At 46.8% G+C, this 70644-nt stretch overlaps 2 protein-coding genes across 3 annotated transcripts; one reads left to right on the forward strand and one right to left on the reverse strand.

Annotated features, from left to right (window-relative positions):
* Positions 1–10445: 10445 nt before the first annotated feature.
* ZNF697 (zinc finger protein 697) lies at positions 10446–37189 on the forward strand. Of its 2 annotated transcripts, none has more exons than XM_047868800.1 (3): positions 10446–10568; positions 34060–34340; positions 35721–37189. In XM_047868800.1, the coding sequence occupies exons 2-3, from the start codon at positions 34097–34099 to the stop codon at positions 37142–37144; spliced, it is 1668 nt and encodes a 555-aa protein (XP_047724756.1). In that variant the 5' UTR covers positions 10446–10568; positions 34060–34096; the 3' UTR covers positions 37145–37189. The 2 variants fall into 2 exon arrangements, with proteins under 2 accessions (XP_047724756.1, XP_047724755.1); XM_047868799.1 differs by lacking the exon at positions 10446–10568 and adding an exon at positions 20751–20804.
* Positions 37190–53566: 16377 nt separating this feature from the next.
* LOC125171536 (3 beta-hydroxysteroid dehydrogenase/Delta 5-->4-isomerase) lies at positions 53567–61427 on the reverse strand. Its single transcript, XM_047868721.1, has 4 exons — positions 61355–61427; positions 61009–61228; positions 56979–57143; positions 53567–54746 (listed from the first exon to the last, which is right to left on the reverse strand). Exons 2-4 carry the CDS (start codon positions 61151–61153, stop codon positions 53935–53937), a joined length of 1122 nt encoding a protein of 373 aa, XP_047724677.1. The 5' UTR covers positions 61154–61228; positions 61355–61427; the 3' UTR covers positions 53567–53934.
* Between the last annotated feature and the right edge of the window lie 9217 nt (positions 61428–70644).

The following is a 70644-nucleotide window of genomic DNA, read 5'->3' on the forward strand; positions in this document are numbered from 1 at the left end:
CTACCAGGACTCTAGGCGTTCGGGGTGGGAAATAGGATAGTGGAAGGAGCAAAAAATTTGGAGTGAAAAACAGACTGTAGGGTAAAAGAACTGAGCCTCAGTCAACAAATTGAGGCCTGGAGGGCAGATAGATGTGGCCCCGGGATCATTTGGCTTCCCTTCAAACTCATATTCTTTAATAAGGACGGCTGGTGATGATCAGTTCCATTAAGAAAAATCAAATCCCAGGGCTCCCTGGGTGGCTCAGTCGGTTAAGCATCCGACTCTTGATTTCGTGATCATCAGGTCATTATCTCATGGTTCATGAGTTCGAGCACCACGTTAGGCTCTGCACCGGCAGTTCAGAGTCTACTTGGGATTCTCTTTCTCTCCGTCTCTCTCTGCCCCTCCCCGCTTGTTCGCTCTCTCTCAAAATAAACTTTTTAAAAAAATTAAAAAAAAAGAAAAATCAAATCTCTCTTTATGATCAAAGAAAGGGATTTATTTTATGTGCTATCGCAGAGTATTTTACTTATTTGGAATTATCTTTTGTTCGACAGTTTTTCCAGCACCCGTAACTGGAAAGCATTAGTCATTCACACTCACAAAGGCAGAGATAACTTACTTGGAGATAGCTGCAAATCTTGTTCAAGATATGTTTCCTAAGAAAATATTTTTCTTAAATCACTGGGAGAGTAGCAAGACCACTCATGGTATGTGCAAAGTGGCTTTTAATATTTAATCTAAATACCTTGTTGTTCTAATTCCTTAATAGCAATGTACTCACACTTCTCTTGTATAATGAGTATATTTTTTACGTGTCCTTTCTGTTGTTTACTTATTGGCCTCGATACCCATAAAACGGCACATTGCTACAATCTGTTCTCTCTTCAGTTTTCATTTCCCACTACATGCGTCCATGGGAACATGAAGGGATTAAAAATTATATTTGAAAAGATCTCTTATTCTCTGTGCTTTGTCTTACACTGGTTTCAGAATTCGGCTGCCAGCTTCAGGTCTTCTTGGGATTGGGACCAGACTCCAATTACACCAAGAAATGTGCATGTATGTATCACAGAAAAATCTCAACTAAGCTAAATCCACAGACCTAGGAGTCTGTGTTTTTTTTTTATTTTTATCCAAGGACACTTACTTCTTGAGTGAGAATAGAAACAATTTACATTTCCTCACTTGTGTTGAGAGTGTTGGTGGAAATCTGATGTAAATGGCACTGAATCTCTGATGAATTCCTGGGGTGTTTCAGTGGCTCCATGGATTGCGGCCTGGGGCAGCTGACCCTCCTCTCCTGGTCCTTATTTTGTCACCACGCTCATGTCATGGAAACTCCAAAGCTCAGTTTCCTCCCCTGCATGGAGATAGTATCTATAGCGTCTACCTCATAGGGTCACTTGAAGCTTGGATGAGGTAATGAATGTGAAAACATTTTTGTACATTGGACAATGTTGGCTTTTTCTAGGCTGTTATCTCGTGAGAGGGGGAGAATGCTAGATTGCTCAAGAAATACTCCAGGAGAATCCGGACCCATAGTACTTCTTGGCTTGTCTAACACTCCTCTTGAACCCATGGTTCAGAATACATAAGTGACTGGAATACTATTGGAAAGAGCAATGTCCTGGAAGGGTGTGAGTCTAGGTCACATCCCCAGTACCACACTGCAGGGGGTTGTATGAATGTGGGCAAATCGCTTACCTTCTTTAGTTTCTTCATCTGTAAGATGAGATGTTTGGACCAAAAAGACTTCGTATATTCTACAAATATGGAAAACCGTGGTTTCAGGCTTCTGAGATACTCAAGATTTGCTGAAATGTACATAGTGCAAGCTCATGGACACGTTTTCTTCACTGAGGTGTCCTCTGGTGTCATATACTAGGCCTGACATAATAGTAGGTGCTCAATAAATACATGTTGAATTTAAGAATGACAGTTCAATTGTAGTAGTAACTGATTTGTAGGGATTGTTTTATAGTTATTTTAATGCAATTCTATTTCTTTCAACAAAGATAAATGGTTAAATATGTAACTTCATGTAGTTAATAAGAAATACTTTCCTGGGGCGCCTGGCTGGCTCAGTCAGTTATGCATCTGACGTTGGCTGAGGTCATGATCTCACGGCTAGTGAGATCCCCGTGTCAGGCTCTGGGCTGACAGCTCCGAACCTAGAGCCTGCTTCCGATTCTCTGTCTCCCTCTCTCTCTGCCCCTCCCCTGCTCATGCTCTGTCTCTGTCTCTCTCAAAAAATAAATAAACATTAAAAAAAAAAAAAAGAAATACTTTTCTAAGACATTAAATGAATCCACAAATCCCAAAAATGATTCCAATTTTGGCTTGGAAAAAAAGTCATCATGTCTTGAAAGGGATATAATATTTAAACTCAGGAGTTTCTGGAACCATTGCCTTGTCTATGTGCTTTCTTCTACCACTAAATGCTGAAATCTAAAATGGCTGACTTAACGTTTATTCCTCCCCACCCCCACCTTCATTCCCTCATCCTGGCCTCTTTCGGCCTTCCAGGATATTCTGCAATGGGTGCCAAGTTCTTTCTGGGCTCTGCATCTTTGTGCTTAGGATATCTTTGACCCAGAATCACATCCCTCCTTTCCTCTGTCACCTGGCTAACTCCTACTGCCCCCTGTCAAGCTCGGCTTGAAGCTTTTCCAGGAAATGGTTCCTGACCCCTACAACTGGATTAGGTGAACATTTCTCTAATGCAGTGTGTCTGTATCATGTCATTTATCACACTAGATTGTCATTAGGCTGCTAAAGTGAATGGGATAAGTCACAGACACAGAAGCTGTGCTGCTGGGGCTCCAAGCCCAGTAGCAGGGTGAGATGGGGGTTGTCCAGATAATTAAATGATTGACGGATTCCTATATGGAAGAACAAGGCTTGTCACACAGTGTCATATAATGCTTGCTGATTCTAGTGTTAAATATTATTATCTGTTTGGTCAGCTCAAGCCCATAAACTTCAGAGTAGGAACCATATTTTGTTTACTGTGGTGTCCTAGCACCAGTAATGCTCTGTCAATATTTGTTGAATAAATGGATTTTTCTTTTCTGTTTCATTAAAGCCATATTGGGGGACCCTCTTGCCTGATCACAGATGTTAGACCTAGTAATGAAGCCACAAGGATCAAAGAGAAAAGGTGATGTGTGGGTGGGGGTGTACTTGTCAAGTGGACTGAAGGTTTAATGCAATCATATTCAGAATAGGGAAAAGTTTTACTAACACTTTTGTAAAAGCTGTAACTGGTGGTAAATTACAGGAAAATGAGATGGTGACGGAAGTGATCACTGATGTTGAGTGTAGACATGAAAAAATAAAGCGGTTAAACCCCACATCTTTGTTTTTTTTAATTATTATTATTTTTTTTAATGTTTTATTTATTTTTGAGACAGAGAGAGACAAAGCATGAGCAGGGGAGGGTCAGAGAGAGAGGGAGACATAGAATCCGGAGCAGGCTCCAGGCTCTGAGCTGTCAGCACAGAGCCCGTCGCGGGGCTTGAACTCAGGAACCGCGAGATCATGACCTGAGCCGAAGTCAGACGCTTAACCGACTGAGCCACCCAGGCGCCCCCACCCCCGTCCCCCCCACATCTTCATTCAACCTATAAGGACTGAGCCATTTTCTTTTCAATGTCTACCCTTTCAGATGTTCTCTTTTATCCAGTCTGTCTCATCCCCCCAGTGCTGTGTCCTGTCCACACTCTTTCATGTAGCTCATACTGTCATTCAGGACCCGGGCCCACAACTAATTAATTTTCTGGCCTGTGTCACTCTGCGGGACTCTCCTGGACCCCGCCCCCCCGCCCCCTTCCCCCCTCTCCTCTCCCCCCCTCCCTAATTTTTCTGGAGTACAGAAGTGACCGAAATCTATACCTTGGTCTATGTTAACCTAATTTTTCCTGTGACTCACAACTTATTTTCCTCCTCTCCCCACCCTTGAGGGGTAAGAGCTTCCAGGCTATTTGGAGCCCAGCAAGGAAACAAAGTCTTGTGCTCATGCTAGGGGAAACGCTTGTAGGAGGCAGACCATTTTAGAGCTAGCCCTCAGCCAAGTTAATCCCCACAAAAGCATCTCCCTTCTCCTCCCTCTACTTCCTTTAATCCCTTAAACACTCTCACTTTTCCCATCCCCAAATTCTCCTCCAGGAAATAAGACAGTCTTCAACATTTGAATACTTTACTCTTTAATGAGATATTCATTTTTACACATTATACTTTAATAGGAAGTTTACTAAAAAAAAAAAAAAGTATCTAAGGGAAGTTGCCCACAAGTGAACATTAAATGCTCCTCACAGATGCTTAAAACATATTTCTTTATTGGATGCATTCACCAAGCACCTTTTGAGCTCTTGCTGTAAAAGCTGAGTGCTGTGCTAGTCTCTTGGGACAAAACTGTGAATCAGACAGACACAGACTCTGTACTCACAGAGTTTCCACTCTAGCTGTAGGAGAGAAACAAAACACAGAACAATGTTTATTAAAGTGGTTCAAACATGAAGGAAAACAAAGGACTGAGAGAAAGAAGCGGAGTCCGCTGTAGATGGAAGGCTCTGAGAAGGTCTCCACGAGGAGGTGGCAGTTAGGTTTAGTGTGGGAAATATCCATCCACAAAGAGATTGGGACTGAAGGTGGAAAGCTGGTTCCGAGAAGAGAAGGGAGATCGGCCCTGATGAGGGAATACAAGTTTTTAAACCTGACAAGAAGCAGCGAAAGGCCACCCGCAAACAAAACAAAAATCTAAGGACAAAAAACTAAGCTGCCTGTGACCTATTAGTAAATAAACCATGTCCCACAAGAAGTGTGAGTGTTGAAAATCTTTTTTTTTTTTTTTTTCAGTTAATTGATTTTTCAGCAAAAGTACCAATACAAAGATGAGAACATGGCTGATCTCGCCCAAGTCAGGCATTGATGGATCCTTAACGTTCCGGGTCATTTCAACCCTAGAAGGTGGTTAGTTTCCCACACACAGTCCTAACCAGCCTGGATGATGGAATTAGAGAGCCATCAGGGGCAACTACAGGCATCTCCTGAGAAAAAGAACACACGTCACTGACGTGCTGTCCAGGTGAGTACATTCTTGTCTGCTGCTCACCTCCCTCTTTCTTGAAAAACACCAGGAGCCACACTGTAAAGCATTCAAAATCTCCGTGTTTAGTTACAACTGTTGAAGAGGTAGACGTCCAATTCAATTAGATAAATAAACAAACACAGGGATGGTTGGGGCTATTTAATCGTTCATATGACTGACAAGTGGGATAGGTTAGGAATGGCTGGATTTAAGAATTCAGATAAACTTCCTTTACTTTCTCTGTCTTTCCCTCCACTCCGCTCTTTTCTCTGTTTTGATGCCACATTCAGGCTACAGCTTCCGGCCTCCAACAGCTTCAGATTTATGTGGTCTTTTCAATTAGCGGCTCCAATGGAGAAAGAGGGCTTCTTCTACCCTAGCTTCAGGCTCAGTTGCCCATCCTGAACCCATCACTGGTCTATGAGATGTGGGAGCACTGCTGGGCCTGCCCCCCCCCCCCCCGCCCCCACCGGGAGCCGCAAGACAAAGAGGTAGAGGTGGGGAAGGTGAAAGGCTCTTCCAGGCAAGACTAAAGTTGAGGGAGGGACAGCTTCTCAGAAGTCAAATGAGGGCATTGTTATAAGTGGAAATGCAAGCTTGAGCCATCAAAAAATAATAGCCATGCCTTGGCTTCTCTTCTTCCATACACATGATTTTTAAAATGTCCCCACCTAATAGCATGTAACTGTTATGCACACGCATGAAAATGTACTCGCCCACACTCCAGAGGGAGAGAACTTGACTTTAGGTCTGGCTCCTGGTCCCTGACCTTTAAGTGATTTCTATTCTTTCTCATAGCTCATGGTGAAACTACAAATTTGATGATTCCCCACACAGTCGCTGTAAAGTGGCAGAAGGAAAAACAGGCTAACTTCTACCGGAAAACAAAGGCAAGGGGAAAATAATAAGCAGGGAGATTGTCCTATAGGATGCATTCAATTCTGCTAATTAGAAGTAGCAAGGATTACCTGCCAGGAAAGGAATGGAGTTCTTGAAACAACGTAGCTATCGCCACTTTAACTCTCCCAGAAAGATTCTCATGATTTTCATCCATGACCACAACTGTGATGGCAACTGAGGACGGTTTCCATTCTCAGGACTGAACCGCTTTGGCCACCGACTTGTTGGTGTCCCTCAGCAGTGTGGAGCTCATCTATACTCTGAACCCTGGCCTGGAGCTGTCTGTCTTTTAAGGAAACACCTTAGGGTTGATTCACTTTCCAGGCCAACTTGACCTCTGCCTAGGGGCGATTGGAAACAATTAACTGGGATTGAAGACAACTGACAGGTTGGCCTCTCCGTACAAGGCCGTATCCTAGCGGTGAGCTCTTTTAATGGGGGTGACCTGCTTTAGAGCTGTCATTCAGCTGTAATTATTAATAGCACCCCTCACCACATTCCAAACTGTCCCATTTTGGATGATAAATTATACAGTCACCCTACTTAAAATGAGGTTAAGCCTTTCCTTCCTCAGGCAGGGAGGGAACAGCAGGAAGAGTTTGATGCGGACCCTGTACAGTCTTTTTACCATGATCTGAGTTTTTTGCCCTCCTGCCTTTGCTGTTACTCTGGAAAGGGCAGAGAATTTCATGTTTCCAACCTGGCATGGCTTGATATATCTGACTCTTGACCATTTGGGTTTGCCGGCTAGAGTCAGAAAGAACGTCTTTACCCAGGCTCTAATTTCTTCCTCCCTGCTTCCACTGAGGCCAGTTTCAACACTAGCATATCTGGTTCTTCAGAATATTTATAAACACTGCAAACAGTCCAAACCTTCTAAAATGCTGACATATGTCAATCAAGACCTCTACAAGCCCACCCTTGAAATGCTGAGGGCTGGAGACCTTTGCATTCAGCGTTTTGGCTACCGTATCACAAGGATTTCCAATTCCCCAACCTGGTACCGAGGGTCCTTTCAAGTGTCACCCTTCCTCACTTTAGCCAGGTGCACATTTAATGATCTGCACTGCAACACTCCACACTCAATGGTATAGACCTCTCTTGCCTGCAAGAGATAGAACTTCACTCAAAATAGCTTAAGCCCAAAAGGGAATGTTTTGGCTCATCTAACAAAAAGAAAATCTAGGGTTATCTTGGCTTCAGGCATGATCAAACAGTATCACAAGGATTTGCTTGTGCATGCGTTCTCTCTGTCTCTGTCTCTGTCTCTGCCTCTCTCGCACACCACCCCTCCCTCTTTCTCAACTCTGCATCCTCTAGTAGCTTATCCTCTATACAGCAATGGAGCAGATTAGCTGGTAGGTGTTGATTACGTACCCATCACTGGAGTGCAGGAGGAGATGGGCTCTGCCCTTCTCTAAACCATAAGGATTAAGATGAAAAGGGGATTATTTCCCCAAAGGTGCTGTTACCAAAAAAAAAAAAAAAAAAAAAAAGAAGGCGGGGGGTGGGTGGGTGGGTAGGGAATGGATGCTTGTGAGGGTAAGAAAACAACACGGGGCGCCTGGGTGGCGCAATCGGTTAAGCGTCCGACTTCAGCCAGGTCACGATCTCGCGGTCCGTGAGTTCGAGCCCCGAGTCAGGCTCTGGACTGATGGCTCAGAGCCTGGAGCCTGTTTCCGATTCTGTGTCTCCCTCTCTCTCTGCCCCTCCCCCGTTCATGCTCTGTCTCTCTCTGTCCCAAAAATAAAAAAAAATAAAAATAAAAATAAAAAAAAAAAAGAAAAGAAAACAACAGATGTCCACCTTATACTTGAAAGCTTAAAACGTGTAGGCAAATGTCTCCTGGTTCAACTCCCCCTTTGAAAGGTGAGGCTGAGAATAGTTATTCTATCTTAAAGTGAAGGGGGGGGGAAGGCAAGGGTAAAATATTTGCTTAATTAAAAATTTAAATCCACACACTTAAAAGTTTAGACTTTTCTGAAGCCGCTGCATGCCTTTGGAACCCTTGGTGGAGTGGGAAACTTTGACATCCAGCCTGTAGCAGTGGGGAGCCCTGGTTTCCCTCCCCTCACTCCCTATTACCTCCCCAGAGGGCTAGAAGGGCGGGGGAGGATGCATGACGAGGGAGAAAGGAATGTCATTTCTGCCTGGTCTCAGACTTTGCTGATCTTAGCTGGGAATGTGCAATTTATTAATTTCCATCTCAACATCTTCAGCAATGATATGTAACAGGAATTAGTTAATTCAGCAAGTATTTGCTGAATGCCTGATCTCTTATCCTTTCTCCCTCCTGTCTTCACCCTCTGCCTTCTCTCCTAGTCCTTTCCCATCAGCACTTAAACATCCCCAAGGAGCTCTCATCTTAAAAGCTAAACAGAGCCCACAAACAGAAACTGCCTTCCCCTTAGATCCTTCTCCCTTCCCAGCTACCATTTCTTTATAACCAGATTTCACACACTGAGAGTCCCTAGGTACTATTTGCATTTCCTGGCCTCTCTTGTTCCCTCCTCTGGCCACTGCTGTCCCACTCATGATCTTGCCGGAACAAGAGAGTTTATGGAAAGAGCACCACTCTCTGAGAACAAAACCTCGGCGTTATGGCTTTGTCATAGCACTAGAATACTAGATGGTAATTGTCTGTGTGATGTCAACTGGAGTATGAACTTCCCGAGAGTTAAGACAGAGTTTGCAGTTAGTCAATATCTTACGGCTGAATGTTCACATAACGTCTATTGTAGGTATGGTGACTAGCATGTAGGGAGCATTACACAGATCTCTTTTGAAGCAACTAATTAACCTGGGTTGGCAACAAAAGAGAAGGGCAGGTTTGATACGGGATGGAGAGGAGCAAAATTTTAGGGATCTTGAGCTAACTTAGAAATGTAGGAGGAGAATGAGGAGAGTGTGCTATATTAGAAAGAAGGCAGAAAATAGCTTCACCGAGGGCGTACCAGCAACGTTAAATGCCACAGGGAAGTTTCATCTTTTCAAGTTGAACACTACGAGGGGTCGCTGGATTTGCCAAATGATGATCAATTATCTGTTTTTCCCCTTAGTGGTAGTGGAGGGGGCAATTTCAGGGGGATGTTACCAGATTGCAAACCTTTAGGAAGCTGTAATTTGTAGGGCCTGGCAAATGCGAGGATTGCAGTGAATGCAGCAGGAACCTTGGGGAGGTAGGTGATCCTATCTGCACACTTGTCACAATTTCTACACCTGAAATGGATTCAGCCCATCTTATCCCTGTGGTCAAGTGTTCCGAGAGAAAGAGAACGACAGCAGAAAAGAAAAGCGAATGCACTTTTCTTAAAAGTACACGGAGACCCCGGTGCAGTTGTTGTAATTCGTGTGCATTTGAAATGTGAAAGGCCAAGAGGATACACAGGGTGATTATGACCTTCTGATTACCTTTCAAACACACTTCAGAGCATGCTAGAACTCTTCCTTTCCTAGCTCGGTTCATCCCATGCTTCTCACTCCCCTGAAGAGAGAACACAACTTTTCATCATTCAGTCTCCAAGTGGCCCTTCCTTGATTTTTCCCACGAGGTCCCGGATATACAGTTCCAGAACTGGACAGGACTTTATGGAGGATGTTGTAGACTCTGGATAGGCTGCAGGTGGAGTTCTCCGTCCCGAAGCCCCCTCCACAGACGGCCATAGTGGGCACTGCGTCTGTTTGTAGGACCCAGGATACTGACTCCTAAAGGTGAACGAGTAGAAATTCCAGCAACACACGGGGTTTTTACTTGTCTTGGGGCCAATTCACATAATTTGTTTTCAATCGCTTAACTTAATTACTTTTCTTGAAAAGATGCCCGGGACAACGCCAACGTCGGAGGGAGCAAAGTCACCGGGTCAGGATCTGGAAACAATCAGCTCTCACGGTCCGAGGGATGAAGCGCCAAGATTTTAAGGAACCTGCATTCCTGGTGAGCAGTCAAGTTCTTTTAATCCGCTCCTAGCAGGATTCCAGCGGTTTAAAAGACACAAGGAAAAGGAAAAAGAAAATCTGTTGCAAACACAAGTCAACCCGCAGCGAACCCACCCGAAACTTCCTCCTCTCCGAAGAAAAGGCCGCTCCCGCCGCAGAGCGCTCCCGCGTGTACCGCGACGGCTAGGCGGCGGACCACCGCTTAGGGGACCGCAGCCTTGGCGGCGAGCGCGGACCGGGGCGCGCGGACCGGCGCCCCGCGGGGTTGGCCGGGGCGGGGCGCGGGGCGCAGGGCGGGGCGGGGCTCAGGGAGCGACGGCCGCGCCGCTCCCTGTCCCGGAGAGCCGCGGGAAGGAGCGAGCGCCGGCGCTCGCGTACCGGGTCCCCCTCCGGCCGGGGCAGCCTCCCGGGCGCCCGCCGCCGTGGTGGCAGGAAGTCCCCGGGAACTACAAATCGAGGCATGCTGGGAACATTCCCCTGCTCCTCCCAGGAAATGTCCTTTGTCCAGCCCTACAGGAAGCCCCAGTGAGGAGTCAGCCGGGCGGGCGGCCAGTCTGCCAGCCAAGCCCGCGGCCGCCGCCGCCGCAGCACAAGGGCAGACGCGCCGCGCGCGGGGCTCCGGCCGGGGCGCGCGCTGCCCTCGCTCCTCGCCGCGCAGGTAGGAGCGTGGCCGCGGCTGGGCTCACGGCCGCCTGGGGATGGGGCTGACCGGGACCCGAGCCGGTCGCCGCGGGGATGGGTTGTGCGCCGGTGAGCGGGTGGCGGAGCGGCTGGGCGAAGTTGTGCCGCGCGCACCGGACCGCTGTCCGCTCCCCCGGGGCGAAGAGGCCCCGCGCGCGTGGCGGGGTGGGGGGAGGCTCTGTCCCCCCCCCCCCCTCCCGCCCCCGAGCCCAAGCTGAGCTAGCTCCTGGATCTGTGGCGAGGGGCGGGGAGGAGGCGGCCGAGACGCGAGGGAGGAGGCAGCGCTGCGAGAGCTGGTGGGACCGTCCCGCCGACCACCGAAGGGGGCATCCGAGACCCTCGGAAAAACGAAGCCCGGGGAGGAGCTTGGAAGGCAAGGAGAAGGTGAAGGGCTTTGTGTGCAGCTGCGGACAGGGACCGAGTGTGCTTCCCTCCCCTTGTCTGTCTGCGCCCCCAGCCCCACTCGAGGCCGGAGGGGTGGGGGTGGGGCACTCCAAGGAGGGGCAGCGGGTCATCTTGGGTCCTTGCGAAACGCGTTCCTCCTCTTCCCTCTCCCATCAGCCGACTCCCATCAGCGGCTTGGGCTGCCATCAGACTGGGCAGATGGCACAATAAGGATGAGTGGGTGGGGAGATGGGCAGCAGCTCGCCGTCCCGGAGGGTCGCCGTTTAGCTCGGGTGGGCTTCCCAACCCCCGATGTCCATGTGTGCCCGTGGGCGGGTAGCGGGGCGAAGCTGACGCGCTCACCCGAGGATAATGGTGTGAGTGGAGCCATGGGGTGAGGCGCGTGTTGGGAGGACAGGGCGAGTAGGAGGTGGAGGGGGCGCTGGGTGTACCTAACGGCCAGTGCACATTCCGGCCAGGCTTCCAGAATCGGGTTACCACTTCCTCTGGGACTTTCCACGATTTCCCTTTTTCCTAACTGTCCCCCTCCCCCCCAGTAATGAATCACCCACCCCTTACTACAAGAGCGCCGGGCTGGATTCAATTTGGTCGTGTGTGCCTCCCTGCCTTTATAGCGGGCCTATGCGTCCTTTACCTGTGGGGTGACGCGGGTACGCTGCATCCCCTCTGGCGTTATCCTCGTCCCCGGGGGACTGCGGGTGTGGTGAAGGCGGTTGAATGGTGGCTAGCAAGTTAATAGTCTTCAGGGAGCAAGTTAATAGTCATCCATCCACAGTGATGGATGAGGTGGGCAACTTTGAACGCGGCCCAAGTGCTACTGCTGTATCGGAGCTCGCTTGCCTAAGGGACCTCGGTTTCTCCTTTTCCCCCTTCCCGTCTTTTTTTTTTTTTTTTTTTTGTAAATTCTGTATCCAAATGGTTCCCTCCTCTCTTAACAAACCAACATATGGATATTAGTTAACATGGAATGTATTTTAAGAGCCAAATGAACCTGTAAAAATGCCACTTGGTGGTGAGACAGGAGCAGCCAAGGCTCCTGGTGAGAAAGATGTGTCGAGGCACAGAGCGCAGCACTGTTTATAGAGGGTTTGTAGGGGGAACAGACTCTTCACGCTGGTGTCTGTAGGAGAGGTGAACCGTCTGAAGGGAAGAATGGAGCTGGGAAAAACCCAGTTGTCCAGGCTGAGGGCATGGGGATGGCGGATAAAGCGGAAAGGTATGTTTCCGATAAAGCGGAAAGGTATGTTCGTTTGGAAGACGATTTCGAGTTAGAACATTTTGGCAGTGTGTGTGTGTATGTGTGCATGTGCACGTGTATGTGTGTGTTGGCGGTAGAGGCTGTTGTTGGCGGAGAATTTGATGTCAGAAGTTCAGCCGGGCCCCCAGCAGAATAAGGTGGCGCCAGAGTGAACCAAAGTCATAAATGGGAAGCCAGGCCACCCTTTGCCTTACGCACAAAGTAAAACATTGATGGCCTTCAAAAACCACTGGGATCGAGGAGGGGAATGGAGACAAATCAGACTGAGGCAAAGCGGCTGATGTAGCTGCAGTGGGGTGGGAAGGCTGACCTCACTGGAGGCTGTGTGACTAAGGCTGATAAAGTTGCACCACATTTCCTCTCCCTCCCCCCAGAAAGCTTTGGATTTCCTCAAAATCTACATGTTTGCCTAATTTCTAGCATCCATTTAAGGGAAGGAGGAAGGGTAAAAGTTGAGTATAAAGATGATAAATTAAGACAAAGATACTCCCAGCTCATGTGGAGTGGGGAAAAAACCCTCACAAAACTGCAGTGCCATTTAAGAGGTCTGGAGCCTGAAGCTATGCCAGTGTTATGTGGGCTTTTTTTTTTTTTTTTTTTTTTTTTTCCAAACACAGGCTTCACACCCAGTGTGGAGCCCAGTGCCAGCTTGAATTCACAACCCTGAGATCAAGACCTGAGCTAAGAGTCCAAGGCTTAACCGACTGAGCCACCCTGGCGCCTTTGTGGGCTTTTCTTTGTATCTAAGATGCTGCTTCTTTTTTTTCTTTTTTGCCTTTTTTTTTTTTTTAAACCCCCCTTATCAGGTTTCTTAGCACCACATACTATGTAGTGGTAATGTGATCAATAAAGGTATGTCCTTAGTTTAGCATTCAAAACCCTTCACAGTGCTGTGCCCACTTACCTTGATCCTCCACTGGATCCAGAGCACCCCAAATTACCTACCCATCTTGCAGCCAACAGTGCCGGTTCCCAGATGCCACAGATATCCTTCCACCAGTGTGTCTCCACCGGATTAAACTCCATGCTTGTTAGGCATCCCGGCACTGCCTCTGATTATTTTCTGCAAATCCTAGCCCAACTGATAGAGCACCCTTCTGGAAGTCTTCCCAGACTTCCCAGTCAGAATTCATCTCATCCCCGTGGTACTTTGTATCGTTTGGATGACTCACACCTCTGGTCTGTCTTGTGATAGCTGGATGTTCATATTTCTCCCCATCAAACTGTAACCCCCTTGAGGGCAGTGGTCACTATACCCTGTGCTTTACCTAGCAGTGAAAAACAGGTGTTTATTTGAAAAGCATGAGTAAATGAGGAGTGAGTGAAAGAATGCATATGTCTTTGTTTTAAATATCTATGTATTTGAGAGAAAGAGAGAGGGAGAAAGTGGGGGAGGGGGAGAAACAGAAAGAGGGAGACAGAGCATCTGAAGCAGGCTCTGCAGAGTCCAGTTTGGGACTTGAACTCAGAACCAGGAGATCATGACCTGAGCTGAAATCAAGAGCCAGTCGCTTAACCGGCTGAGCCACCTAGGGGTCCCAAGAATGCATATGTCTTAATTTATCTCTTTTCTTCCAAAAAGGGGATGAAGCCTTTCCCATAGACCTGTGAGGATTCATTGCAATTGTGAACCTAAAGCATCTGGTGCATAATAGTCTGGAACTTTTCCTTTTGCTCCTGGATTAAGAGGCCCTAGAAGGATCTATCACCAAGTCTAGTACAAAGACATTCATTAGAAGTTTGTTGAGTAGGTTGTTTGCCAGCCTACGTTTTCAGACTCTTATAGACAGGGTGCAGAATGGATTAATCCCAGGTGAATAATCAGTGACTTTTTGGCTGGCTCCTGGACGGAAGGAGGTAACTGTTCCCTCTCAATTTTGTGAGGGTGAGATGTGCTTTCTAGAAAGCAGCACCGCAGAGGCTCTCCTGCTGTTTGGAGTGAAGCCACTGACGTCTGTCATGTTGCTTTGATTTTTTTTTTTCTAACTTTTTAATGTTTATTTATTTTTGAGAGAGAGAGAGAGACAGAGTGTGAGTGGGGGAGGAGCAGAGGAAGAGGGAGACACAGAAACTGAAGCAGGCTCCAGGCTCTGAGCTGTCAGCACAGAACCTGACACAGGGTTTGAACCCACAAACCGTGAGATCATGACCTGAACCGAAGTCAGACGCTTAACCCACTGAGCCACCCAGGCGCCCCATGTTGCTTTGGTTTTTACAGCCCAAGCCGTCTGCCAGGATTAAAACGTAGTATATATACAAGTTACAAGGCAGATCAGACTCTCAGATTTTCCTCCAAGACACTGCAATTTTGTCGCCCCTCACTTAGCTCTAACTGGACAGCTTTTCATGCTTGCTTTTCCCTTGATCACAGCAACAGTTACAGTTATTGAACACCTGTGTAGTAACTATCGCACTAGATAATTTCCATGCGTTGCCTCCGTCTGATGACTTACCTATTATGATCTCCATTCAAAAGTGGAGGAAATGGGAGCTCAGAGGGAAGTTAAAGTAACTTGCTTCAAGTCCCAGATTCCGATCTGGAGGTAGACTGGAATTTGGCTCTCTGACTCCTAACCCTGGTCAGAAAGGATGGATCTTTCCTCACTCTGGGAGAAAACTGCCAGATCTCTCTTCCTTCTTCCTTCACTTCCCAAATTTCCTGCCAGCAACACTGGGTTTTAAGTTCATGCTAGTGGATCTCATTCTGAGAGGTACTGGTTTTTCATAAATTCATTATTCTTATGCCCTTAAACTCCCAGGGCCATCAGCTGGAAAGCTCAGGTTCAGAATCCCTAATAAGACACTGTAGCACAGAACGGTGCCTCGAATCCTTTTCCCCTCTCTCCCAGCCTATCTGAATTCTTTCTATTCCTCCCTCCGGGCCAAGTCTTACCCCTTCCAAGCAGCCTTTCTTGACACTCCAGGTTACACTCAGCCTCTCCTCTAATTTTCTGCATTGTCTGAAATACCTGAAGGTCAGCGTCTTCCTAATGAAAGCAAACCTGAATAAGCCCCACAGTGGAGGGAATATTTGCGTATTCCCTGCGCATGGCAGGAACCATGTGTCCAGAACACAACCCAGCGTGGGGTGGCCCTTCAGGAACTGAGCTGAGTCGACCGTAAATTGGTAATGACTGAAAATGCAACAATGCAGGCATGAAACATTATTTGCATGTTGACAGTTTGGAAGAGAGGTCACTGGGATCATGTTCTTGGTTAATTTTCATCCCTTTCACATGACTGCCGCAAGAAATAAACACCTTCTGGAAATATGCCAGAGCCGACCCCTGTATTGCTGAGTTTCATGAGCTTGACTGACATCACTGATAAATGATTATGGTGTTTTATGGATAATGGGGTAGCATGGGCGGGGCCATTGCTTCAGTACCTCCCCCCTTGATGTCATGCCCACCTTCTCCCGTAATCTTATAGGAAGGGCCTTTTTATTGCACATCTGAGAAAATCAGAAGTTTCCCTGCTCCAACAGATATGTTTGGGCTGGTGAAGGTAAGGCTGGGGTGAGGAAGGAAGAGCGTTTGTTTGTTTTTACCTCTGAGAGCATCACTTGTGTGGGGTATAGATTTGGACTTTATTGAGTCCTGTATTGATGGGGATGGTAAAAAAGATCAGCGGCCTCTCCTCTTCGGGTGGAAAAGGCTTTTACTCACCACAAGATCGCATTCATCCCCGAGACCCACTGTGCCTCCTTTTTCCCTGACCTCAAGGCTGTGCAGCACTTTGGAAGCCTGGGTATAAACACAGTGTGCTGTGGGGTGTTTTTAAGCACATGAATCATTTTAAGGCAACTAGTATAGTTCTTGGGATGCCTGCCTTCGTTCGGCAGTCACTCACTGCGCATCTGTAGGCCAGCAAGTTTTCCAGCGAGGTGTGTGGCTGGGCCACATGTGAGTCTTCAAGTTTCCCTTCCTGCAAAGGGTAAAGTATGCATCCTGTACGTGCAGTAGGTTGCTAAACTACGTGTAGTTAGGGGGAAAGATCCTACCTGTTTCAGAGAGGCATTTTAGGTATATATTGTCTCCTGAGAACTTTATTAGAATCTTACCATGAGTTAGAAAACAGGAGCTATTCTTTCTGATTTTTATTAATCAGAAATGTGTCACTTTTATCTCAGTGCTGTGCACATTCATGTGGTTAGCATATCTTTGGTGCTTGAAACACTAAGGCAAAGCACTATTGGAATAACCCATTTCCAGTTGTTGACCACCCCCCCCCCCCCCGTCCTCCCGCCTGCCCCCACCCCGCCCAACACCTAGGAACCTTTGTGTATTTCAAAGAATCACTCTTTTTTCTAGTCTTTTTAATTTTTTTAAATTTATTTTGAGAGAGAGAGAGCAAGCAGAGAAAGAGGGAGCCAGAGAATCCCAAGCAGGCTCCACACTGTCAGTGCAGAGCCTGATGCGGGGCTCGAACTCACGTACCATGAGATCATGACCTCAGCTCAAGTCAACAGTTGGGCGTTTAACTGACTGAGCTACCCAGGTGCCCCTTTTTTCTCTTTTTAAAATAATCTCTCAGGCAGGTATTGACAATAATTTCTGGTAGTAGTAGGTGGTTTTGAAAGCAGTGATTATTTCATTAGAACGTAACCTCCACAAAGCAGAACCCAGTACAATGGGTACCACATGGTAAGTGTTCAGTGACGATTTGTTGAGTGAATGAATGTGTTATCTTTTAAAGTATTTCATTTTGATTCTTTCCTAATATGATGGCATTGCCAATTTCCTACTGTGTGATGTGGCAAAGCATCCATGCTTAAATGTTATATAAGCAAAGGAAATATAGATTGTTTTTTACAAGATGGCCTTTATTTTTTAGAGCGGTTTTATGTTCACAGCAAGGTTGGGCACAAGGTAGAGAGTTCCAGAGTGGCCTCCTGCCCCTACATATGCACAGCCTCCCCATTATCAGCATCGCATACCAGAGCAGTATGTTTGTTAAAAATCCATGAACCTGTATTGACACATCATTATCACCCAAAGTCCACAGTACACGTTAGCATTTGCTCTTGGTGTTGTACATTCCAGGAGTTTTGGCAAATGTATAATGACATGTATCCACCGTTTTAACATCATGCTGAATAGTTTCACTGCCCTAGAACGTCCTCTGTGTCTGCCTGTTCATCCCTTTCTCCCCTCTAACTCCTGGCAAACACTGATCTTTTCACCGTCTCCATAGTTCGCTTTTTCAAGAATGTCATAGAGTATGTAGCCTTTTCAGATTGACTTCTTTCACTTAGTAATAGGCACTTAGTTCCCCCCATGGCTTTTCATGACTTTATAGCTCATTTCTTATTACCTCTGAATAATATTCTGTTTTCTGGATGTGCCACAGTTTATCCATCTGTTGAAGGATACCTTGGTTGTTTCCAAGTTTTGGTGATTATGATTAAAGCTGCTGTAAACCTCCATATGCAGGGTTTTATGTGTGGATGTTAAGTTTTCAACTCATTTGCATAAACACCAAGGAGTGAGAATGTTGGACTGTGTGGTATGAAAGGCTCAGTTTTATAAAAAGCTACCCATCTCTCTTCCCAAGTGGCTGTACCATTTCTCATTCTTATCAGCGCTAAGAGAGAGTTCTTGTTCCTCTGCATCATCACCAGCATTTGATGTTGTCAGTGTTCTGAATTTTTTGCCATTCTAATAAATGTGTAGTAGTGTGTTGTTGTTTTAAACTGTAGATCCCTGGTGACGTATCATGTTGAACACCTTTTCATAGGCTTATTTGCCATCTATAGATCTTTGGTAAGGTGTCTGTTTAGAACTGTTGCCCATTTTTATTTTATTTTAAATTTTTTTAAAGAATTTTTTTTTTAATTTTTTTTTTTCCAACGTTTATTTATTTTTGGGACAGAGAGAGACAGAGCATGAACGGGGGAGGGGCAGAGAGAGAGGGAGACACAGAATCGGAAACTGGCTCCAGGCTCTGAGCCATCAGCCCAGAGCCCGACGCGGGGCTCGAACTCCCGGACCGCGAGATCGTGACCTGGCTGAAGTCGGACGCTTAACCGACTGCGCCACCCAGGCGCCCCTAAAAGAATTTTTAAAAAGTTTTTATTTATTTATTTTGAGAGAGAAAGCTCAAATGGGGGAGGAACAGAGAGAGAGAGAGAGAGAGAGAGAGAGAGAGAGAGAGAGAAAACCAAGCAGGCTCTGTATTGTCAGCGCCGACCCCAATGGGAGGCTCGAACTCAGGAATCGCAAGATCATGACCTGAGCTGAAGTTGGACACTTAATGGACTGAGCCACCCAGGTGCCCCTGTTGCCCATTTTTAAATCAAGTAGTTCATTTTCTTGTTGTTAAGTTTTAAGGGTTCTTTGTGTGTTTTGGATAACAGGCCTATATGTGATGTGTCTTTTGCAAATATTTGCTCCCAGTCTGTGGCTTGCCTTCTCATTCTCTTGATATATTTTTATATACATGAACTTTTCTTGTTTTTCTCCTTTTGGTGAGTGTACGTGTGCCATATCTATTTTAATGCAAACCCAGCTTACCCCAGAAGTGAGAAATCTCATGTAAAATAAACCTGCAGAAATGTTCCCTCACTTCTTTTTTTTTTTTTTTTTTTTAATAAGGTGAATGTAAATTGAATTTTACTAGACTGTGACCTCAGCCTGGACTAGCTCAGAAGCAGTTGCTGTAAGAACTCCCTTTATTTCTTCCCTGCTCCCAACTAGGTACTTGTATGTATTGATCAAACTGGTAGTTTGGTAAATATTTCTGGTCACCTACTTCCTGTAGAGCATGGACCTTTTTACACACTTCTTGAAGAGCCTCTGTTTGTCCATAGCTTAATTCTGGACTCTTGAGGAAAAGGGGTTTCTAGGCTGATGATTGTATGTAGGTGAGAGAGATAACAAGACTGTAGTAGAAAATGAAAAAACACAAACCCCCTGAAAACGGCCACAGAAGCAGCTTTGGTCTGAACACTTACAATGTTAAATAGACATTTTCCCCCGTATTTGCTTGTGTTTCCTTATGTGCCTCCCCGCTGACCCCCTCCCCAACCAAGCAACTTCTAACGGATGATTGTTAGTCTTTTTCATTCATCATTTAACTTCTGTTCATTCTGGTCCTGCTTTTCCTCCAGGGGTGAGCAGAGAAGCAGCTGTCCCGTCACATTGGCAAGAGTCTAGTAGCATTTCCCACCACGAACACAGACACAGCTGTGTGCCACCTCTGTCCTTTGCAGAGCTGAACTGAGTGTTAAAAGCTTAGAGCGGAGGGGAGGACTCCAACAGGACAATCGGATGCAAACAAGGGTGCTGGCATTTGGCCAAGGGATGAGGGTTCTTTTTCTAGAACATTCTAACTTCTGAAGCTAATCGCTACTTTCTATCATGTCTACTTATTTAGCAGGATAATTAAGCAGGTTTGGCTCTTGGTGCTGACAGGTTATTGGATCCTGTTCCGAGAGCTAGGTAGTTTCCATGGCTCTGCCTTACCTGATGTGATCTTGGCCACATCACTAGATTTCCTGGTCTTGTTAGTCCTTCCTTTTGGGACTGAGGGAGAGAAATAAGGACACCTAATTTTATGCATTTTAAGAAATAATTTGAGGGGTCATTATTGGGGGGGGGGCGTGGACAACCAAAGTGAGTAAATCAACGTGTTCCCTGTAGGAGCTGGCAGTCGGGAGCTGGGAGGGAGGGAGAGAAAACGAATACGATACAAATTATTGTAATTTTAAAACCGACAGTATTTTAAAAACTAACAGGAGACAGAATAAGATAAGGAAAAGTACCTTAAAGAATCATACAAAATGAAACAATAGTAATTCTCTCTGAGCATTTAACAATAATCCTATAGGGTACATATACTTGTACCCATTTTGTAGATGATGAAGCCAAGGCTCCAAGAGATAGAGCAACTTGTTTAAGGTTCTAGAGCTAGAGGCTGGATTCATACAGGTGGCGTGGCTCCAGCATCTGAGCTTTTATTACTTCCTACCAGGAAATGCATCGTGCTGTTTCTTGAAGAATAGCATGGCAAGAGAGGAAAAACACAGGGTGCCTTCTGGGAGGCTTAAAGCATCAGGGTTTTGCCTGGGGTTAGCCGATTAGAGGTCAGGGAGGGGTAAGAGAATCTTAGGCTACATTGTTGAAGACTTGGAGTTTATGCTTCTCTGAAGACTATGGCAGAGTCTGTCAGGGTTCTGAGCTCCAAATGGAGTGGTAACTATGTTTTAAGATCAATCCAGCAGGTGGTATGTAGGTGCGTGTAACTGGTAAGAGTGTCTATTGCAGTGATCTCGGCCACAGAAAAAAAAGAGGAAAGAAATAAAAGGAAGGGCTCCGAAACTGATTTGATCGAAAGGGGTGAGGAAGGGTCAGACTCCAGGGTTTTGAGCCTGATGAGTAAGAACAGAGAGGCATGGACAGAAATGGGTACTGTGAGGAACTGATTTGTAACAAAGATTTGGGAGAAGAGCTACTGTTTTTTGGTGGAAATTCATTTAGTCTTCACAACAGCCTTTCAAGGTCACTTGTTTTTCTCATTGCAAAGACGAGGAAACTCTGTCTCAAGGAGGTAAGTAACTGTCCTGGGGGATACACTATGTAAGAGGCAAACCGCCGTTTGAAACCAGGTCTGTTGATGCCTCCTGTCCTGTGTCCCGTGTGATGTTCAGGGCAGTGGTATTAATGCTCCTCGGTGTGATGCTTGGTGCATCATTAGAAACGTGGACCTGGAGTGCACATCAGGGGTTGGGGTAAGAGGTTCAAATACTGAGGTCTCTGGGCAGAGGTGTTTCTCTAAAATTAGGGAAAGGGGCTAGATGATTGAGAGGTGAGAGAGAAGAAAGTGTAGACAAGAACCTTGAAGGCTGACTTGTTTGAGGAGTTCAGAAGAGGAGACAAGGTGGGGCACCTGGGTGGCTCAGTCGGTTAAGCGCCCGACTCTTGACCTCAGCTCAGGTCCTGCTTGATCTTATGGTTGGTGAGATAGAGTCCAGGGTTGGGCTCTGCACTGACAGCCAGAGCCTGCTTGCGATCCTTCTCTCCCTTTCTCTGCCCCTCCCCTGCTCTCTCTCAAAATAAATAAACTTAAAAAAATTTAAAAAATAAAGAGAAGCCAAGGTGGTAAGTGCTCAGGAGGACTGGGACAGTGTAATATGAAACTCAGGAAGGAGAGAATTTCCACGGGACGTGTCTCAGCAGGATTTCTGCAGTCATTTACTGAATCCCTGTTACATATACAAGCACTTTGCGGTGTTGATGGTGTTAACCTTAAACATAAAGGTCAGTTACTTTACCGGTAAAATGGGTTTATTTGGGAAAAACAGAACTGTAACTTGAGACATGCAAGCTTTGGCAAAAGCATAGGCGTGTCCAGCAAGCAAAGGAGAGGAACATTATTTTATGGAGAAGAAGGAGGAAGTGGAAAGAGGTTGTTTTTAATGCAAGTCCAGTGGAGACAAGCCCAAGTCTGGGCTGCTGACCTTCCCATTGGCTGAGTTGCAGGGTAGTTGATTTCTTGCAGGAGATGTAATGTACATCTTTTCCTATTGGGGTCTGTGATTGGAGGTTCTTGCTTTAATTGACTTGAGTAGTAAAGGCCGTTTCTCTTAGCCTCTCCTTCTACCATCCAGACTCCACTTTAGTGAGGTTTCCTTTTATTAATTTGCACAATGGCAAGATCATAGGAGAAGAGACCACTGGATTTGGAAGCTCAGAAATTATAGCTGGTACTGATGTGAGCCTGACTCTCTAAATGTTAGCCATTAATACTATCTGCTGGGATGGCTCACACCTGGGAAGCCTGTGGTTCCCTGGGGAACTGATGTGTGTGGTGATGAAGCACTTTATCAGGTCTCACTGGCCCGGACCCCTCCTTTTCCCAGGAGGCACTGCAGAAGGGAACTGCAGAAGGGAATGTAATATAGTTTGATCGTTGGTTTGGGGCATTTAAAAAACTGTAATGTGAAGAAAAAGTGCCCCTTCTTAGAGTTTCATAATTTGGTAGAAAAATATCTTTTAAAATTCTTGTTAGAATGGAGTGAAGGGCACCTGGGTGGCTCAGTCAGTTGAGTGTCCGACTTCGGCTCAGGTCATGATCTCGCGGTCCGTGAGTTCGAGCCCCGAGCCGGGCTCTGTGCTGACAGCTCAGAGCCTGGAGCCTGCTTTGGATTCTGCATCTCCCTCTCTCTGCCCCTCTCCTGCCACCCTCCCCCCCCCCCCTCCCCCCATGATGACTTTTCTTTCAGATGCTGTACCAAGGACTTGGAATTATTAACTGTTTACCATAACACTCCATTAACCCAAAGCTAACTCAAATGATTGCTTTCTTTCCTAGCCAACAAGATGTCTATTTTCTCTAAGAAAAACAGTTAAATCAGAGACCCTTTTTAAGCATTGCACAAAGATAAGTTTGAAGAACACTGTCTGAGGGAAAAATAATTAAATAGAAAAGAAGCAATTAGCAGGAGTCTGGAAGAGAACAGGAAAAATAGGAGGAAGGTAGCATCCGTGATGTGCTGTGTCGGTAAAGCCAGAGCAGTCACCCCACAAATACGACTGAGCCGGCTGGGGAGTGCACTGCAGGGCACATGGAGCTTGAAAGGAATCCCATAACCTGGAGGGCGGTCCCATTTCTACCACCAGCTCCCCACCTTTGTGAATTCAAACAAGCCACTTATTTTCCCTAGTCCTCATTTTCCTCATCAGTAAAAGGAGGGATCCTTTAAAGACATTTTCAGCCAAAAAAATCGTGCTACTGGCTCGTCATCTGTGGATATTGTCTCTTCGGCACAATTTAGCTTGTGGTTGGTCTGCATCGCCTCCCACACAGAGCATGCCAAGCTATTACAGCAGGAGCAAGAAGACGTAAGAGGAAGGAGGGTGAATCTGAGAAACCGTATTGGTGGTGATGGGTCATGTTGGATGAGCGTGCCTGGAACACTTTTTTACTCGCCATGAAGTGTGAGCCAGGATTCCTTATACTGCGGAGTTTTGTGTTCCTCCTAGAATCCTTTTTTTTCACCTGGGTATTTCCAAGTTATTATTTGCAGGCAGGATGACTCTGTGAGCACTTTGAAGATTTGTTAGGAATGAGTTGGCGACTTTGGCCAGATTTTTAGTTCTTTTTCCTTGGAGAAAAGGAGGATTAGCTAACAAAGCACTTTGCGTCCTGGGTAGGTAATGGCTTGATTAATGTGCTTTGACTCACTGCCCAAGTAAGCAGCTGATGGGAGCTATAAACCCAGGGTCAAACTTGTATACATTAGCTACATCCCAGAGAGGCAGTGTGTTGGAGTCTTGAAGAGCAACTTAAGTCCCTCTTAGTGCACCTGCCGTGTAACACAAGTGATTAGGAAGTGAGAAGCAGGCGAGCTAAGTGAGATCCAGGGAGGCCCAGATCATCAGCGTGAGTGTTTTCAGCCAAGCACTGTCGGCTGCGTGGGGTAGAGTAGAAGGGGGATTAGAACAAAAGTTGCGATGTCAGTGATTGAAGCTCGTGTCTGCCCTTAACTCATGGGTAATTCACTGAACCTTTCTGAGTCCCAAGGCTTATGCTTCTGTAAAATGGTGCTGGACGAGACCAGCAGATTCCCGTCTTGCCAGGTGCCTCGTTCTGCTCTGTCATCAGCTGACGTTTGTGTCTGTGCTGCCGCCTGATTTGGGATCTGCTGTCAGCACCTTCTCTTCTCCACCAACCCACCAAAACATCCCATGGCGTGTGGGGGTGCAGTGGGCTCTTACACCTCTTCCCCCAGACCACTGTGGACTTCTGAAACACTGTGATAGGCAATGTATCATGGGTCCTCCGTAGTAGTGGTTTATAACAGGGTTTGCTTTTGTTTGCCATAAATTCTTTCAGAGTCCAAGGGAAAGCCATGGGCCTTCTCAGCAGAAGAAAGTTTCTACAGACACATTCATATAAGACTGCAGGGAGGTCATGGACTCCGAAGGCTCTCAGGCTAAGAACCCACGCCCAAGAAAAATACCATTATTCTGCTTCCAAGCTTGTATAGGATGCTGTTCTCTCCAGGAAATGCTAGGGGCCGAAGGTAAAGGGGACATTAGGAAACCCTGAGCCTCACGACTGGCTTGGGGACTGTGGTATTGAAGCAGTGAATGAGCTTGGATGCTACAGTCTCCTTGTTGAGACAAATGCACCACTTCCTGGATGACAGCTGTGTCCTGTGACCAGTTCTGTGTCCCCTTCGCTAAAACGGACAATGTCTGTGAGCTTTTGGTTTCCAGCCTGAAGTGGGAACGTAATACCGTCTAGCTGCTCTCTTTGTGATACAGTGTGAGTAAATTTGCATGGCATTTCTCCGAGGACACTTTCTAAATGTAACAGTTCTCAGCTTGAGCTAGTAAAGTAATTCTGTCCCTGCCAGAGTTCATCTCCTGGAGATCACATTTTCATACGTCACGAGTGTATTAGCTTCCTTTTCACCGACACGCACCCTGACCTTTTTCATCCCCTCAGAAGATCGTTCTGGGGACGACCAGTTACCAATGTACTCAGTCTGTTGGATGCTCGTGTCATTTTGTCATTTTGGCTTTTCCGGGGATAAAGCATTCCTCTGGCCGAGTTGTCAGGACCGTGTCCCCTGTCAGGTTTGTCTCCCCTTGGTCTTGGGTGTAAAGTGGCTGGACTAACAATAAGCACCAGCTATGGCAAGATTGTTTTTTGAGTTCCTTGGAAATATAAAAGGTGATGAAAGTGGAAACAGTTTTCTGATGCTATTTTGTATAGAACAGCTATTCTATCATAAGAAGAAAAAAAAAAGCTCAAAATATCAAAGTTAAGTTCCTTTCGTCTCTCCCCTACTGCCTCTCTCCCCAATTCTCAGGGGCTCTATTCAATATTGAGCATCGTAATCAGTCCTGATTTGGCATACTTCGTAAAAGCAGGCTAATCCGTTTGTGGAAGTCACTGATTTTTTTATTACAGTCGGTTCAGCGTTTGAATGAATATAATCAGCCTTAAATTTCAGAAACAAAACGTATGTTTTCCATTTTACAACTTTTTATTAGTAGCTTTCCTGGCAGACACAAAGTAAGCAGAGCGGTGTGATAAAACCACATAGACCGCTCTGCTTCAGCAGTCAGCTATGATCACTGAAAGGGCGTCTTATTTTTTCTGCATCTCTGCCCACTCCCCTGTATCCTGGACATTTCATTTCAAGTGAAGCAAATTCCAGACATACCATTTCACCTGTAAATACTCCAGTATGAATATATTAAAGCTGTAAGAGCTCTTTGTAAATTTATTCCCAATACCAGCACCTTAAAAAAAAAAAAAAAAAAAAAGAGAGTAAGTTTCTTGCTATCAAATATCTAATCAGCATTCATGAGTTCCCAGTTGTGTTATAATTTGTTTCTGTACCTTAGTTGACTTGGGATTCAAGTAAGGTCTGAACACTGGTGTTGGTTGAGACATCTCAAGTCTTTTGACTTGGAGGTTTCCTTCTTGTGTATCATTCTTGCTATTTTTGTCATTGTTGGTAAAGAAGCTGGATCATATGTCTCCCATAGTTCCTATGATCTGGGCTTTGCTGATAATGTTATTCTTATTTTTTTAATATTATTTGTTTTTGAGAGAAAGAGAACAGAGCGCAAGTGGGGGAGGGGCAGAGAGAGAGGGAGACACAGAATCCCAAGCAGGCTCCAGGCTTCGAGCTGTCAGCACAGAGTCTGATGCGGGGCTGGAACTCACGAACCGCGAGATCATGACCTGAGCCGAAGTCGGATGCCCAACTGACTGAGCCACCCAGGCGCCACTGATAATGTTATTTTTAAGGAAATAGGAGTCATGCAAGTATGTGATTTTTAAAAACATGTTTTTCAGCCTATGTAACATCTCACTCTGTGCTGAAGACCGTGCAGCTCTAGAGTTTGCAGTTTAATTAGGCAGGAAAATTGAAGCATCAGGAGATGTCTCTACATTTTTCTTCTTGCTTTCTCTGTTGGAAGATGCCTTGGCAAATTGTATGCAGTGGTGTCACTTGCCCACTGCTGAAACGAATGGGGCTGGAACACGCCAGCCCGTCTTCATCGGCAACGCCAAACAGTTATTTTGGGCAGAGAATGGGGAGAGCAGTTTTTCCTGTTGAATCTGTAAGTGGGAAACCGGGGTGATTGAATGTATACATCAAACCCCTTGGTCCCAGTGCTCCTCTCTCGCTGTCTGCATTCTCTTGAGGACTGTTCATTCCAGTGGAAATAGGATCACAGAATCATCTGCGGGGGGCGGGGGGGGGGGGTGGGGGGAAGACTTCCTGGAGTCACCTGGCCCCATCTGGTAACCTTAACCAGGATTCCAGCATCAGCTCTCCAGAACAAAGCTGTTTGTTAACAATTTCCGCAGCCCACATTCGCCCACCGTGCCTTCTAAGTCTGCTTTCTCCCTCGTCCTTCAGCGAAACAGATTATTAAATTGCGTCTCTCTCTGCAGTGGGAGTGTGTGCCTGTAAACATATGTATGTGTCTGTGTAGCTTTTCGGTTAAGATTAATTTTGATTCTTCCCTGCTGTCCTGTATGGTGCCTACACCCAGAGACCCTGTTCAGCTATCTGCATATAGGAATATAGGAATGATTTTTTATAAAAAAGAACATGTTTTTAATGGGTGAATTTTGACTTACAATGGGATTATTGTGGACTTTTTTTTTAAAGCTGTCGTGTGTTACGATTAATTTTATGCATCAACTTGGCTGAACCAATAGGTACACAGATACTTGATCTAACATTCTGAGTGTTTCTGTGACAGAATTTTGGGATGAGATTAACATTTAAATTGGTAGATTTCAAGCGCCTGGGTGGCTCAGTTAGGCATCTGATTTCGGCTCAGGTCATGATCTCACAGTTTGTGAGTTCAAGCCCCATGTCGGGCTCTGTGCTGACAGCTCAGAGCCTGGAACCTGCTGCAGATTCTGTGCCTCATTCTCTCTATGCCCCTCCCCTGCTCACTCTCTCTACCTCTCTATCAAAAATAAAATAAACATTAAAAAAAAAAACAAACAAACCTGAAGGCTTATACCTTTAAATGGGTAGATTTTGAGTAAAGCAGATTGCCCTCCATAATATGGATGGGCCTCATCCAATCAGCTGAAGGCCTGAACAGATTTCCCTGAGTAAGGAGGACTTCTCCAGCAGACGTGCCTTTGGACTGGGACTGTAGCATCATCTTTTCTGGATCTCCAGTGTGCTGACCCACCCTGTAGATTTTGGACTTACTAGTCTCCAAAATGGGTCAATCCCTTATAGTAACTCTCTTTCTGTATACACATCCTGTTGGTTTTGTTTCTCTGGAGAATGCTGACAAATGGTGTGGTGGGGGTGGCGGAGTGGGAGGAGGACAAGTAAGTATATGCCCTGGGTTTATCTGGCTGGCTGTATTTGAAGTGGTGTTTTCTATTAAAGAGATGGGAAGGTCATTGGAGAGGCCATCAGAAAAAATTGAGATTCTCCTGGCCATAACCCTTCTAGCAAACTTTCGATTTTTGACCTCGTCTGTTTCCCTTTCTGAGCCTCACTTTCCTGTCTGTAAAGGAGTTTGAGCTAAGGGGTTTCCAGCTCTAGGATTCCATGAAATACAGGTGTGGAGCATTTGAGCCAGCTGTTGACGAGGTATCCGAAGACAGTTCTGAGGACTTACCAAGTGCAAGATAAGAAAAGAGGCTGAGGCTGTGTACCAGGTAGTGGTCGTGGTACAATGCCAAGCAGAGTGGAGGAAAAATATGAACAGAGGGGATACTCTGTACATCAGGTAGGACATTCGAATCGGTTAAATGTAAACCATGGACGAGTAAATGCCTGCCTGAGAATCTAGCTTTTGCGACTTCTCGTCTGATGGTGGATGGTCTAATTTTGAGGGCGCTTAGAATCTGTCTCTGAATTGCAGTCATCCTTATTTTTTGCAGCAGGAGTAGGGTGTTGGTGAAGGCTTGACAGCTGTGACAAGCTGAGGCCCCTCTGGCCAAACTGAGGGGCCCCAGCACAACCAACAGACAGGAAATGCCTGACCCCGAGGACATTCATGCTAATCTTGACTAAAGAGATTGGAAGGCGTCTCAGACTAGCTCTGACCACTGGGGTTGTGAATTGATTTCTCTGTGGCCTTGGGTTAAGCCTTTCTCTTTTTTTCAACCCGGGCTTCCCCCTCTAGGTTAAAAAAAAAAAAAAAAAAAAAAAAAGGCAGTAACCACAAGGAGGAAACCGTATTATTTTAGCTTCTCCTGTCTGGACAGTACTTGGTACTTAGCTGCAGTCATCTTCTGGCTTTCTGTGGGAAATGAATGTTCACCTCATGTGGCAGCCTGCCACTCAGGAGGGTTGGCGTTTTGGGTTGGGCAGTCTGGGTGTGTGACTGGGGAAGTCAGCTGTACCCTTTGGATACGGACACCTTGTCCCGGATCACCGGAGGCATCTGTGCAAATGTGGTGGGGTGGATTTCTTTGCCCTTGCCTTCTTGCTGACCGCAGGCTCTCCCACAAGGCGGCAGGACCCTGCTGGCCATATCCCCTGAGAGGCTGGTGCTAGTTGACTGTTTACTCAGTTGGTGCTGAGGACTGACAAATGATTAACCCCCTGGAATCCCTGGTTAGACCCCAGTTATGGTCATGAGTTCAGCCTTTTGGACCGCAGACTTCAGATTGTTTTTCCAGTATTCTCCCCCCGTCGTCGTCGTCGGGGTGTCTTGGCCCTGCCTCTGCTATGGAAACCCTCCCCAGGGAGTGAGTGGTGTGCAGGGGGCGTGGGAAGTGAAGGCTGGAGGCCTCAGACCGCCGCGGGGGAGGCGGGGAGGCCGGCCAGCCCGCAGGGAGGTAAGGAAGGCACCCTCTAGAGGACTGGGGGACAGGAAAGGCGCTGCAGCCTGGAGGAGGCGGAGTGGGAGCCGCTCCTGGCCCTCCGCCCAGCCGCTTCCTTCCCCTGACATGACAGTCCCGCTGCCCTGGCTCCTGGCCACCTGGCAATGGCCGTGGCACATGACTCCCCCGCCCGCTGGACCTGGGAGGGGGAGGTCTGTGCGCAGGCCAGCCCCCTCCGCCTGCCCAGGGCCCCTGGGGGGCCGCGCGCACTCCCCCAGGTTCCTGGGGCTCAGGGCTCAGCACCTGCCAGCACTCCTCCCCACCCCCCCGTTGGGGTCCCCCCAAGGCAGGGGGCCAGTCTGAGTCCTTACTCCACCTAGGAGCTGCGTCACCTGGAGCTCATCTGCTGAGCCTCGGCATTCTTGACATAGAGCATAGAACATAGAGCCTCGGCATAGAACAGGGTGGGTGACCCTCCATGTCTGCCTCACGGGATCATGGGATTATTGGAGTCAAATGAGCTGCATCGCCCAGCAGGAGACGTCTCACCGCAGGTGCCTGGGAGCACCTCGCTCCGCTCCACCCCACCTGCCCTGGCCAGCGGTGGCATGACCCTGTGCCATCCGTGCCAGATGCCCTGGAGAAAGACAGCCAGTGCTTGATCTTTCAGGAAGGTGAGGGAGAGGGGTGTGCTTGTCTGCGCCCCCACCCCCTGCTCCCGGGAAGTTCCCTCAACTCTGTGAAGTGGTGGGCCTCTTGCTTTTGGAGAGGGCTAGGTTTGCATAGAGCCCCAGAGGGGGCCTCTGGGAAAATGTGCCAGTAAACTCCGGGTAAATTCTAATTTCTGTCTGTGCTACTGGCCTCACTTCCTCTTCCCCCAGCTCTTTCCCTCCTTTCCCTCCTTTCCTTCCTTCCCAACATCCTTTATCCCATTTACTTCTACTCTGTAGCATTATCCTCAAATTGATGTGATCAGTCTTTGAAATGGGGTCGAGTTTGTGTGGAAGGCACGTGAGCATTTTCGTAGTGATTTTATAGGATAACGAACATTCCCCTTTTTTGAGTGGGGAGGTCTGGGGTAGGAGTAGAGGACATGAAAATATTGCAAGTTCTAAAAGCTAGGATTTGAGCAGCCTTGGCCAAGTTGACTGATCCCATCCTGAAGTCATCTGCACCCAAGAGAAAGGTGTGGGGGGAGGGGGTGGGCATTTGGGGAGTTAACCGCTTGCTGTGCTAGGTGAGGAAACAGGCTGCAGCTGAAAATGTCTAACGAAGCTGACAGGGGTGCCTCGTTGGATTAACTCCCCCGTGTACCGTATGGCAAGCCAGAAGAGGACTCAGGTACATTCAGACCCAGCCTGGCTCCAGAGGGGGCAGATACTTAAAGTCACACAGCACAGTGGCTGTGCTGGCCAAAAACCTGGGCTCTTCCCCATTGCTGCTAGTGCAATGATTAGAAATAGATGCAGAATTAATCTTGTCTGCCTGACTGCTCCCACCATTGCCTGTTTGGTTCCCCCCACCCCACCCTACCTTTAAACTTCTAACTCTTCTGCCTGGGAGGAGGCTGTCCCTTACACACAGTGGAAGTCAGGGTTTACTGAGCCATGCACCTCATTCAGCTTGCTTATACATTCTGAATACAGGATCCCTTCTTAACATCCCCAAACCAATATGGAACTGAATCTGCTTCCCTCACCCCTGCTCCCCCAAGCAACTAGCCCCTCCCTGGTGGTCGTGTCCATAGGGTGGGCTGTTCATTAATAGAGCCTTTAGTTGCCAGGCCAAAGGAAGCTCTGCTTGTAAGACTATACCATTTATTACGTCTCTATGCCTACTGCTTTTACAAATCTTATAGGATATAAGGAACAAATCTAACAGGCCAGGCGGTACCATGCTTTTTCTTACGGGTGCAGAATCTGAGGATGAGCAAGGTTAAGTAACTTGCACTAGCAGAGTAGTGGAGAGGAGAGGATTTGAACCTCGGGCAGTCTAGCTGCACATCTGTCACGGGGCCCTGCTACCCATTCGTTATCCACCCCTTGGCCTTACCCAAGAAAACACGTTGCTAGCTTTTATTTTGAGAATGAATGGGAAAGGAGTTGGAACAAAAAGTGCTTACAGCACTATTGACGGACACTTCAGTTATACCGCAGTGTTTAGATAACGGGTCTAAAGATGAAGTCCTCTCTAGATGGAGACAGACACAACTTCTGTCCTTGTCTTTTTGTGGTTTTTAAAATAACTGTAGTCTTTCCTTTAATGTATTTTGTCACATTAGAGACAAAGTTGGCTTTTTTGCTGATAAAAAAAAATGTATCTTTATTGTAGAAAATACAGATGTTCACAAAAAGGAAGAGTGACCCCAAGTGACACATTAGGCTTCTGGCTAAGAAGATGGGCCCTGGAATTCTCTACTGAGGGGCTCAAATCTCTCTGGTGCCCCTGATGACTTATATGACCTTGAGCTAGTCACAGTTTCTGTGCCTGTATCTTTGTCTCCGGAGTTGAAGATCATACCCTTCATCATTGGGTTAAGATTAAATGATGCACAACCCTTACAAGTGGCCAAGAGATGGCTGATTAGCAGCTCAATAAATAATGGTCTGGTTTTCCCCTCTGAACCTGTATATGTGTGTGTAGATATACATATTCTAGTATGCATATACTAATAAAAAATGAGTTTTTTTTTTTGTTTTTTTTTTTTATTTTTTTTTTCAACGTTTATTTATTTTTGGGACAGAGAGAGACAGAGCATGAACGGGGGAGGGGCAGAGAGAGAGGGAGACACAGAATCGGAAACAGGCTCCAGGCTCTGAGCCATCAGCCCAGAGCCTGACGCGGGGCTCGAACTCACAGACTGCGAGATCGTGACCTGGCTGAAGTCGGACGCTTAACCGACTGCGCCACCCAGGCGCCCCAAAATGAGTTTTTTTTAAAGAGCAGCTAGTTTTCACCTAACAATATATCATGACTGCTTTTCCTTACTTCTAAATAGCCTTCTCTGTTATTTGATGGCTGCCTGGGACCCCATGATGTGAGGGCATGAATGGAACTGAATCCATGCAGATTTCCAGGTCTGCTCTAACATTCATGCACTTGCAAATAAATCTGAGTAGATGTTGCACCATGAGTGGTGTCGCTCTAGGTGCCAGGAGCTTCCCACCCTTTTTAGAGCATACCTAATCTTCCCTGTCCTGGTGCAAATGAGGATCTGGGCATGTTCCCTTTGGGAGCTCAGAACTTTCTTCATTCTGAGTGTGGCAGCTGTGAACTTCTATATTCCAGCCCCATCTGGGGAACTCAGCCTCTGCCTCTTTTCCTTTCTCCCGTTAAATCTATACAAACTATGTTTCTTTGCTTAGTATCTCTGGTATGAATTATCTCTTGGTTCCTGAGAAATCGCAAATCAGAAAGTACTCTCATTCTGTGTTTGCTCTGAGGTACTCAGAAGGTCTTGTGTCCTTTTTAAAAGGGTTTAGAGGTGAAATGCTAAGCTTCAGCTCAGCAGGGAGCCTGATGTGGGGCTCGATCCCATAACCCTGGGGGCTGAAATCAAGAGTCAGATGCTCAACTGAGCCACCCAGGCGTCCCAGAACCTGCATTTTGAACTGTATATATTCTAAAGGAGCTCAGCAACATTCCTGGACACTGCTGACTGAACATCCTCAGACAAAGCCATTTTCTTATGATGTTTAAGGGACAGGCATGAGTTTTCACTCTAATCTAGGGAGTATATCCTCACCTTTGAGAAAGGATAGAATTTGCTACTTAGGGCAGCGAATCTGCCAAAATTATGGTGGTGCCCCTGTGTCTGAGGTATGCTGGAAACGGCATCAGGACTTCAAGAGAAATAATCTGTGTATTTCATATTAAAAATAGAAATGACAGGTATATTCCCGTGAGGATCAATTTGTAAAAAACTCAAGAGTTATCAATTCCTCTCTACAGTGTTTTCCAAAGCACTTTTGTTAATGTTTCCTTTGGACATCCTCCCTGGGAGAAAGGCTAAGTAGCATTGTCCTCCTTGCACTGATGAGGACACTAAGACACTAAGACAGGTGAACTGACTTGCCTTGGGCCTTGGAGTAAGGCTGGCAAGAGCCTACAGAACCAGGGTTGCCTTGGGGAAGTCCTCTCAATAGAGGCAGGAAAAGCTCCCAGCCAAGGAAAGAGCCTCTTGCTAGTTCAGATGCTGCTGAGGCATGGAAAGAGCTGGACACTTCAGAGTCTCAGTTTAAGATCTTTGCTGCCTTGAGCTGAGCTGTAGGAGTGATGGATGGCAGGAGCCCATTAGTTTTGGCTCAACTGCTCAGTCTTGGCAAGGGCCCTTTAAACCTGATGTCTAACAAAAGGTTTAGGAATCCGATGTCATTTTCTTCCTGCAGTTCACATGTTGGCCTGTTCTGTAGAGGGGTTACCAACTATGTGAGGGTCATGTTCCTGTTAAGGGCTTTCTACAATTAAAGTATATTATATAAGGCAAAAGATGTAATGAGGCTATAGAGATGGCTTCTGATATAGAGGGTCCCTGCATCTGCCTCCACCCCTAGCTGACCTGCTACAGCTTGAATTATCTTGACTCACTGCTCGTAGGAGAGCGGTAGGTCCTCATTGGTTTAATGAGGTTTTCCTGCTTAGAAGTTAGTCTAAGGCTAACAGGGCCTTCTTTTTGAGCTTTGTTTTCTCAGCTGAAAACTGGGTGCAGCCACCATGAAGGCTAAAAAGCCATGTTGATAGAATAATCCACTTCAGATATGGAAGCAGATTAACCTGTATCCAGCGGGAGTCGGCATGTTAGCCTCAGAGTGCCACTGTTCCTACGCCACCCAGACCAGCCTCCTTTGCACTCAGTTCTGTGCGTCTTAAAATGAGAGGTGGAGCAGAGATTTGCCATCTGGGGCATGGAACTCTACACGTTTTCTTGGACTGTGCCACTGATTTTCATGGAAATCCAAGCCAGATATGGTGAGGGCAGGAGGCCAGACTGATGTGACCTTTATCTGTGTTTTGTCTGGAACAGGGGTCCCTGGTCCCATCCCTTGTCCTGTTCTTCCCGGATGGAACAAGAAGATAAACAGGGTGTGTGTGAAGCCCAGGACTCAGAAGACGAGGGGATGGGCTCTGATTTTGAGAACTCTGAAGACAGGGAACGGGACCCAGAAGAAACGGGAATGGGCTCTAATCCACAGGATGCACTCAAGAGGCAAGACCACCCAGAGCCAAAGATGGGCTCCAACCCACAGGACGCAGCTCTAGGAAGGGACCCAGAGAAGAGGGAACTGGTGTCTGACATCTGCCCAGGTGAGGACGAAGCTGGCATTTCCTTGGAAGTTGTCCCACTCACCATCATTTCTAGCTCCTCTAGAGTTAGAACCAGGGGTGGCATTCGTTGCGGGAGAGTCCTTTAGTGGACACCATTAAACAGATTCGGTGCCACTGAAAGCCTGAGGAACAGCCTCTTCTTGAGTCCAGCCTGAGGTGGGATGTAACTGGTTAACACGGGTGAAGAGGGTAACTCACTGACGCGGCACTTTACAGTGTGCAGAACACTGCTATAAATGAACACCTGGAACCACACGAGAGGGAACACAGCTAGGATCAGAACCTACCTCATCAGGGTGTTGGGAGAGTTCAGATGAGTTGTTCATAAAAACTTAGCACAGCACTGAGCAAACAAAGCATGCAGGTGTTTACAGTTACAGTCATCATCTTTGTTTGCAGATAAGTAAACTCAGTGGTAAGTGACTACCCAGGTGCATGTGGATAATGCCCAGAGGGCTCAAGGCCTCTGCTAAGTCCCTTGCTACTCCTGACCTGGAAAGAGTAAGTGCTGGCCCTCCATCCACCTCCTTGGTTCCACCTTTGGTCATTCATTGCTTCATACTGCCCTGTGCGTGCCTGGGGGACAGAAGTGAACTCAAATACCTTATGGCCAAGACTGTGGAGTTACATTCCTTCCCCTGTGACACATCCTGGACTTCCTGCTGCCCTCCCCTGCAGTGTGCACAAGCACGTGGTCTTTTCATATCCTAGTAAGCTTCCGGAGTGCCCTCTGCTTAGAGATGGCCACCAGAGACGGACAGGTGTACGTTTTGAGTCAGTCTCTAAGCTCTAGGCCCTGCACTCACTCCCCCTGCCCGGCCTACATAGTAAAGCCCTCAAGTTGGGGTTGGTTGTTGTTCCACCCCAACAAATTATAAAAATCAGCCCATTACCTGGTTAGGACAGGTGGTCTTTTCTTGTGGTTGGCTGGACTGGTCTTGTCTTTGGAGGCCAGGGCCTGGAAACACATTGGGAGCTGCTAGAGTGAGCCAATCTGTCCCTAGATCCCACAGAGCCCCACCTGCTCAGACTTGACCATTTCAAGCCGACTGTCAGGCCTTCAGATGTGTACGGTGGGTGGGGCCTGGGCCCAGAGACAGCTGCTGGGAGAACTGGCCCCCCAAGGGAACAGGTGAGTGAGCCTTTCCCAGGTTTCAGAGCCCACTCTCAGGTAGGCCTTCCCCAGGAGGTACCAGGTGGGAAAAAGGCTGGAATCGGGGGGGCCCTGGAGAGACAGGCTTGAGAGTACCTGGGGAAGGGGATCACTCCGTGGCCCACACTCTAAGAGGCTGGCCTCCTCTAGGTTTACCTTTGAGTGCCAAGTATGGTCACCCCCCACTGCCACCTTTTCTGTTGCAGAGGGGCTGCTGAGTGAGGAAGAAGGGGCTGCTCTCCGCGAGGAAGATTACCCATCTGGTGTAGCTGAGATGGCGATGTTCCCGGGACTGTCTGAGTCGGACAGCATTTCCCGCAGCCCCCGGGAAGAGGAGGAGGAGGAGGAGAGCGCTGGGGAGAACCCGCTAGACGAGGAGGAGCAGCCGCCCCCTCCCATGCTTCCCTGGCGGCGGCACCTCTCCCTGGGGAGTCGGCACCGGAGCGACAAGCCTGCCCACCGCCGCTTCCGCCGGCTCCACCATCCCATGGCCATGGACCTCGGGGAGCTCGACAGCCTGATGGCCAGCATCATGGACGCGCCCACCATCTGCCCCGACTGCGGGGAGAGCTTTAGCCCCGGCGCCGCCTTCCTGCAGCACCAGCGCATCCACCGCCTGGCCGAGGCCGCCGCCGCCGCCAGCCTGGAGCCCTTCGGCTTCGCGGGCGAGTGCGGCGCGGTAGTGGGGATGGTGGGCGTGGGCGTGGGCGTGGGCGTGGCGGGGGGCTTTGGGGCGGGGCCCGCGCTGGCCCGGCCCCCGCGCGAGAAGCCCTTCCGCTGCGGGGAGTGCGGCAAGGGCTTCAGCCGCAACACCTACCTGACCAATCACCTGCGCCTGCACACGGGCGAGCGGCCCAACCTGTGCGCCGACTGCGGCAAGAGCTTCAGCTGGCGCGCCGACCTGCTCAAGCACCGGCGCCTGCACACGGGCGAGAAGCCCTACCCCTGCCCCGAGTGCGGCGAGGCCTTCAGCCTCAGCTCGCACCTGCTGAGCCACCGGCGCGCGCACGCGGCGGCCAGCGGCGCGGGGGCGGCGGCGCTGCGGCCCTTCGCCTGCGGCGAGTGCGGCAAGGGCTTCGTGCGCCGCTCGCACCTGGCCAACCACCAGCGCATCCACACGGGCGAGAAGCCGCACGGCTGCGGCGAGTGCGGCAAGCGCTTCAGCTGGCGCTCGGACCTGGTGAAGCACCAGCGCGTGCACACGGGCGAGAAGCCCTACATGTGCTCCGAATGCGGCGAGACCTTCAGCGTCAGCTCGCACCTCTTCACGCACAAGCGCACGCACTCGGGCGAGCGGCCCTACGTGTGCCGCGAGTGCGGCAAGGGCTTCGGGCGCAACTCGCACCTAGTGAACCACCTGCGCGTGCACACGGGCGAGAAGCCCTTCCGCTGCGGCCAGTGCGAGAAGCGATTCAGCGACTTCTCGACGCTCACGCAGCACCAGCGCACGCACACGGGCGAGAAGCCCTACACGTGCATCGAGTGCGGCAAGAGCTTCATCCAGAGCTCGCACCTGATCCGCCACCGCCGCATCCACACCGGCAACAAGCCGCACAAGTGTGCCGGCTGCGGCAAGGGCTTCCGCTACAAAACGCACCTCGCGCAACACCAGAAGCTGCACCTGTGTTAGGGCTGGGCCGCAGGGAGGCTGCCCTGGGGATGGGGTGGGGGGAGCATGCAGGGGAATAGATGTTCTGGGGATAGGCCATGTAGAAAGAAATGGGAAGGGGCGGGATGGGCAATCGGAGAGTGACGGGGGAGTCTTTTGTTGTTAGGGGGTCTTGAAGGGGAGGGTTGACTAAGCGTTGTTTGGGGGTGTTATATTTTGCCTGCCTCCTCCCCCAGGAGGGCACGCTTGGGGGAGATGTGCTTGAGCGCGAAGACTTCTTCAGGTGCACGCAGTAGGGGGTGAAGAGCACGGGGGCGGGGTGGGGGGGAGCAGGCGCTTTGAGGACCTTGAAGAAGAGGGGGCGGGGTGGGGGAGTGAACAGGATGGCAGGCAATAGGGTAGGTAGGGTGGTGATGGCCTGTGAAAATCGGGAGAGGGCATGGTTAGAGTGAGGATTATGGGATAAAATAAAAGGAAGGTATGAATAATTCTATCCTGGTCTCACCGGGCGTTAAGTCAGTGTTGGAACCCTGCCCCCCCAACAGCTGTAGTCCCATGAAAAGTAGACGAAACCTTGTCGATCCTATGGGGGAGGATATTTTATATATTCTTCCCTTCTTTTCTCTGAGCCACAGTTAGCTGCTATTTTGAGGCATCCAGGGGAAACTGGGCAGGAAAGCTACACACTCTGTTTTCAAACGCAACACTGAGGTTTAGAAATGCGTTCGTAACTGGTTTTAAGATGACCTGGGTAAGCTTGGTCCTGCCCCTGGCTCTTTATTACTTCCTTTAAAATAATCTAGCTCCATGCTAGGTCAAGGTGGTCCATGTGGAAGTCCGGTGTGTGCCAAGCCGGGTATTTGAGGTCTCACTTGTGAGATTCTAAGTGCAGGAAAATGAAACAGTCCTGGCTGTGTGTGACTTTTCCTTTCCCAGGTCAACATGATGCTTGTTTCAGACCAGTGACCTGCTACAGAAGTCAACCAGCTCAGAGTTCTGCTAGCCTTACGTGAGAAATCCGGGAAAGCAAATGGTCACATGTTGGGGTGCAAGGCTTCTTTGTCTCATTTGCCTTCACTCTGTATCCAGTGCACCCCTCCCACCTTGGTAGTAATGGAGGAGGGAATAGAACAGCCACCTCTATCCATTTTGATATGGGCTTTTGGTCTGAGTAGAAATTTCTTTTTGTTACACAGGGAGGCACAGTAGAAAGCTTAAGGCTTTACACCAGGAGGGCACAAGCAGGGAGAGGTGTAAATGCAACATTGCCAAATAGCACAAGCAATGAATGTTTTCTGGTTGTTATATGAATGCCAAAACAGCACTTTTATATTTGTAAAGTGCTTTATGCTTTTTAATGATTGTTAGTTGTTTCTCACATCTTTGTGAGGTAGATCAGTATTATGATCGTAGGGAAGGCCTGGGGACAAGAGTACAGCAGGCTGTTCTGAAGAGAGGCTGATGACCGTGGGGATAGGTATGGCCTGACCTTTTGTGCTCTCCAGCTCAGCTGCTAGAAGACAACCTATCATGATTTATGTAATAAAGACACTGAAAATTCTTCTGCTTTATGGAAAACTTAAGGCTAGTCTAGAAGGGCCAAAGATGTCCTTGTTGACAAAGCTGGTCTTTGTCACACAATTAGGGTGTCTTAGGTTTGTTGTATTTCTAGTAGGGCTGTAGTTAGATGACTGTTGAACAGATTTCGGTTACCTGTGCTGAAAATCCCACCCCTGGTTTAGCCTCTAGAAGTTAGAGTTGTGGAAAGCAGTGTTGTTTTCCTCACCAGTGATCGTGAGTTGTCCTGTACCTTTCATGGAAGCATCTTCACAAGCTGTTGGACACACTTGAAGGAGAAGAAGAAAAATTGCAAGATTGTTTTTATGGTTTTAGCAAAGTTTCTGTGGATGCTGGTATTTTATACTTGATCAGTTGTGTTTTAGCCAAGAACCTCTTTGGGGACTGTAGGAAAGCATGTTTCTGTCCTTATGAAAACACTTTCTTAAAAAAGTCTTGAGACTTCTGGGCTTAATGTAATGCCTGTCGATCTTGCCCTCTTAATCAGTTTATTGTCACTTACAAATGCAAATAATACAGATTTTCAAAAGATAGATAATTTTGGAAGACACTAATTCTTTATTTTCTTTTAGTACTCGACAGCACTATGAGCAAAGTAAATGTGCATTATTTATTCTGACTCTTTACTCTGAATACTAAGTGTGTAGGACTCCTCTGAAAAGAATATAGCCAATTTGTAGGTAATCTTATTCCTTTGTGTGTGTGGTTTTTGTTTTTGTTTTTTTTTTCATGTACATCTACCTCTTCCAGCCGTTTTAAGTTCTCTCAAGTTCGTGCCTATGAAATCTCATCTAACTTTTGATTATTTGGGGATTGATCCTCCACTTTATGGGTTATTTGGTGTTTTGCTGCCACTGCACAGTCATCTATATTAGCTAGGTTATGTATGGATGGCTTTCAAGAAAGAGGTCAACAGGGAAAGGAGACTGAAGCTAATATAAAATAACTTAGTGGCAGTGGAAATCTTTGGATTTCATCGACCTCTCTTGGGTACCATGGATAAGAGAGTCAGCTACTCCTTCTGTATCCCTTTTGTGAGCAAATCCCTTAGCAGAAGAAAACAGTCCAGCCACCAACACCCCCACTCTCATGGTGCATTTAAAATGTGATTCCACTCTTAAATTCTTCAGGGAACAGAGCTGCATTAGGTGACTGGAAACGCAGTCAGGAGATTGTTTCTCGTATTTAGTTTGAGAATTGTTTTTCTTCAGCCAGCGCTTGTTAACTGTGGTTCACCCTTAAAAGTGTTACTTTGAAGATTCCTTCCATCAACATATTAATGATGGCGGAGGCAAGTGTATCATTTGTTTCCTGTGGGGAGTTTGGTCAAGTACAGGCTGCTCTTTACTTGGTGAAGCCAGGAGCAGTTTAAATAGGTTAAATGGCTTGACGAAATCTTGAGTTCTGAGTTGGAAAGAGAAGATGAAAAGTTAACCCCTTGAGCCATGTGGTCTCTTCAGGATCAAGAGCCTTGTACATATGTGAAAAGTACAGATTAAGAACCTGTGTTCATAGACAATCTGAACTGTGTTTCTGAAGTTTGTGCACATTTTCCTTCACTGTAATGTTATTTTACAGCTGTTTGTTAAAATAGTGAATAATTTAATGATCCTGAAAATAACAGTTTTTGTGTGTGTGCTTGTATATGTGAGAACTGCCTTATTTTCAGGTTGTTTTATTTAATGATGGTTCCTTGGACAGCATTCTGGTGTTCAGCCACCAATATGGAGTATTTGTCATTAAATCCATATCAGTCTTTCCCCATGTCATTCTTTTCTTCTTTGTCATCCATTGAATGTCACTCAGATCAGTATATGGAAACTATGTTGGTAGAACAGGGGTCAGCAAACTACCAAACCTAGGCTGCCTCTTTTTGCAAGTAAAAATTTTTGGGTGACAGTCATATCCATACAACCTTGATTACAGATTGTCTGTGGCTGCTTTTGCTCTACAACAGCAAGGTTGAGTCTTTGTCACAGAGGCTGCGTGGCCCACAGTCCTAAAATATTTACTCTCTGGATCTTTACAAACAAACTTTGCTGACTCCTGTGTTATTAGAATGTTCAGGTGGATCCTAGATCATCCTGGAACTGGCTGATGTCTAAATACTCTGCCCATTTTAACCAATAATTCAGTGGGGCACTTCTGTACTAATGGGACTTTGGGGTGTTGGGAGGATGTTAATGCAATGCCACTGGTATCGATATCCAAAGATTTGTGTGTTCATTCCTTGTATGAACCAATCTGGGGCATTTAGGCAGCGGGCAGGGGAAAGTCGGGGTGGGGAGGGGAGGCAGCCTTAGGTCTCACCTCTAATCTATTAAAAGAATATATTCCTGAATCACCTAAGAAAGTATTTTCTTTCCCTCAGCTCTCAGAAATGTAACTTAATGGCTACTGATAATTCAGAATGGAACTTATCAGCTAGACTGGACTCCTACTTAAAATCTTTTTTAGCTGGTTTCTGCCCAACCTCATGGAAACAATGAGACAGCTGTTTGTAAGAAAGGGATTCGCAAGAACTAGAAAAGAGGAAGCGTGAAAAATACCTTACTTTCTTGTAATGATCACAACTACCTCCTTGTGTGTCTGCTGGTCCTTTGCCTGACAGGTCCAGTGAACGCTGGGGCCTAGTTGTGGAGGGGGCTCTCCCTTCTGAGATTGCAACATTCCTCCCTAGGCCTGACTGTTCTGGCTTGAAGCAACCAGTCTAACTCCTGGTTCCTAGGAACGAGTATTTGAAGTATTTTTCTGGTGCTCTGTGGGGACATAGCAGTGAACCTGGCCTTCTGGGCTATGCCACAAAAGGATGCTCAGCCTGAACTTGCTGTTAGAGCAGGGTTCAGTCTGAGGTCCAGGTGGAGAAAATGTTATCTGGTCAATTTGGAATTCTTTAGGCTTAATTAGTTTAAGATCAGGATTTTCTGAATTTAACCTTAACTACACAGTAGAATTACCTGGAGAGCTTTAAAAACAAACAACCTCCTCCCCCTTCCCCCCCCCCCCGCCCACAAAAAACAAACAAACAAACAAACAAACAAACAAACAAAAACAACCAAAAAAACTGGTCCGGAGATTGATTGATTGATTGATTGATTGGTCTGGAGTGAAGTCCAAGGACCTGTACTTTTATAAAGGCTCCCTAGGCAACTTTAATGTGGAACCAGGATTGAGCAATCTGTAGGACCATTTAGGCATCTCCTTTCTTTCTTGGCGGTTACAGTAAGTAAAACTGGTAAGCCTCCCATCTCTCCTCTGCCAAGGGGGTATAGAGGCATAGGGCATTGTCAGATGCTGCTGGCTTTGCTGCCTGTCATTCCTGCTAGGCCTGCCTTTCACATGCACCTTCCCCAAATAGATAATAAGTAAGGGCCAGGGGAGTGCCCACATTCACCCTTCATCAGGTAGTGCCAGATAGGCATCACAGGCAGCTGCTGGCCTTCCTTTGTCTTTGCCTGTCATAGACTGCCTGCCTTCCCTTCTTTCCGACCTTCATTCCGCCTCAGCTCACTTAACAAAGCAAAATTCCATTCATTACTTCTTTTCTGAGCTGCCCTTGGCAATCCAGCCATTTTCTGAATTTTGCTCCTGGAGAGAAAGGGGAGGAGCTCACCCATCGGGTCTCCAGCTTGAACAGACTAGTGCTGGGCTCTTCTTTTTCCTGGTTGGAGCCTCAAGTGTCTGCAGATTACAGTCCCCTGCTGGCCGCCTGTGCTTTCAAGGTCAGCTCTGCTCATCCGAAGCACACTCCAGCGGTTTTCAATTTCCAACCGCCCCACTGGGATCCAGGCGACTGTTCACAGACTTGTCTGTATCCACCTGCATTGCAGCAGCTGCAGATGCTCAGCTCTGGAAACCAAAGAGCTGGGTTGCAAGGTGTTTCATGTACCAAGCTTCCCTGTGCTTAGGAAAGATTTAAGAAGTGTATCCGTTTATTGGCAGGGCTCCAGCTGGCCTTCCCGTGCAGATATTTGAAGGGGTGTCATGTCCAGCGAAAGGGCTGAACGGTTCCAGACTTCACCAGTTGCTGGAAACTAGGGTAGTCATTTATGCACAGAAGATGCTCCCCTGAGATGCCTTCCCTGACCCACGAGGGCCGGAGTGGTTCTTCCGCAGAGACGTTCCCATAATGTCCTATACATATTTCCTATGGACGGGTGGCTTCCCTGGTGCCCCAAGGCTGTGGCTCATTAAGAGCAGAGACCCTGAGAAGCTCAGTCCATAAGCCTGCTGAGTGCCCTTGTGCTGGGGTAGCGCCTGATGCTGGGGGTATAGGTATGAAAGAGAGAAGCTCACGTGTAACCCTCCAGAACGGTGAAGGAGAAGGCTGGTTTTGTTCACTGCCTAACATCAAACCAGCTTCCTGGTGGAGAATTATTTTGCAAACTGTAAGTGTGACTTGGGATTTGGCCCCTTGTGGGGGAAGGAAGAACTCCATAATGTGGAGTATGGCTTCAGGTATGATGCCTGGGTAAGGTGGTACCTCCAGCAAAGGCTCAGGGTGAAACGGACTCTGCCAAAGACTTGTGCCAGGGTCACTGCCGCTGCAGAGCAGGCAGTGATCCACTTTATCTGGCTTTGGTGGGTGGGAGAAAGAGGCAGTGTGACCTTGGAGAGGCTAACGAAGCAAGGGGCTGCCAAGGGACCTGGCTAGACACTTCTTTTGTCAAGTCTGGTGTTAGAAAGTGGTGAGGAAAGCCAGAATTTTGATACACAAGGACCACCTCCAGGCTTCCTCTGAAGTAGCTCTACTGCTCTCGATTAATGTCAGTGGGCGTAGGAGGGGTCATGGAGTTGACCACTGGCCTGTCTCCTCTCCAATTTCCAGCTCCAGAGGCAGAGGGATGAGGGGATGGGAGGCCATGGCCTTCACTCCTTTCCTGAGGACAGAGGAAGAGAAGAGGAACCGGTCTATCATCCCTTTGAGGGACGGGCAAAGGACGGAGCTCTGGCGTTCGCCAGCTGTGGTCTTGAGGAAGGCTTGGGCTTTTCTGGGCCAGTTTCCTCTTCAAGAGACACCATCTCTATGGACTCTGCCCACTCTAGTGTCTAGTGATTGTCAGAAAGCTTGAACGCTGCTTGGGAAACATCCAAAGCTCAACACAAGAATGGCGTGGGAGCTTGTCTCAGTCCATGTTAGCTTCTGTGGCTCAGGAGGGAGGGGACTCTCCGGTGGGCTCCTACTTGGTTGGGCCTTGGTCGTCTACATCGAGAAGGGGAGTGTGTCCTGTGCAGATGAGGAACCAGATGCCAATAGGGCTGGGGCAGGGCCAGGGAGCCACTCTCACCTTTGGCTTTGCCCAAGTAAATGTACAGCTGGACGACCGTGTTCTGGTGAAGGTTGGCTGCAGAAGTATGGTGGTGCTGGAAGCCACTTACGATTGCCCAATGTCACTGGGATGGACGTGAGAAATGGGCCACGACCTTCATTTTGCAGCTAAAGAAACAGACCAAGAGAAGTAAAGAGAGTTGCCTAATTCTGAAAAGGGCCAAAACGAAAGAGAGCCCAGGTGTTCACCCTTGTTTGCAGAAATGGAAGCTTCTTTTTTTTTTTTTTTTAATGTTTATTTTTGAGAGAGAGAGAGAGCAGGGGAGGGGCAGAAAGAGAAGGAGACACAGAATCCGAAGCAGGCTCCAGGCTCTGAGTTGTCAGCGCAGAGCCTGATGCAGGCCTCAAACTCACAAACTGTGAGATCATGACCTGAACTGAGATCAGACGCTCAACCGACTGAGCCACCCAGGCGCCCCTGGACATAGAAGCTTCTGAAGAGAGAAAATACTGTCTTCTCTTTTTCCCTCCTCTTCCTCCTCCCCCAGCACCGCCCCCCCCCCCCTTTGCCCCGGCAACTTTTGTTCCTCTCCTATGAAGCACCTGCTGTCTCTGTGTAAGACCAGCATTCCACAAGCCGTACTGGGCTGTATCAGCTCTGCAGAAGGCTCCGGGCAGAAGGCTCAGTGTGCTGGGTAAGCCTGCCCTCTGCCCCCTTTCCAAATGTTCTCTCTTATCCCTGTTTCTTTTTCTTTAGCAAATATGTTGGTAGGGCGGCCTCCTGGCTCTGTGCCTTCTTGGCCTCCAGGAGGCGGTGTCTCTCCTACCCATTCTGAGCACGGCGCTCACAGGCCAACCTTGGCAGTCGATAGCAGGTCACCAGGACAGGTGGGTATGGAGTCCAGCTTTGTCTTGCTTAGAGGAACGCCTACTAGGACAACCTTCCCTCCACTCCCTAAAATCCCATTTCTTCTGGTCCAGAGTCTCTTTCTTTAAGAACACTGGCTTTCTTCCTTCCTCCACTCCGTAAATGTTGACCGAATGCTTGCTCTGGGCCAGGCGTGGGTTGTCCAAGCAGGGTCCTCACGGAGCCTTCCGGAGTCCACAGTCTAGTTAGGGAGATGGGCAAGTTAATAAGCAACCACCTGGCTGTGACAAGTGCCTTAGCGGAGGGACACATTTTACCTCTCCCTGGAAGGCTGGAGACTTTCTAGGGAAGGCGAAGCCCGAAGCATGAGGACCAGTTCGTTGGGTCAGGGAAGGGTACCAGGGAACAGGAATGTGTTGCAGGCACGAGCGGCCATGGCAGCAGCGTGGTGTGGCCAGAGTATGTTCAGGTGGGTGTTTCAGACGTGTCAGAGGCTACAAAGTAACCCCCCCCCGCCCCCAGCCCATGTGCTGTGCTTCTCAAACTCTGTATGTTGCCTGGCCCCAGGTGCCCCTGCTATAAACCTTCCTCTTTTCTTCACCATGGGGATTCTCGTGTGTTCTTGAGGGGCAGAATGAAGACCTACACTCTAGCCCAGCTCTGCTACTGATTTGTTGGCGACCCCGGGAAAATCACTTTATTTCTCAGGCCTCGGTGTTCTCATTTGTGAAGTGAGGAAGAGAAGGCAACCATAGCTAAATGCCGGACTCTCTAGGGCCTAGTTGAGCTCTATAGTTTGAACCCCACCAACACTTTGATCTCTCCAGGAGGGGTCAGGGAGCCTTCCAGGTTTACCTGTGATTAGGAGGGGGTTGTTTTGCCTACTGATGAAAGAAATTCTCATTATCAGGATTGGCTGCTTAAATCCCAAGGCTAGGTGCAAAATCAGATGTGGGGAGCCCCCAGGGTAGAGCGGTAAGCCAAGCACAGGGCCCTTGTGACCTTACAAGCCGCGTGCTCATGAAGCGCACTGCTCATAATTGAGCCAGTGGCTTTACAGGCTCCAGCTGGTGCCAGGAGTTTAGATCGTGTGCCCACTGTGCCCGCCCCCTATCACCAGCCCCTATTTTGGAAGATGGGCTGACTCTGCCTGCTCAGGTTCTGTTTCTCGAGGAAAGACTGCAGTTTTAATTAGTGGGGAGCTTCAGGTTTCTAGAACAGACTGGTGACTGTTCCAGAGTTTGCAACTGACCCCAGGGTCCCCTGCCCTCCGGGACAGTGGCCAATCCACTTTTTGTTAGTCTTCCCCTTCCCCTCCGCTGCATCATAATGAGCCTCTCTCTTGCCTTGAAACACCAACTCTGTTCCCTGCTCTTTACCTTTGTGTGGGATCCGTCCCAGGTGAATGGAGGGGGATTCCCTCCAAATTTCTTCAGAGTCCCTGGGTACTTTCAGGAGCACTGCAAGTGACCACTTAAAGTAATCATTTAAGGAATGGGAGATTTTCCCCTCCTCCTCCTCCCCCTCCTCCCCCTCCTTCCCCTCCTCCTCTTCCCCCCTTCTCCTCCTCCCCCCTTTTCCTTCCTCCTTTTCCTATCCCTTCCTCTCCCTCCTCTTCCCCCTCCTCCTCCCTCTCCTCTCCCTCCCCCTCCTCCCCCTCCTCCTCCCTCTTCCTTCTTTTCTGATGAGATTTTCTTCTGAAGTTAGTTTTTAAAAATAGAATATCCTAGTTTTTGTTTTTGTATTTTTAGATTTTATTTATTTATTTTTATTTGAGACAGAGTGTGCACTTGGGGGAGGGGCAGAGAGAGGGGGGGAGAGAGAGAGAGAGAGAGAGAGAGAGAGAGAGAGAGAGAGAGAGAGAATTTTAAGTAGGCTCCAAGCTCAGTGCAGAGCCTGACTCGGGGCTCATTCTCACGTACTGTGAGATCATGACCTGAGCTGAAATCAAGAGTCGGACACTCACTGACTAAGCCACCCCAGGCGTCCCCTTATTTTTGTAGTCTAAAAACTCCCTGGGCATCACGCTGTTTCAGATTGTACATCTAACTTCCAGTCCCCATAAAAACCTTCCCAGTTACGTTCTGCCTTCGTAGGTGACATTCCCTCTCAACGTTTCTTTCAACCACTCACTCCTCGTACCACACAAATGGATTCCTCCCTCTCCCCCACACTCCCAATGTTGCTTGCCCTCTTCCTGGTTCTCACGATGACCCAGCTTCTTCAGGTTTGTTGATTTCTTGAGGTTTGAAATCTTTCCCCTTCCCTGACTCCCTTCCCTCCCCATCTCAGCAATTCAGTTTGTTTGTGTTTTGTCTGTCTGTCTATCTACCCATCCCTCTATCCATCTAACCACCCACCCATCCATCCATCCGTCAGCCCGCGGTCCATCGATGTGCCTGCTTTGTGTCAGGCACAGGTCTTGGCTCTAGGGACACAGAGATGAAATGGTGAGTGGCTGCCCTCAAGGACATGACAGTGTAGTGAGTGAGGCAGAACATAGAAATAATTACCATGCGATTACCTATGCACAGGATGCAGAGATGATACAATGGAAGCTTTGGGTAAGTGAACAAGGACTTGAGAAAGATGTGCTGGCAGGAGCGACGGGCAAGGTGTAAGCAGAAGGGACACAGCTTTAGCACAGGAGTATGTAAAAGCACAACATATGCGGGAAGTCTTGGCCTGTCGTTGGCACATAAAGCTGGACCATCTAGAGAGAGGGCAGGAACTGGTGACCGTTGCATCTGGAGAGGTGGGCAGGGGCTAGATCTTGAAGGGCCTTAGCTGTTACTCTAAGACACTCAGGGTTATCCTAAGGGGTTCCACTGAATGGTTTTCAGGAAAGGAGCCACATGGTCAGAGTCTATGTTGGATGGACAATGACTAAGAGAGTGGATTTCATCGGTGACTCTCCGAGGCAGGGCGGCCAAGCAAGAGACAACGAGGGCCCAAACTAGGCTGTGTTACTGGACAGGGAGAGGACACTGTCAGGAGGCACTCTGGAGGTGAAGTTGGTAGGACTGATTGATAGGCTGGAGGGAGAGTGGGGGAAGGACATCCTGGTTTCTGGCTGGAGAGAGTGGGTGCATAGGAGTGCTGTGACCCTACTCAGGTATTTCTTAAAGTAGTGTCTGCTCTGCCTCAGGCTGGCCTCAGTTGCCCCCTGCACTCCATTTTTGTTAATCCTGCAGAAATCAGACCTTTATTTCTTGCCTAGATTCTTGAGGTATCCTCTTTAAAAAAAAATTTTTTTTAATGTTTATTTATTTTTGAGAGAGACAGAGACAGAGACAGAGACAGAGAGTGAGTGGGGAGGAGCAGAGTTGAGAGGGAGACACAGAATCCGAAGCAGGCTTCAGGCTCCAAGCTGTCAGCACAGATCCCAATGTGGGGCTTGAACCCACAAACCGTGAGATCATGACCTGAGCCGAAGTCGGACGCTTAACTGAGCCACCCAGGCGCCCCTTGAGGTATCCTCTTAATTTCTTCCAGTCCATCCTGCACACTTGTGCCCAAGTCCTCTTCCAGGGACAGCTGAACAAGAATCCTCACTGGCTGCACATTGAAAAATCTCCAAGTTCTTTCGCCTGTCAATATTCATTGCTAGTGGGGACATGAAGACATGGTCTTTGCCCTGAAAGAGTGTAATTTTCCACAGAAGGTGAGGCATATTACACGTAAAGTAGCTAAATGTCAAATGGCGCAGTCGGTTAAGCGTCCGACTTCAGCCAGGTCACGATCTCGCGGTCCGTGAGTTCCAGCCCCGCGTCGGGCTCTGGGCTGACCGCTCAGAGCCTGGAGCCTGTTTCCGATTCTGTGTCTCCCTCTCTCTCTGCCCCTCCCCCATTCATGCTCTGTCTCTCACTGTCCCAAAAATAAATAAACGTTGAAAAAAAAAATTTTAGAAGGGGAACAGAATTCGTGCTCTGAGGGGAAAGGAGGAAGGAGGCAGAGTTTCCCCTAGAGGTGAATCAAGGTCACCCTGGTCTTTTCCCATTATGTCATTCCAGGTGCGTCTTCCATTCTCCCCTGCACCTGTCCTCTCTGGTCTGTCCACACTGGTCTCATCGTTGCCTGAAAATGACTCCCCTTTCCCACCTCTGTGTCTCGGCAGACTCCCTCTGCCTGGCATACAGGCTCTCCATTTCTGCCCCTTAGAATCCTACCATCTTTCAGTATTCAGCCCAGTGCAAGTGCTTTATTGAGTCCCCTGCCCAGATGGGATCCTCCCGAGGCACATTACCTTTCTGATGGCCTTTGTACATTTCACCGCATACAGTACCTACCGTGTCTCATGCTTTATTGCCCCCACCAGCCTGGGAACAGAGATGGGACACTGGGAGCCTTAGTTGTGGGTCTAGCCCGCAGATGCATTTCATTAGTTCTCATTCTTTTTTAACAATCACAATTCATTTAGTCGAAGAATCACAACTAAGTATCAAACATACAGAAAAGTACAGAATATGCTGTAATGCACACCCAGGACCCATCACCAAGAAGGAACAGATTGCCTCTAACGCCTCGCTGCCCGCTTTTTGAGAACTAAAATATTACGCGTACGGTTTCGGCACTAGCCCACACATTCCCGGAGCTGGTCTGCACACTGTTTTCAAAATTTAGAATTAGGTGCCAATATTTAGAAATCAAGAGATTTCATATAACGATTGGGAAGGTTTGCTTTCCTCGAAGAGTCAGATCTGGGAACTTGGAGTACATCCCAGGCCCGAATCAGCTGCTGCCTCCCGGAAGCAGAGCGTGGCCTCCTGCACACCACACTCCCCCCCCCCCCCACCCCATGCCCTGGAGTCTCTGGGCTCCAACCTGCTTCACTTACAATGTGGGTGCTGGCTCCTGCAGACATGTGAGTCTGATGTCTTCACGTGGACTCCTGGAAGTCACAATGCTTTTTTTTTTTTTTTTAATCACTGGAACTGAACCACTAGTGAGCTGGATGACCTCGAGCAAATTGCGTACCTCTCTGCTTCCATTTCCTCCTGTGTCAAATTAGGGTAGCAAGAGCGCCTGCTTTTGAGTGTTGTTTGAGGGTTATTATATAAAACGTGTAAAGCAATCCCTGGCACCTGATTCTTCTGGCTAGCAGTCCACGAGCTTTTGCCCAAAATCCTAGGGGCTGTATGTGTGTTGAAATTCAGATTTCTTTTAGATTTTAATAAGGTAATAAAGCAATATCATAATTACATAGACCTCCCAAGAGGTTCTGGGCCAGCACCTTGTAACTGAACGCGCTGAAATATCTTTGGGGAAAAAAAAGCACAGATATTCACAAGACATGTGATACAGACTTGCCTCACAATCCTCACAGGAGCTTCCCGGGTATAATCTGGATCTGGTTCCTACCCTCAGAAGAACAGATAAAGAGGCCTTCGCTGGGTTCAGTCATGTATACTGTGCAGGTGTTCTCAACACCACATCATTATCTCAAGGCCATGTCCTTGGAGCAGCCTCTGGAAGCAGGGAAGGCGAGAAGAGCCCACATTCCAAGGGCAGGGGAGGCGCAGAGAGAGAGGGAGAGACAAAATCTCAGGCAGGCTCTGTGCTCTCAGAGCAGAGCCCGACGCGGGACCAGATCCCATGAACTGTGAGATCACGACCTGAACCGGAAACCAAGAGCTGGAGGCTCAACCGACTGAGCCATCCAGGGGACCTCAAAATTTATTTTGAGAGAGAGCAAGAGTGAGAGCGTAGAGGGAGGGGCAGAGACAGAGGGAGAGAAGAGAATCTCAAGCAGGCTCCGCGCTGTCAGCACAGAGCCCAATGTGGGGCTCTACCTCACGAACCGTGAGATTGTGACCGGAGCTGAAATCAAGAGTCAGACACTTAACCGACTGAGCCCCCCAGGCGCCCTGGCAGGCATGTCTTTTCGAAGACCCCCTCTAATAGCTTTGTCCATTTCTGGGTGGGCCGGCCTGCCTGGAGCAGTCAGCATGTCTGGGATGGGGAGCCCTGTCTTAATCCAGAGCTGCCCTGCCCTCGCCCCAGTCTCCAGATCTTCCTTGGATATTTGACTTATACTAATGAGAGGAGAAACTGTGAGGTCAGTTTTTGTTATTGTTCTTAGTCTGCTTGTTAATAAAGTAATTGAGAACTTTGTACTTGGGGTGAAACACAGAATGTCTACGTTTCTAAAATTTTTTTTAATGCTTTTTTATTTTTGAGAGAGAAACAGGGAGAGCACAAGCAGGGGAGGGGCAGAGAGAGAGAGACACACAGAATCCGAAGCAGGCTCCAGGCTCTGTGCTGACGTGGTGCTTGAACTCACGCAACGCAGGATCGTCACCTGAGCCGAAGTTGGATGCTCAACTGACTGAGCCACCCAGGCGCCCCGAGAATGTCTACATTTCTAAAGCAGCTGGTTGAGGTGGCCTTCCTGTCCAGCTCACCCCATCTCACCTCTTCAGGCCCCCTGCCACATGTCTGCTGGCCTTCCACCAGGCCATTCACCCACCTGCTCGCTCCACCTCTACCCTGAGGCCAGCCTTATCAAGTTCACTGTCACATCTGATGCCCTAAGCCATCTAATCTCCCTGGAGTAAACCCTTCTCCACCTGGCAGGCCAGCCTCCTCACTCCCCTTCACCCTCCTCCCCACCCCACCTCCACACTTCACTGTCCTTCCTTAGCACCACTGCTCAGGCTCCTCCCCTGCCTGGACCACCTCACTCTCCTACCCAAGTCCCATCTAGCCTTCGAGGCCTAGCTGAGGCCCCCCCTGCTGTGGGGAGGGGGGCTTTCCCAATAACTTGAGATGAGCTCTGGTCCCTGGACTCACATACACTCAGCGCTTAACCCGGTGGTTGTACATGCACCTGCACCTTCCTTCACTGTTCACCCTACTCTGTGCTGCATCCAGGTGGGGGGCGGGGGTGGCAGGAAAGGGAAGAGGGGAGGAGGGAGTGGAGAGGGAAGGGAGAGGAGGGGTGGGGAAGGGGAGAGACCTAAAGTTTGTGCATTAGATCTAAAGGCCGGGAGCCCTCAGTTCTGTGCCCAGTATAAGAATGGCCAACTTCATGGGTCCAAACATTTGGGGCTTTTATGTGTACTCAGCTGGGACCACCAATAGGTCAGAGCCCCTCTCCTCTGCCTCTGCTTACCTTGCGCCCCCCCACTTTGCCCTTTGGCCACAATGCCCCTTCTCTTCCCTGTGAGAATTGCCCTGGTGGGTTCATAGATGTGGGATTTCACTAGGCTAAAAACTCACCTGGGGAACCCTTGTCCCAGATCCCACCAACCTTCTTTCTTTCCTTCGCTTGGGGACACTCATATAAAGGTGTGTGCACCTTATAAGAGCTTGGACAGGTGCTGTCCCTTGTGTTCTGGGCAGTGCAGGAAGGCAGGATGGAGTGTTCCATTTCTCACCTAAACCCACTGCATCTCCGCGTGCCTCAGCCCTGTGCTGATCCTCTGGCCCTTGGGATTTTGAAGGTGATAGAAACCTGTACCCCAGCCAGAATGTTTTTTTCCCCTTTCTCCTTAGAATGAAAGCATAAGCTATCTCCCTTGTGGTAGTCAAATTCAACTGAAATCATAATCTGTACATTCTCTAGGTAAGAAAGGAGCCACTGGATGTTGGGTGCGACTCTTGCCGTGGCTCTGGTTCATAAAGACAGGCAACAGCCTGGTCTGGAGAGAGGCAGCTGTCACCACCCACACTCCAAGCCCCACGGCCACCTCCTCAGCGCCCCAGGTCATGTGGTCCTCGCCAGTCCTGACGGTGTTTCTTTTGACTATTGGTCCTCTGCTTAGTTCATGACTGTGTCGTCATTCAACTCCCCAAACCTGCCTTGATTGGCCTCCTCTCCTGAGGATAAGGGATGCACAGGCTGGGGCAGGTGAAGGGAAAGGAGAGAGACTTACGGACGTAGAGGGATAAGCTTCCGTCACAGCAGACAGTGTAAGGGAGAGCCAGGGAGAGGGAGAAAGGAGTTCATTCTGGAGGTGTGGGGCGGTCGACCTCTACCTCTTGGGCTGGGTAGGAGATGAAGTTTTAGGGGAGTTCATCATATCTGTTCCCTTTACTTTCCCGAGAACCCATGGTATGGTTTCATTGCATGATTTGAAAGGTTAGATAGCGGCTTTGAATTGCCAGTGTGGCCCACGTACGTCCTGGGGGCTAAGGAAACTGGCATTGGCAGTAGAGGCTGGCCACATCTCAGCTTCTCCTTTCCCTGCCCAGGCCACCTGGCAAGGGCTTGCGAACTCTCATGATGCCCCTCAAGGGTTCTTCTGGGTCCTAGGGAGTCTCCTGCACAAGCTGGGTGAGAAGGAGGTGGCCCAGAGGAGCCGGGCTCTCCCAAGAAGCACACTCCAGGGCTCTGTTGCACCGCTGACAAACCCCTCCGCGCCACCCCTGTTCGGCTGCAAATTTTAGGCAGTTCAGGCTTCATGAGTCGGTGGACAGGGGCTGTCAAGTCAGTCTGTCTGGGTTAAGTGGCCTGGTCACTTAGCAGTTGGTGGTCATGATGATCGGGTTTCCTTGTCAATAAAAAGAAGTACTAATCCCTACCTCCTAGTTTTCTGGAGAGGGATTAATGCAGTGACATATGCCGAAACATACTGGTGCTAAGTCGATCTTGACTTCCCCCGCTTCCAAACACTTCTGCCCACCTCCGTTCCATGCTACCTTCCTAAAAAGGACGTAGTGATACCTGGACATGGAAGGGAAAGGAGGAAGGTGTGTGTCCATGTCAACCACAGCGTCCTCCAGATTAGGCATTAAAGCATTTATTACTCTTTTTTCATTGAGCTGTGTGTAGGAATCGGAATTTTTAAAAGTTAAGAAATGTTTCACACGTAACAAAAGGAAACGGAACCGATAGGCAAAACTATTTAGTGAAACAGGCCCGAATAGCTCAGAATCGGCATCGGAGGCTTTCGTCTGTCCTCTGTAGTGTGGGTAGGACAGAGAGCTTCTGGTTCGGCCAGGGATGAGGAAGGGTTACCATCTTGTAAAGGAAGGTGGCCATCTTGGAAATGGGAGGCAGTAGGACCCAGGCTTGTGCCCTTGTTTCTTTCTGTGGGAAGCCAGAGCGGGAGAGCCTGAAAGACCTCCCTCTCCATCCTTGGCACCCCCAGATCAGTGAGTCTTTGTTTTTAGGGACTTCTTGTGCTCTTTCACTATGGAGCCAATCCACTCCATGGTCTTTTGCTTTGCTTCCTCCCAGCTGAAGAGTGGCTCATACCCCAGGTCCCGCTGAGCTTTCTTATAGGAGAAGGTAAACACACTATTTAACAATGTCACCGTGTGGCGGTTAAAGGGGGGTTGGTATTTGTAAATTGGACTGAGTAGGAAGCTCACTATTTCCAGCAGGAAGGCAAGCCAGTACTCCAGAAATAGAGGAAGGCTCATTCTGGACTCAAGGGATAAGCCCCATTCTTTGCTCAAACTGTAATTGAGGTTATCATAGCTTTGGTGAGGTGTGTCATCTGAGATATAATAGAACTGTCCTCCAACTCTGGGGGCCTTCTTGGGGTCCTGTAGGGCCCTCGAGGCCAGAATGTGAGCCCAGGCCACGTTGCCTACATAGACAGGGTTGGCTATGGAGAATTTGCTGCTCTGTTTGATGATCCCATTGTTCCTCAGGGCCTTGTATACATGGTTATAAAGGAATATGCTTCCTTCCCCATAGATATACATGGGCCTTAAGGCACAAGTGTGCAAGGTGCCACCATTTTTAAGAGCCCACCCATTAGCAGCCAGCACAGCTTTCTCCGCAAGTTTTTTGCTGTATGGATACGAAGCGGACCATGTGGATTCGAGATGTTCGTCTTCGTGGCCGTTCTGGATGATCTCCCTGTAGGAGTTGGGCCCAGCCACCTCTATGGTGCTGGTATAGATGAAGATTGGCACACTCGCCTGGACACAGGCTTCCAAAAGGAGCTGGGTACCTGCCCATGGGGAACATGCAGTCAGTGTCAACAAATAACTCACAGGGCCAGCCATGCCCACGGACCATGTCCACCCCCTAACCCACAAGTGAGGTAGTTATTGTAGATCAGGAGTGTACTCCTCTGTGTCTCTGGCTAAGATCTGACTATGCTAGAGCCATAGATAAAATGCAAAACTGCAAAAATGAAAACAAACCAACATTTGGGTTCTGGAGAGCAAGAATTTCTAGGCTTTTGGATTTCCTGGACCTGTGTGTGTACTTTTAATTTTGGAAAAGGACAGAGGGTTGCCATTTTATGTTTTGTTGAGTAAAGGCATTACAAAAATGATCACTTATCCCTCCCACTTCATTAAAAACAGGTTATTTTAAGTATAACGTTATTAGGAGGCCATACTCTCAGAACATGGACTAGAATTTTACCTAATCCTGACTGAGTAATCCTTACAAAGGCCACCCCTAATTCTGGCTGTGACTTCTTTGACCCAGGTCTGAAAAGCGGACGTGATAAACCTTCCTTTTCCTTGGCATTCCTGAGCCGGCACCGGCTCTCTCTGGGCAGCCTGGTGGAGAACGGGAAAGAGGAGTGTGCCCTCTGCTGGTTAATACCTATACCAGGAGGATCTTGCAGAATCCCTCTGGCTGGGGGAGGTGACGCAGGCATCATTCCCATAAGGAAGGAATTTCCCCGGCAAAGCATCGTTTTTCTTTTTCTTCCTTCCTTCCTTCCTTCCTTCCTTCCTTCCTTCCTTCCTTTTCTTTCTTTCTTTCTTTCTTTCTTTCTTTCTTTCTTTCTATTAAAAAAATACCCTTCAAGGTCTTTGTGCAATTTGATTTTCTAGAGAGACAGCCTTATTTAAAAAAAAAAAAATCAAATCTAGAGGCTGAGAGAATTACAGGCTAATTTATCTGCAAAGGGGGAAATGACCATTCCTATGAAGTATTTTCTAAACCTGGGAGTGACATTGGTTTTAATTCACTGATACTGCTAACACTTGTCAGTGATTTCAAATCCCCTCTTGTTGTGAGCCCTGGAGAGCAGGAGTTAGGAGAGAGGGGCTAAAAAGGAAAAGTTGGGTAATATAGCACCCTCCTTGCAGCGTGGGAGTGGTGAGGGTGTGGGTAAGTAGAAATGAGAAAGGGTCTTTTTTGAGATTGTGCTTCTTTAGGCTGGAGATCCTAAAGCCATGAGTTGCTTTAGAAAAGGAGCCTCTGAGTAGACTAATGACTAACTTTGTATAGCAGGGCATAGAAGCCAGATAGGATTGGGGATTGGAGTGCTCTGGTCCTAGAGAAACTGCATCCAGGGATCGGAAGGATAATATCACGTGCCAGGCTAATAAGGGATTTACACTAATCCCTTAAACAAATGTGTCTGGATCTAAAGTAGATTGGAAAGCCATAAATCAGAAAGAGCCACCAGCCAGGCATTTAAGGGATGAGGATCTAAGAAGGGTGTACTTTGCGCACCTGGCTAGAAACTACCCTTTAATAGGAGACCCAGCAGTGAGCTGAAGAAGTACTATTATGGATAAGGGAAGGCTGGTACCATTAAGAAATATCACGGGAAGGCCAGTGCTGGGTAATTCTGTCCTGTCAGACTGCTGTGAACTTGCTTTGCTAGGTCTCTTGAGAGGAATCCTTCTCTGAGGTAAGCAGGAAGGTGCTAGATATTCTCATTATGCTTGGCGATCCTGCACAGGAGTCCTGCCTGAAGGAAACTGGCCCAGAGCTACGGCCCATCGCTCATAATGGACATGGGGGCCCTTCATATCACAGAGCTCTTTGGTCTCGGCCTCACTGGGTGACCGCCAACTTAGAGGCACACAGAAGGGCTGAAATGATGACCAGGGAGGCACTTGTAAGGTCTGATTCTAGCCCAGGGGAGGTAGGAGGTGGTTGGATAGCAAGAGTTTAAGGTCAGAATGGAGTCGATGTTTGAGTAGAGCTACAGTAAGAAGAGCCTGTGTGGCCTTTGGAGACACACAGGTGTGGGTGTAAATTCTAGCTCTCCTACTCAGGGGGACTTGACAAGTTACTTAGCCCTTCTCAGCCCTGGTTTCCTCATCTAAAAACTGGGGATAACAGCCTTGCATCTCTCAATGGTGATAAGAAAAAGCAGTTGGCACGGGCTCAGCAGGTGCTCAGGGATGGGGGCTTCCCCTCCCCTCCTGTTCTGTTTTCTGAGCCTCACTTGCCCACATCATCCCATATCCTCCCTGGGGTACTGTACCCTTCAGATTGACATTCATGATGGTTTCTCGGTGAACGACATCCAAGAAGTCAATGATACAGGCGGTGTGGATGATGACTGAGGTGTCCTGGCAGGCCTTCTTCAAGCACTGTTCATCCAGAATGTCTCCTTCCAGAATGGTCAGCTTGATCTTGCTCTGGAGCTCTGGGTGAACATGAGTCAGGTCATTGGAAGTCTTTTGGGATCTGGAAGTTTCCTGATACAGGTGGCATTTACCCAGGTCTCAGGACAGGTACATTGAGGGGAGGGTGGGGATAGGGGGCAAATCCACAGAAGGAACAAGTAACCAAAGGCACAGAAATCAGGATGTGTAACATTTATTGGGATAGAGCAAACATCTGTTTCCACCCCATTTTATTCCAAAAAAAAAAAAAAAAAAAAGGAATTTGAGCAGTGAGGGATCAACTGCACCTGGGACAAAAATTATTAAAGTGATTCATGGGAAATTCATAAAATTCATTAAGGAGAGTAGGGTGATTATGAAGAATGGATTTATATCCACTCCTCCTCTTATGAGGAAAGAATTGGAATTTAATTCTGTAGGGAATAAGGAATCATGTACGGGTTTGGAACAAGAAGAGAAAGAAGCCAATAGAGTGGTGGTGTAGGAAGGTAACCCCGGCTGCAGTATATAAAATGGATTGGTGTGGTACATCTAAAAGAGAGCAGGGCATTCAAGAGATGAATCAGAATGTCTGCACCAAACTTCAGATGAGACGGACTGGAACCAGGGCTCCCACAGAGGGAGCAGGGTCAGGGAGAGATAGGCAGGGTTGACTTTCCAGACCTTACCCAGACAGGTCCTGGTTCTTATTGGAGATAGGCTAAGAGGAAGAGGTTTTGTTAGAGTCAATGTTAGCCTGAGTATTTCCTGCTTGGGTGACCAGGATAGTGGAGCCATTGACAGGGAATGCTTTGTCAGATATCATCTAAAGCAGGTATCGTTGCTGCAAATGACTCAGCTGCCGAGGAACTAGCATTCTGACCATCTAGCCAAGGGCAGTGGATAAACCCATGGGATAAACATGGCACTGCATACAGTTTGGGTAAATTGCCCACATTTACTTTGTGCTTTCTCCTTTGTACACAACTTGTACAGTTGTCTGGTTTTTTCCTTCGCAGCTATCTCATGACAAAAATACTCTGATTTCCACTATACAGGCAAGGAAACTGAGGCTGAGGCAGGTTAAGGGGCAGGTCTAAGTCACACTTCTAGTGAAGACTCAAGCCTGCCCGCTGCCTTCAAGCTTTGCTCTCTTCCCCCTGTCACCCAAATGCAGGATTAGCACTTTTTTTTTTCCTGAGGCAGATTAAGGATAAGTCTATGTATATACATATGTGTGTATGTGTGTATTTAAAGGATAAGGCAACTTAACTGAAATTGGCAATGGAGACCAGAGAACAGTGAGAGAGAGAAATTCAGAGTGAAAAACTCAGGGCTGAGAAATTTCCTTCCTGGGTTACAACTTGGAGGAACCATCTGCTCTGCTTAAGCCTCTGCCAAATTTGCTCTGCGACACCTCCTCCCGCCCCTTCCCTTTTCAGGCAACTCCAAGACTCCCCGAAGAGGAAGAAAGCAGAGGAAAAGCTGCTGGCGATCAGTGGGAATTTTGTGTCTCCACTTCTGCCTTTCCCCCTCCTTTCCTCTGCCTCTTCTTTGCTGCTGACTTCCACAGGCTGGCTCCGAGGAATTGACAAATTGAGGGGGGAGAGGCCCAAAGCCAGAAGAAAGGGCTCTTACCCTATTAGCTTGGAGGGGCGCAGAGACACCAGCAGAGGGCGCTGCGGCCGTGTTGGTGGGAGCGGCACAGCTCGCGCCCTCTCCGAGGCTCTGTGAACTTGAGAAGTATTTTGCTAGACTGAATAGACAGTTGCTTATGCGGTGCGGGCTGCGCTGTAGGGAGACCTAAGAGAAGCTACTAGACAAACTAGTGGTTAAAAGCACAGCCGCTGAAGCTAGACCTTCTGGGTTCAGTTTCAGCTTTGCTATTTTTCAGCTGTGGGACCCTGAACACCTTAGCCTTGGCTGTGTATGGGCTGAATGTTGGTGTCCTCCCACATTCAAGCGTTGAGATCCTAATGCCACCGCGACGGTGTTAGGAGATAGGGCCTTCGGAAGGCGATCGGGTCATGGGGGTTTAACCCTTATGAATGGGATCAGTATTCTGATAAAAGATCCCGGAGAGAGATCCCTCCCCCTTTGTACGATGTGATAACACGGCAAGATGGCACAGGCTATGAGCCAGGAAGAGAGCTCCCACCAGAACATGACCCTGCTTTGCTCTTGGGCTTCTAGCCCCCGGAATTGTGAGAAATAAATTGGGTTTAAGCCACCCGGCCTATGGTGTATTGTTATAGCAGCCTTGACAGGACAAAGATGCCTTTCTGTGCCTGCTTTCCCATCTTTTTTTTTTTTTAAGCTTATTTATTTCTTCTGAGAGAGACAGAGACAGCGCAAGTGGGGGAGAAGCAGAGAGAGAGGGAGAGAGAGACAGTCCCAAGCCGGCTCTGTGCTGGCAGCACAGAGTCCAAGGCGGAAGCTCAAACCCATGAAACTGTGGGATCATGACCTGAGTTAAAACCAGAGTCGGAAGCTCAACTGACCGAGCCACCCAGGCGGCCCTGCCTGCCTTCTCATCTCTAAAAAGAGGAGGACGATATTACCTATCCCACAGGGGTGTCACGAGGAGCAAACTAGCTGGCACATGTAGCACACCGAGCACAGGGCCTGGCACGGAAAAACCACTGTAAGGCTTCTCCCCTGTGATCTTGACAGAGGCCCCGGCCCGTCTCTGACACCACGTGACTTGTCACCCTGGGAGACTGCTTCTCTAGGTTAAACGTCGCCTGTTTGGGGCATCAGCTGTCAGACCGTAAGTATTGCTGAGACATAAGGGTTACACCCAGTCGATGTTGATCATGTATGTTCCTGTGTGTTCACCAGAGACACCGTTGCGGCAGAGGGTAGAGGAAATAGGACATCTGAGACATTCAGAGCACAGGAAAGACAAGGAGAGTGACGGGCACCGTCTGGGAGGGCGGGGAGGGGGGACAGGGGCCTCTGCGATGAGGCTCTACTCTGAGCCCTGCCTTCCATTAATCAGAGGGCCTCGGTAAGTTGCTTTACCTTTACCTCGATTTCCTCATCGTCCTGTGGGGTGAGACCCCTTTCCTACCTTCCTCTCAGGGTTGTTTTGAGGATCTGGAGGGGTGAAATAGGTCTTATAAATCTAGCTTTTGCATTTGCTCCAGGGTCAGCAATCTGGGAAAAGAGCAGAGCAGTGAGGTTGTCCAGCAAATGCTGCAGCCACTTTTCTCGTGGTGATGAGTGGAGACAAAAGGTAAAAAGAGATGTTCAGGGAATCCACAAGAGGAATCTGCACTCTGTCTCTGGCTCCCTCGTTGCACGCTGTGTGTCCTCCCTACCTCTCTCCCTCTCTGTCTCTCTGTGTCTCTGTCTGTCTGTCTCTCTCTCTCACACACACACATACACACACACACACACACACACACACACACACACACACACACTCAGCTTCACCTTCACTTCCTTTCATTTCACCTTCACTGGCAATGCTAAATGAAGCCACAGAAGGACCAGGACAACCAAGAGCCACGGGGACCCACTGCTGGAGTCTCTGGGTTAATGGTGCTCGTTTGCCCTTTGCAGATGCTGCAAAGTCTGAAATCTTCAGAACATTAAAGAGTTGTTGACAAGGGAGAGAACTGATACATGATTTTATAAATGAGAAGAAAAGAGACCTAGAGGCCAAAGTGGCTAACCTACGGTCATTCCTCTCTAGTTCTGGATCAGAGTCAGACCCAGTCTCCTGATAGCCTTGTATCTCTTACACTACACCACTTGTGTTTTCCTTTCCGATGACTTTGGACCCGGGATTAGCCTTGATTTAGCTATCACTTTCCTTGATTTGCTAGACAACCACTCTCTCCCCACACGTACCCAGGGGTTAAGATGGAGCTACCCACCCATGAACCCAAGTTCACTTACTAGAAAATTCCTCCCGCAATTCTGGGCTGAAGACTTTGTCCAGTGCCCGGATCTCCTGTAGGTCCTTCTCCTCCACCAACAAACGCACGATTCTCTGACCCAGAAACCCTCCTGCCCCTGTCACAAGGCAGATCCACCCAGCCATGGTCAAACCGGGGTATCAAGAAGCACTCTCCAGGAATCAGAAACACTGGGGAGCAGATTAGATTACAGCGTGATCCTGGAGAAGGCCAGAAAGAGAGATCAAGTAGTTACAGGTTCACAAAAAAAATTTTGTTCCCTCCACTTTATTTCTGCAAAACACCCATGCCCGGGAATAGTTGAAAGAAAATGAGAAAGCTCTAACCTGTTAGATGGTTGGAAGCCAGTTGAAAGAGCCTGGGTTCTGGTCCCCTTATGTCCCAAAGGCAGGATTGGAGTTTTATACACTCTTGTTTCTGGCTCAGCCTGTTCACCTTGAACTCTTACCACATACCCATTGCTCATGCCTCCTGCAGGGTCCCTCCTCCCTAAAAAGTGCTGACCTTTAACATAGCTCTCATTCTTCCAAGGCACAGGAAGCAGGCTTCAGGGCCACAGTGTGATAAAGGCTGGGTCCTCCCTGTAACAAGACATCCAGTGGTCCATGCCAGCTGTCTGGGATGCACAATCTGTGGATTTAAATGAAGAGAAGAAATCTGCCAGCACAATGGCAATTTTTGCCTTGTGCAGCAAATACATCTGGGAGAAAATCTACTATAGTCCATTATCTCCTCTCTCAGAGTGCCATTTGAAATGTTACTGTCTTGTAAAGTGTAGACATTTGCATTTGGTGGCAGCTCCAGACACCGAGTTGTATGGGAAATGACTTTCTTTCCAACCCCACATATCCAGAACCTCAATTTTGATTTCCCCTTGGAGAGCTCTGGGTTTATGGGGGAAGATCACCATTGAAGGGAAGCTATCTAGTGGTAGCTGTCTAGTTCTATGATCCGGATAATGAGAATAGGGATCCGTAGCTCTGGTCACTGTGGATCTTATGGTCATTTGCGGTCAGCCTGCATTTTGGTTGCAAAACCACTCTTAGCAGAGTCCTAAACTCAAGACACTATGGATGCTTTTGAAGCCTGCGCCCCAGAGATGCCCCAGTACCACCACCAAAAGCTCCTCAAGACATTGCCTCTTCTCTACTTTAAAAAATTGAGGTGTAATTTACATGCATGAAAACGTCCAGGTCTTAAGGGTTAGTTCAATGAAGCGTGACAATTATGTACACACCACTGTCACCATTACCCAAGACAACCTCCAGAACATTTCCTTCACCCTCGAAAAGTTCTTTCTTGCCCCTTTCTAGTCAATTCCCACCTTCCACCCTGCCTGCAATCTACCCCAGAAGCAATGATTTTCTGATTTTTAGTTACGATAGATGCTCTCCCATTTTTTCTCCTAAAGTCTTTATGGTTCTGGATATACACTTAAATATAGAATCCATGTGAAATTAAATTTTCTGTGTGGATTTCATTTACTGTTGTATTTCTCTATTGTTTGTCTCTTTTCTATTTCATCTGTTTCTTTTATTTATTTGCTCCCTTTTGTTTGCCTTGGGTTCAATTTACTCTTGATTTTCAAGGTTCTTAAGGTCAAAGCTAGATTATTGACTTTATCCCTTTTTTGTGTGTGACTATTGTCACTTAAAGAATAAATTTCTCTGTAAGTACTTACTGTGCCAGCCACATACAACAATTTTGATGTATTAGATTTCTATCATCATTCAGGTAAAAAGATTTTCTAATTTATCTATGATTTCCTCTTTAACACATGAGTTGTTCTGAAGTATGTTGTTTAATTTCTAAAACTGGGTATTTTCTAAATATCTTGTTTTTACTGACATCTAATTTAATACTATTGTGGTATGATTTTCACTCTTAGATATTTATGGAAACTTGTTTTGAAGTCCAGCATATGGTCCTGGTGAAAACAGCACATGCACTTGAAGAGAATGTTTTCTTAAGTTGTTGGGAGAAATGTGGGGTGCCTGGGTGGCTCAGTCGGTTAAGCGTCCAACCTCAGCTCCAACTTCGGCTCAGGTCACGATCTCACAGTTCATGGGTTTGAGCCCCACACTGGGCTCTGTGCTGATAGCTCAGAGCCTGGAGCCCACTTCTGATTCTATGTCTCCCTCTCTCTCTGCCCCTCCGCCACATGTGCTCTGTGTCTCTCTGTCTCAAAAATAAATTAAAAAAACATTTAAAAAAAAGATATTGGGAGAAATGCCCTACAATGATTGGGTTTGACACCCTCCTCTGAGTCTCTCTTTTTCCTTGTGTTGTGGACATTCTCCTCTTCTTACTTGAGACCTGAATCCTCGTGCTGCAAACACATTTGCCTAGGGAAGGTTGACTGTAGTCACAGAGTTGTAGCAGCTTGGTCTCTGAAGCTGTCGGCACTAGCTAAATGCCCTCGGTGTTGCCGAGACCTGTGGAGCCCTACTTGAGGCCACCAAGGTGCATCATACCTCTTTGCCTAGCAGAGTGATGTTCTAAGCGAACCATGCACATCCCCATCTCCTTCAGGACCGGGGAATTCATTCCCCCAGCTGTTGGGAGGGTTGGAGGCTGGCAGAAGTCAGCTAGTGTCTTCTGGAAATTGCTTTCAGCCAAAGAGCCAATAGGACGAGACTTTAGAGTCTCTGAGTGGAACCAATATAAATTCTATAGAAAATAAGAAATAAATAAAGGGGAAGGCAGATGGGGCCCACAATATCACATTTCTTTTATTTCCAAACAGCTTTATTGAGATATAATTTACAAGCCATAAAATCCACTTGTTTTAAGTGTATAATTCAACTATTTTAAATAAAATTATGGGCTTGTGTAACCATCACCCCAGTCCTGTTTTGGAACCATTCTATCACCCCCAGAATACCTATTGTGTCCTTTAGCAACCACTCCTCATTCCTACTCTTCAGTTCTAGGAACCTCGAATTGACTTTCTGATTCTATAAATTTGCCTTTTCAGGACATCCTATGAATGGAGTCATGCAATATATGGTCTTTTGCATCTGGCTTATTTTACTTAGCATCATATACTTTTGAGATTCATCTCTGTCGTGGCATGTATCAGTATTTCATTCTTTTTAGGTGCTGAGTACTATTCCATTGTATGCGTATACCACATTTTGTTTAGTGATAGGCCACTTGATGAATAATTGGAGTTCTCCCACTTTTTGGGCTATTACACTCCTGGATCACTTTAGGACAGTTATATTCCTTATGCCATCTATAGAGGTAAATTTGGGAAACGGAAGCATACAATAGTATTTGAAGTCACAGGATTAGATGAAATATAGAAAAGAGTATATTCATGGATAAAAGGAAAAACTGCAGAACTGAATCCTGGGACAGACGTAACAACACTTAGAGGTTGAACAGAAGAGGAGGGGCCAGCTAAGGAGACTGAACAGGAGGGGTGTGAAGCAGGAAGAAAATTCGAAGGGTATGCCACTATGAAAGTCAAGTGTAGAAAGTGTTTCAAGAGGGGAAGTGTGGTCGGTTATGCTGGATGTTTCAAAGGCATCAAATGCAATAACAAAAAGAATTGACCTTTGGTTTTGGCAACATACAGTTCATAATTAACTTGGTAAGAGCAATTTCTATTAAGTTGTGTTGAAAGTCCTCCTGGAGTGTGTTGTACTGAAAATCCAACTGGAGTGCATTGAGTCCAAAAGTAGTTAAGAGAATGACTACAAAACAATGGTACCACCACCACCACACACACACACACACACACACACACACACACCAAACAACAAACAGACAGACAGACAAACAGACAAACCCACCTGTTCAAGGAGTTGTGAAGATCTCACTAAAAACATGTTAAAGCCAGTGGGGTCAAGAGTTTGTTGTGGTGGTGGTTACACTGTTTTGAAAATGGGCTGTTCCCTTCATTGCTGAATCCTTAACACCTAGCACGGTGTATGGCACATAGTAGATGTTCAAAAACTGTTGAGTGTTTGAACTGAATGAAGTATCTATGCCTTATATATCTTTATGTTCCTATAAGAAATAGCACAATAGCCAACACATAATAGGAACTTAATTAATGTTTGCTGAATGAATGAACGAATGAATGAAAGCATACATGAACAATCAGGGACTCTGAAATGTCTCAGGGTTTTTGAAAACCTTATGGACTAACAGGTGAAAGGAGGTAGAAGAGAGCAGTGACCACAGAAATAAATGTACTAGAAAGCTTCCCATATTAATGTGCCTCCCTGGATTTACCTGTCTGTTTCTCCAGTGTCAGAGGTAATGATTTGCCTTGTATGCTCCCCTCTCTTGCAGATCCAAGAAGAGTTCTTGATTTTTCAGTCTGTTCAGCTTTTTCATCTGTTGTCAGGATGGAGTTGTGACCTCCAAACTCCTTAGATGTGGAACCTACCTGTATTATCTCATTTAATTTCCAAAATAAACTTTGTTTTTAGGACATGTTTGAGATCACGGCAAAAGGGAGCAGAAAGCACAAAGAATTCCCATGTACACGTGCATGCATACCTGGTCCGTTATCAACATCCTGCACCAGCGTGGCAACTTTGTTACAATCAGTGAAGCTGCATCTTGTGTTAACACTTAGCCCATAACTCACATTAGAGTTCACTCTTGGTGGTATCCATTCCATGGCTTATGACAAATGCATAGTGACATGCTTCTACTATTCCAATATCATATAGAACAGTTTCACTGAAAGTGAAACAGTTTCACTGAAAGTTCTCAGAACAGTTTCACTGAAAGTTCTCTGAAAGTTCAGTGAACCAGTTTCACTGAAAGTTCTCTATGCTGCACCTAAGCCATCCCTGCCTCTCCCCTAATGCTTGGCAACCGCTGACCTTTTTACTACTGTGTTTATAGTTTTGCCTTTCTCAGAATGCCATGTTGGAATAATATGGGCACGCTTTTGGATTGGCTTCTTTCACTTAGTAACATGCATTTAAGATTTCTCCATGTCTATTCATGGCTTGGTGAGCCATTTCTCTTTAGCTCTGAACAATATTCCGTTGTGTGGATGTACCTCATTTTATCCATTCACCTACTAAAGAACATCTTGGTTGCTCCCAAATTTTGTTGATTATGAATAAAGCTCCTACAGATATTCACATGCAGTTGTGTGTGTGTGTGTGTGTGTGTGTGTGTGTGTGTGTAAGTTTTCTACTTATTTGGGTACAAACCAAGGAGCACAACTGCTGGGTTTCATGGTATGAGTATGTTTGGTTTTATAAGAAACTGCCAAACTCCCTTCCAAATTGGTTGTGTCATTTTGCATTCCTACCACTAACGGTGAGCATTCCTGTTGCTCTACATCCTCATCAACATTTGGGGTTGTCAGTGGTTGGGATTTTCTGCCAATGTAATTGTATGAAGTAGTGTCCTGTTGTTCTAATTTGTAGCTCCCTAATGACGTATGATGTGGAGCATCATTCCATATGCTTATTTGCTATCTCTATGTCTTCTTTGGTGAAGTGTCTGTTCAGGTCTTTTGCTCATTTTAAAATCAGGTTCTTTTTTAAAAATTTTTAACGTTTATTTATTATTGAGAGACAGAAAGGCACAGAGTGTGAGCAGGGGAGGGGACAGAGAGAGGGGGAGACACAGAATCTGAAGCAGGCTCCAGGCTCTGAGCTGTCAGCACAGAGCCTGACGTGGGGCTCGAACTCACAAACTATGAGATCATGACCTGAGCCGAAGTCGGTTTCCTAACCAGCTGAGCCACCCAGGCACCCCCAGGTTATTCATCTTCTTATTGACTTTTAATGGTTCTTTGTGGGATGCCTGAGTGACTCAGTCGGTTAAACATCTGACTCTTGATTTCATCTCAGGTCATGATCTCATGGTACGTGAGTTTGAACTCCACATTGGTCTCTGTGCTGACAGCATGGAGCCTACTTATTCTCTCTCCCTCTTTCTCTGCCCCTTCCCTGCTCATACTCTCTCTCTCTCTCAAAAGTAAAATAAATAAACGTGATATGTATAGAAAAGAGTTCTTTATAAATTTTGGATAACATTCCTTATCAGATATGGATTTTGTCTTCTTATTCTCTTGACAATTTCTTTCTCAGAGAAGAAGTTTTTAATTTTAATGAAGTCCACATTATCAATTATTTCTTTCATGGATTGTGCCTTTGGGGTCGTATCTAAAAAGCCATTGCCATACCCAAAGTCACCTGGGTTGTCTCCTGTGTTATGTTCCAAGAATTTTTTAGTTTTGTATTTTACATTTAGGTCTATGGTCCGTTCTGAGTTAACATTTCTGTGAAAGGTATAAAGTCAGTGTCTAGATTCTTTTTTTTTTTTTCATGTGGATGTCAAGTTGTTCTGTCGCTATTTGTTTAAGAGACAATCTTTGCTCTTTTGTCAAAGATCAGTTGACTATATTTATGTGGATTTATTTCTGGGCTCTTTATTCTGTTCCATGATAATCTATTTATTTATTCTTTCACCTATGTACACTGTCTTGATTACTGTAGACTTATAGTAAGTCTTGGAGTTGGATAGTGACAATACTACAACTTTTTTCTTCTCCTTTAGTGTTGTGTTGGCTATTCTGGGTCTTTTGACTATCCATATAAACTTTAGAATCAGTTTATCAATATCCACAAAATAACTTACTGGGATTTTTATTGGAATTGTATTGAATCTATAAATCAAGTTGGAAAGAATTGATGTCTTAACATATTGGGTCTTCTTATGTATAACATGAAACATCTTTCCATTTATTTAGTTTCTCTGATTTCTTTACTGAGAATTTTGTAGTTTTCCTTATATCTGGTACCCATTTTGTTAGATTTATACCTAAGTATTTACTTTTCTTGGGTGCTAATGTGAATGGTATCGTGTTTTTACTTCCAAATTCCACTTGCTCATTACTGATATAGAAGAAGGTGATTGACTTGTTGTTAACCTTATGTCCAGTAGTCCTGTTATAATTGCTTATTAGTTCTAAGGAGACTTTTTTGTGTGTGTCTTTTTTTGGATTTTCTACTTAGACAAATGTCATTTGGAAACAAAGACAGTTTTATTTATTCCCTCCTACTCTGTACACATTTTATTTCTTTTTCATGTCTTTTTACTTAGGACTTTCAGTATCATGTTGAAAAGGGATGGTGAAAGGGGACATTCTTGCCTTGTTCCTGATCTTAGCGAGACAGCTTTGAATTGCTCATCCTTAAGTATGATGGTAGCTGTAGGTTCTTTGTAGATGTTCTTTATCAAGTTGAGGAAGTTTCCCTCTATTTCTCATTTGCTGAGAGTTTTATTATGAATGGGTATTAGACTTTGTCAGATGCTTTTTCTGCATACAATTACATTATCATTGGATTTTTCTTCTTTAGCCTATAAATGTGATGGATTACATTAAATGATTTTTGAATATTGAACCAGCTTTGCACACTTGAGATAAATCCCATTTGGTTGTGGTGTATAATTATTTTTATACACTGTTGAATTTGATTTGAATTTGAATGTTGAATTTGATTTGCTAATATTTTATTGAGTATTTTTGAATTTGAATATGATTGTTGGTTTGCTAATATTTTATTGAGGATTTTTGCATCTATGTTTTGAGAGATATTGAGCTGTAGTTTCCTTTTCTTGTGATGTCTTTGTCTGGTTCTGGTATTAGAGTAATGCAGGTCTCAGAATGACTTAGGACATATTCCTTTCGTGTCTATCTTCTGGAAGAGATTATAGAGAATTCATATAATTTCTTCCTTAAATGTTTGGTATAATGCACCAGTGAACCCATCTGGACCTGGAGCTTTCTGTTTTGGGAGGTTATTAATTATTGATTCAATTTCTTCAATAGATATACGCCTATTCAGATTGTCTATTTTGTCTTGTGTGACTTTGACAGATTGTGTTTTTTTAATTGAAGTATAGTTGACATACAGTGTTATATTAGTTTTAAGTGTACAACATAGTGATTTGACAATTCTATACATGCAATGATCGCCACACCACAGTAAGTGTAATTACCATCTGCTACCATACACAATTATTATAATATTATTGACTATATTCCTCATGCTGTACTTTTCATCCTGTGACTTATTTATTTTATAACCATTTAATCTCCTTCACCTATTTTGCCCCTCCCCCCACCCCTTTCCCTCTGGCAACCACCAGTTTGTTCTCTGTATTTATAAGTCATTTCTGATTTTGTTTGTCTGTTTCTTTTGTTTTTTAGATTACACATATAAGTGAAATCATACAATATTTGTCTTTCTCAGTCTGACTTATTTCACTTAGCATAATAACCTCTAGGTTTCCATGTTGTGACTGGCAAGATTCATTCTTTTTTATGGCTGAGTAACATTCCATTGTGTGTAAATACCACATCTTCTTTATGCATTCACCTATCAGTGGACACTTAGGTTGCTTCCATATCTAGACCATTGTAAATGCTTCAGTAAACATAGGGGTACATATATTTTTTCAAAGTAGTGTTTTTATTTTCTTTGGGTAAATACTCACTAGTGAAATTATTGTGTAACATACTTTAATTTTTAATTTTTTGAGGAAACTCCATACTGTTTTCCCTAGTGGATGCACCAAATTATATTCCCACAAATAGTGTACAACCGTCCCTTTTTCTCCACATCCTTGCCAACCCTTACTATTTCTTGTATTTTTGTTACTAGCCATTCTGACTGGTATGAGGTGATATCTCATTGTAGTTTTAATTTGCATTGCCCTGATGATTAGTGATGTTGAACGTTTTTTCACTTGTCTGTTGACCATCTGTATATCTTCTTTGGAAACCTGTCTATTCAAGTCTCCTGTCCATTTTTAAAATCAGAACGTTTGCTTTTTTGGTATTGGGCTATATGAGTTCTTTATACATTTTGGATATTAACCCAACATCAGATATATCATTTGCAAATATTTTCTCCCATTCTGTAGGTTGCTTTTTTGTTTTGTTGATGGTTTCCTTCACTGTGCAAAAGATTTTTTTAGCTTGATGTAGTCCCATTTGTTTATTTTGCTTTTGTTTCCCTTGCCTGGGAGACATATTCAGAAAAAATATTGCTAAGGCTGATGTCTATGTTTACTATCTATGTTTTCTCTTAGGAGTTTTATGGGTTCAGGTCTTATACTGAAGTCTTCACTTTGTTTTGAGTTTATTTTTGTGTGTGGTGTGAGAAAATGGTCCAGTTCCGTTCTTTTGCATGTAACTGTACAGTTTTCTCAGGACCATTTATTGAATAGACTGTCTCTGTCCCATTGTATATTCTTGCCTTCTTTGTCATAGATTAATTGGCCATAGAAGCATGAGTTTATTTCTGGGTTCTCAAGAGTTCCATTGGTCTGTGTCTATTTTTATGCCAGTACCATAATGTTTTGATTACTATAGCTTTGTAGTATGGTTTGAACTCTGGCCTGTGAAACACCCAGCTTTGTTTTTCTTTCTCAAGATTACTTTGGTTCTTTGGGGTCTTTTGTGGTTCCATACAAATTTTAGGATTTTTTTGTCTTAGTTCTGTGAAACATATTATTGGTATTTTGATAGGGATTGCATTGAATTTGTAGATTGCTTTGGATAGTATGGACATTTAGACAACATTAATTCTTCCAATCCATTAGTATGGTAAATCTTGCCATT

The sequence above is a fragment of the Prionailurus viverrinus genome, chromosome C1 (assembly GCF_022837055.1).
Source record: "Prionailurus viverrinus isolate Anna chromosome C1, UM_Priviv_1.0, whole genome shotgun sequence".
Lineage (NCBI taxonomy): Eukaryota > Metazoa > Chordata > Mammalia > Carnivora > Felidae > Prionailurus > Prionailurus viverrinus.

Bases quoted from the DNA above. Each gene is read 5' to 3' on its own strand.
- ZNF697 (XM_047868800.1), top strand. From the start codon at position 34,097: ATGGAACAAGAAGATAAACAGGGTGTGTGTGAAGCCCAGGACTCAGAA. The intron at 34,341-35,720 runs GTGAGGACGAAG...TTTCTGTTGCAG, and splicing joins GGTGTCTGACATCTGCCCAG to AGGGGCTGCTGAGTGAGGAA.
- LOC125171536 (XM_047868721.1), bottom strand. From the start codon at position 61,153: ATGGCTGGGTGGATCTGCCTTGTGACAGGGGCAGGAGGGTTTCTGGGT. The intron at 57,144-61,008 runs GTAAGTGAACTT...ATGTTCACCCAG, and splicing joins ATTGCGGGAGGAATTTTCTA to AGCTCCAGAGCAAGATCAAG. The intron at 54,747-56,978 runs GTACAGTACCCC...CCCCATGGGCAG, and splicing joins CATGAATGTCAATCTGAAGG to GTACCCAGCTCCTTTTGGAA.